The sequence below is a fragment of the Electrophorus electricus genome, chromosome 10, assembly GCF_013358815.1.
Source record: "Electrophorus electricus isolate fEleEle1 chromosome 10, fEleEle1.pri, whole genome shotgun sequence".
Classification (NCBI taxonomy): Eukaryota; Metazoa; Chordata; class Actinopteri; order Gymnotiformes; family Gymnotidae; genus Electrophorus; species Electrophorus electricus.
Window position 1 is genome coordinate 1,423,268 of NC_049544.1, and position 60,948 is coordinate 1,484,215.

The 60,948-nt window shown below is 38.6% G+C and overlaps 4 protein-coding genes across 8 annotated transcripts in view; 3 read left to right on the top strand and 1 right to left on the bottom strand.

The window, feature by feature from the left end:
• The window catches only part of LOC113575668 (sperm acrosome membrane-associated protein 6), an 8,833-nt gene extending 1,625 nt beyond the window's left edge, over nt 1-7,208 (top strand). The window contains exons 3-9 of the mRNA XM_027007278.2: nt 390-461; nt 749-772; nt 1,637-1,714; nt 5,071-5,171; nt 5,388-5,544; nt 5,843-6,026; nt 6,850-7,208. Coding sequence (XP_026863079.2) covers nt 390-461; nt 749-772; nt 1,637-1,714; nt 5,071-5,171; nt 5,388-5,544; nt 5,843-6,026; nt 6,850-6,943 — 710 coding nt within the window. The 3' untranslated portion in view covers nt 6,944-7,208. The remainder of the gene's footprint in view (nt 1-389; nt 462-748; nt 773-1,636; nt 1,715-5,070; nt 5,172-5,387; nt 5,545-5,842; nt 6,027-6,849) is intronic.
• Nucleotides 7,209-14,664: 7,456 nt separating this feature from the next.
• has1 (hyaluronan synthase 1) lies at nt 14,665-17,513 on the bottom strand. Its single transcript, XM_027007282.2, has 4 exons — nt 16,845-17,513; nt 16,506-16,731; nt 16,116-16,248; nt 14,665-15,340 (listed from the first exon to the last, which is right to left on the bottom strand). Exons 1-4 carry the CDS (start codon nt 17,511-17,513, stop codon nt 14,665-14,667), a joined length of 1,704 nt encoding a protein of 567 aa, XP_026863083.2.
• A 19,470-nt stretch (nt 17,514-36,983) lies between these two features.
• fpr1 (formyl peptide receptor 1) lies at nt 36,984-40,963 on the top strand. Its single transcript, XM_027007244.2, has 2 exons — nt 36,984-37,166; nt 38,179-40,963. The coding sequence occupies exon 2, from the start codon at nt 38,191-38,193 to the stop codon at nt 39,340-39,342; it is 1,152 nt and encodes a 383-aa protein (XP_026863045.2). The 5' UTR covers nt 36,984-37,166; nt 38,179-38,190; the 3' UTR covers nt 39,343-40,963.
• Nucleotides 40,964-41,769: 806 nt separating this feature from the next.
• On the top strand, nt 41,770-59,520 carry si:dkeyp-84f3.5 (uncharacterized protein LOC334144 homolog). 5 transcript variants are annotated; one of them, XM_027007240.2, is made up of 4 exons: nt 41,770-41,973; nt 49,037-49,093; nt 49,258-49,360; nt 56,169-59,520. In XM_027007240.2, the coding sequence occupies exon 4, from the start codon at nt 56,616-56,618 to the stop codon at nt 58,458-58,460; it is 1,845 nt and encodes a 614-aa protein (XP_026863041.2). In that variant the 5' UTR covers nt 41,770-41,973; nt 49,037-49,093; nt 49,258-49,360; nt 56,169-56,615; the 3' UTR covers nt 58,461-59,520. The 5 variants fall into 5 exon arrangements, with proteins under 5 accessions (XP_026863041.2, XP_026863040.2, XP_026863042.2 ...); XM_027007239.2 differs by having other exon boundaries at nt 41,770-41,890; XM_027007241.2 differs by lacking the exon at nt 49,258-49,360.
• The last annotated feature ends 1,428 nt before the right edge of the window (nt 59,521-60,948 follow it).

The following is a 60,948-nucleotide window of genomic DNA, read 5'->3' on the forward strand; positions in this document are numbered from 1 at the left end:
CACACACACACACACACACACACACACAGACACACACACAGACACACACAGACACACACACAGACACAGACACACACAGACACAGACACACACACACACACACACACACATACACACAGACACACACACACACGCACAAACACACACATACACACAGACACACACGCACACGCGCACACACACAGACACACACGCGCACACGCGCACACACACACACACACAGACACACATACACACACACACAGACACACATACACACACACACAGACACACGCACACACACACACACACACACACTTTCTCTCTCTCTCTGTGATACTGTGATGAATGTACCCCTGGAGTGTGACTAAGTCGAATGTTTCTGTCCCCCTAACTTTCGCCTCTACCAGACACTTTGTATGAAGCAAGGTTACAAGCAGCAGCCGACACTTTCATCGCAATGGCCTCTGGTCTGCCTAGAGGTGAGAGAAATATTATTTTCACTTTATTTCGATCTGTTTACCATACAATATAGAACTAAAGCCATCATTTGTATCAATACTTCCCTTCTATTCCCGCCGCAGTTTGGTCAGTGTTCCTTTGTTGTCACACATTCAGCACACTCGCCTTGTCTTAAAACTTTGGATTTGTGAAGCCTTGGACACCTCTGTGTCAGCCTTGAGCGCCATTATTTCAGACTTAATGTGGCTGTGTTGCTGTCTTTAATCCTTGCTTGTCTTTAATCTTTTTTCTCGCCTAACTTTTGCAGCATCCGGTTGTTTCCCCCCGTGTGGTAAGTGTTTGGTTCTCTCCACTGTCCTTCTTTTATAACGTAGCATGAACTCTAGTTGGGGCCTCATGCTGACAGCCTGTAAATGCTGGTTTATGTGCAAATGTGTGAACTTTCCACCTCTGTATGTTTATCAGTGCCCCCCACCCCCAGCATGTACAACCTTAAATTGTTATTTGAATTTTAAAATACTGTTCAGAATGCGGTCCTCAAAATGCAGTACAAATACAATACATTTGAAAAAAACCCCACAAAAGTAGCGCGTATGCTGAAGTCTTAGAATTAGCCTTACATACAGCTTTTTCCCTGTGTGGATAATTATTTATAGATGGAGTTGGCCAACCTTACTGGATTATTGTGAGATTTTCATTGAATGGTAGCCTTGAAAAGGCTTTTCAATTAGGCTCACCACAATGTCTATCTCCCTTGTACTTATTATTCGAAGTTCGCTTAATAGACAATGACATTTTACTAATAATTCTTTAGCTCCTTCTTTAGAAACCTGAGAAGGGCCAGGCTGCTATAGGCCAACCCCCTGTAGTGAAAATGATACATTTCATTGGTCAGATTTCCTCTCATTATGCTAATAGGCTTATATTACCAAACCCTTCAAAATAGGGGCACATAGACATGTACAAAGCAGAGCGTTCCTGCAGCCAAACTATTGAGCAGTTTTGATTAGTATCATTCTCAGAAATGCATGGAATAGAAACCTTACATATAGTAGAATAGATGAAAAGTTTTTTGTTTTTTTTTATGTATGAAATTTGTTATTTTTTCTGTCCTTTTTTGCTATCCCTGTTACATCTGAAGGGTTAGAATGGCCATACTACTGACATTTATCTGTTTTTCCTCTATATATGGCAGGTTTTCAGGCTCTGGGTGCTGTCTATAATTGCATGACCTGCCAGTATGACTCCTGTGCACTTCCTCTGGATTGCCCTTGTGAGTTAAATCTCACTTTTATGCCTCGTCATTCTTTTACATATATATACACACACAACAGGTCTATTTCAGCAATAAGGAATGCTAAACACGGTCCTTTTCATAAAGTTCAAGGTCTCACATCCAGCTATGTTACATACCATCATGTGGGTGTGCCAAAAACTTTTATTTTCATGCCGACGCAATTATAAGGACAAAAAGATTGGGTGAAGTGGTAATCTAGTGAGAAGGGTGTATCTGCTAAGAATTAACAAGTATGTAAGTAAGTGAATGTTATTTATAAAGCACATTTAAAAGCTGTTCACCAAAGTGCCGTACAAAGTCAACACTTTAGATGACAAGAAGCAACATATGTTAGAGCTACATATATATCATACCGCACAAAGACCCAAAGAAAACAAACATATTCACCCCATATTTTACATATCTAAAAAATGACAGAAAACGCTAATGTATAAAAGTCTCTAGTAAGTGAAGGAGCACAGCTAATGTTTAGTGATAGTTTCAAAGGCACAATCACCTTCAAGCTTTGGCTGAGACAAGGGAACAGCCAAAAGTAACTGATCCAAAGAGCTCAGGAACCTGGGAGCTGAGGAAAGGCGGATCAAGTCCAAAATAGAGGATGGGCCTTTCCCTTTAAGAGCTTTTGAGCTCTAAAAGCAAATAAAATATCTTTGCAGTGGATCCTGTAATGCACAGAAAGCCAGGAGAACTTACTAACACTTACTAACACTTAAACATAATGAATCATGAGTTGGTGCTAGCTAAGGATACTTTTCTGATCATGCTTGTAAATCTCTCTGAATAAGAGCATCTGCTAAATGTCATACATGTAATTGTAGTAATTTTAACAATATGAAATAAATGCATGAATCATGTTTACAGAGTTTGTAAAGAAAGTAAAAACTTAATTTTATAAATTGTCCTGTTTTACCACTCTTGAAATTTTTTTTAATTTTTAATTTTTTTTGGTCAATTCTGAGGTCAGTATTTAAAATATCAGGTCAATTCTCACAGGTTTCCAACACAAACAAACTGTGGATTTGTGAGTGACAAAAAGAATAGATTTTGATTATTTAATTTTTTTTAAATTCAATTCAAGTAAGTTATTATTCATCCATTTTTAATATCTTCAAGGCCTTCACTTAGATACCTCAGTGAGCATGGCTCATTAGGCCCCAGTGGGAAGTAGATCTGGGTGTCATCCGCATAGTAATGAAAGGAGATACTCTGAATGATATTCCCCTGTGGGAGCGTATGCAGTGAGGAGAGAACGTGGCCTATAATGGATCCTTGTGGAACCCTGCAGCGTTTTGTGACATCAGGTGAAAAAAATTGCCAGTATTAAAAGAAGAAGTCCTGTAAAGGAGATGGGATTTAAATTATTGCGGAACTACCACTTGTAGGCCAGCCATGTGCTCAAAGTGTTCATTATGGATGTTATGATCGGCAGTGTCAAAAGCAGCACTGAGGTCTAAAATTGGTAATTAGTGGGCTTGTTTGAAATAAACACAGGCTGCGCAGAACTGATCAGTGATCACCCGCTTGTGTGGCACAGTGAACTGACAGAAACCATGGTAATCTCCTGGGAGCCAGAGAGGCAGAGCTTGACTGGTTAGGTCCACCTGGCTAAAGGACAAATGCTATAAATCTATTATATTTTCAAATAACACTTTTCTCCATTGACTTTCTTTTAAAACATGTACAAGCTTGGAGTTGTTGTTCGCATCTTCAGATGTGGCTGTCATTACCATTGGTTTGGTGCCAGGAACAATCTGTATTGCTGTCATGTTATTTCTGAATGTTTTTGTGGTCAGTCATATGGCATTTGTAACTCCAAGTCATTCACTCAAATGTGCCATTGAAGCGAAGATTGCACAGTCCAAGATCCATGCTTGTACATGTATATGCACCAGTGAGCTATTGGAACGAATAGGGGACTATTTCTAAAGACTCCCTCCAGATCCTACAGTTACTTGTAGTGGTTACCAGGCAGCTGCAGTTTTGCCTGTTAAATATATAAATACATGAAACTCTAAAAGCCTAAAGTTCATTGTAGACTACGCTGGACCAGATGAAACCATGAACCCTGCACATATAAGTACTGAAATGATCATAATTGATTGTATTTTGTTTATACTTTATTATTAAGCACTTCCATCACCTTTTTAAGGTGCTTGTAAGCACTTTGTCAGCTTCAGGAGGAAACACCACTGGTTGGCGTACAGTGGGTCGAGTTGTTTAAGGAACACAAAGGATTCAGATTAGCAGTGGAAATTGGCCTCCTGATTTGATATAACAGTGACACTTGGTGGCTGATTCTCAGTGTATTTAAATTTTTTAGGTGCTGTGATTCTGTAAGTATTGCAAGTCAATATTGATATACTAGAATATAATATTCATATTGATATACTAATATATAATATTTGAATTATGTGTGTCATGGACTTTATTCAATGGCCACTATAACTGACGAACTATAATTCCACGACCCTTTATAATTTTCAACATGGGTTTTGCCTGCAACTTACGCATTCGACAAATTAGTTGATTGTTCTCACTTGAACTGCAGTGTTGATGCTGTACTGCACAGAGCTCAGACCTGAACCACTCCCCCATCCTAAACCTCCTTCATCTCTCTGATTCATGTTACATCACTGACATGAACCATCTTCACCTTCACCCTGCACAATTCACATCACGCATGGCATGAAATAACCCAAAATACACTTTGAGAGGTAATAAAATATCAGGACACGGTCGTGCCGTGCTTAAGCCATATGGATTCTGCTCCTACGTGAAAATAGGCCCCATTATTTTGCAAGTCATGGTAGAAAACATACTAACTCACTCTGACAGCAGTGGAGTGAGCGTTACATAACTGTACATGGCAAAATCCCCAATATTGAACATACACTTCTACTGTTGAATTAACACCTACAGCATTCAGTTAAGTCCAGCTGGACACAAATGAATGAAACAGTAGAGATTTTGTGTAGGTAGCCAGAACACGAAGCCCTGGCCCCTGTCACATGTTCGCGTATAATATAATTTTGCACAGCCTCCAAGTCTTTGGCGTTCTAATGTAAGGTGACAGGTCACCTCCCACACACTGTGGTATTCATTTCCAGTCGGCACAGCTACAATTACTGTTCAGCGCATCATCCCTTTTACCACTCTCCCCAGAGGCTCTGCTTAAATGTTATAATTACGAACATGTTAGGCAGACAGAGCTGGCCCTATGCTTCCCTCAAGAGAGGCCCTGTTGCAAGGTGAAGAGTTAAGAATCCCCTATGTGTGTGTGTGTGTGTGTGTGTGTGTGTGTGTGTGTGTGTGTGTGTGTGTGTGAAAAACAGTGCAGGAAATCACTGTGGAGGAAAACAACAGGACTCAGATTTGGTGTACAGTGCCATTTCTGTTGCCAAGAGACATACAGATAGTGTGGAGGTATGCAGAGGTGAGTAGGTGGCTGGTGAATATAGAATGCCACAAGGGGGCAAAGGTCAAGTTGTCAGTCCTTATAAGGACATTTCACAATCCCATCATTCCTTAGGTGAATAACTAAGGATATTATTATAGATGTTGTAATTGGTGAGGCGTGTATTTGGTCCAGTGGTTATATTTTAGAATGACCAAAACCAGAAAACAGTCCTCATGTGACCTGTGCTTTCAGACAAAAACAGTGCTGATGGATCGGTTTCAGGAGGTGACAGTCGGTGTGGATCAGCTGTACTCCATTCCGTCTGCCCGTCCAGAACATGCAGGCACTTACCAGTGCGAGATCTTTTCTCATGGACGCTCCCTGGTCCGCATCTACTACCATCTCACAGGTGTCTCTGGCCCATAGCGCCATAGAAAAGTGCCAGTCACTCTCACAGATTGCTCTCTGAATAGTCTTCCCATGAATAAAGAGGATGTTAAAGGTTGTTACATGAAGAGAAAATTAATGTGTTCAGTGCCACTGTAGGTAACTTAATATTTCTGTCTATATTTACCTTATATGCCTTCTTCCACTCTCTCTCACAAACACTGTGTCTCCCTGTCTCTCTCTCTCTGTCCCTCACACACACACTCTGAGTCTTGTTATCTCTTTTTCTCCCTCTCCCTCTTTGTCTTTGTCTCGCTCAGTTGCTCCTTGTGTGGCGGTCGACCACGTGGAGCTGCAGGCCGTGTTTGAACAGGCTCTCCAACCTGCAGGGTGCTTCCCACTGCTGCCGCCTTACCCCCGGCTCACCCTGCTACGGCTGCCCAGCCCAGACCTCCTCACCGTCTGTCTGACCTCCCTTCTCCTCCTGGTGCTTCTCACTCTAGGGTAACGATCCACAGACATTTCTGCTTTTGTCATACGTGCTCCAGGTAGAAGAGCATGAACAGTGGGATTATTTCATTTGCATGTTATTTCATAAAGCATACGAGAGTCTAGTATTCGTAAAGTACTGACTTGCAATTGAAGATCTTTATATCCAGCTGCCTCCAGGAAATCCTATGAAATGTACACTCAACACCCACCTAATTACAAACATTTATTTATAAGAAGCACATTGTAGATGTGCAGATAAAGAACATATCCCATCTGTTGCTACAGAGAATTTGTCCCTGCCATCCTCCTACTCTAATTCAGTGGTCGGTTTCTGAACCCAGAAGCTGCTGTTGGCTGGGTATTGTGGGGTGGCAGACTACTCACAGCCCAGCAGACACTGACGTGTGTAAAATCTCCAGCAAGGCTGCCGTGTCATAACACCCACCACCAGGTCACTAGCATGCCAGTGTCACTGCTGTGTTGTGAGTGGAGTATCACACATATAATTTCCAGTCAGTAGTGGTACTGTGGTTAAAAGCTAAGGTGAATGGAGTAGACGGTGGCTGACTAACTTTGCATGTCAACAGGTGAGCTAATTCTGCAGTTATCATATGACTAGTGACAACATGACCATTCCTGACTGTTCTTCTCTTTATTGCAGTTTCTAACACAAGGTGAAATACTTTAAATCTGCCCTATGAGGTAGGAGGAGGCCACATAGGATTGCGGAATTATCTTAATTTCGTCAGCACATCTTTACCAGTTTAGAACCACTTTGTCACTCTAATGACACTGCTGTTATTTTCAACCTAAGTATGTCTGTCCTTCTTTTAAGGGTGCCCTACTGGTGTTCGTTTCAGAGAAAGGACAGTGATTCAGACCAAGAAGATAAATCACAAAGGAAGAAATATGTATTTCGAGCTGTTTGAGGACTGTTTCAAATAAATTAACATTGGAGTAACTTGGTTATGTTTCACCACTAGACGGCGCCAGAGCCTCTAGCATCATGCCAGAGTGGCTCCTTCTGTACCGGCTTGTAAGACATACTGGTTGAGACCATCTATAAAGAAGTCATAGACGTGTCTGCGTATAGAATGTCTTTACGTTATCTCCGTATAGGGTTGCCATAAAATTGAAAGCCTGTTAAATATGTCAGTTTTAAATGGATTTCTTTATTTCTTTTTCTTTCTCCATTTTATTATTATTGTTTTATTATTATTATCATTATCATTATTATTATTAGTAGTATTGTTGTTGTTGTTGTTCTTTTAAAAATCGATTTAATTATTTAATTATTATTCTGGATCATTGGCATTGAAATAACGAGAGTGTAAAATGTATGTAACGACAAAGAGTGTAAAATGTATGAACCATGCTGGTGAGTTCCGTCGATTTTAAAGCCTCCCCTGTGATACTAAATTTAGCCAGACATGACTCAATGCATAACCCCACCAAGTTTGCCTCGCTACTCCTGGCAACCAAGTGGAAGTGGGTTCCATCTACTGATTTCGCCATTCAGACTTTCCGTTATGTCAACTATGTGATAAATCAGTCAAAACTTCCTGTCTTTTCACATTGTATCATGTCAACCAGTCTTGGAACCTCAGAAGTTTTGTATTTTTCTTTCTTTTGCTGGCTGTTACATAGACTTTCCTTTCAGTGGTCCCTCTAGTGAAAATCTGTTTCCTCTAAACATATTCTGATCTTAGCAAACTGATTTCATTTTCTGTGTGGTGCAACGGAGGTCTACAAGGGAGGTGGCATACAGACTGAACTCTTACAGAAATGAAAAGAGCCAAGGAAAATAATTCATTCTAATTAATTATAATGTTAATGAGAAAATTTACCAAGTAACAATCATGGCAGATGTAAATTCATATGTAGCATTTATGTAGAAAATGTATAGAAATGTAAAAAAAAAAAAAAAATTGTAGGATCAAAGAAGAATACATACTAGGCTATTGTAAGACCACATGCTACCAATAGAAAGGCCTCTCTCATTCACAGACATAATCTTACTACCAGGCATTTGGCTTGATTGATATTGCTGTACAATGTAATGCCATGCTTTCAAATAATATTACCTACTTACAATGTGTGTACAGGGAATGTTAATGCACCTGGACGGCCATCTGGGACCAATTAATTTCCATTGTTAATGGCAACAATATTCAGCATATTCATCTATTACCTTCCCTTCTCAAACAATAATATCACCCAAATAACTAAAACCACATTAACGTCAATCAAACCAAGTCTACTGTAAGAAAGTGAAGTGCTTTTCAAATGTAGCCCAGTGATTTTCCTCTAGACAATAAAGTAACAAAAGGGACTTGACAAATTATAATCTTCACGGACTTCTTCCTGATTGTGTGTAGTCAATCATAATGGACAACTCCCTCTCCTCTGAAATTGTACCGTAGGTGTCATTGGCACCTGGTTGCTGTCATGACTACCATTTTTACTGACACTAAGGAGGGACTCATGGCATCAGTCCACTGCAAATCTGGTTACGAAACCAAGTAGGTCGACATCATTGATTACCATTCACAGCCTGTTCTGCTTTGTCGATACTGATGGGATGATGGCGGCCATTACTATGATGCTGTCTGAGGCAGAGGGAGTATGTGGAGAAATGTGTGGGCAGAATGAGAAAACACATAGCTGGGGATTGACTATGCCTGCTTAGTCACATGGCTCAGCCCGCTGCCCTAATGGGCCACAGATGTGCAGCCTGGTCCCCTTGACGCAGAGGGAGGGAGTTCACGACAGGGCGGGGCGGGTCGGCTGCGGATAATTGCAAACATTCATCAAGCAGTAAGTCTCTGTTTAAGCAAGGAAAGGACTTCAAGAAATAGGCAGAAGTTTAATCTTGCTGTAATGCTGGTATTTCATAACAGCTTTGAGATCAACCTTGGGCTGGGTTGAGGTTGTGAATCAAACCAATAAACTAATATACACAGTGATTAGGTTTTATGAGCTTTCTTAAATTGTACTTTGGACAGATAGAAGATCAAAGGTTTACTGAAAACATTTCCAGGTAATAAAACATTTCCATGTACAGATATGTGAAGGTACAGTCCATCACATGCCTGTGTGTGATGTGAAGGGCATATGCATGACTGGCCGATATATAAGCAAATTGAATAAATAATATGAGTGATTAGTCATCAGTATAATTATTTTGCAGAGGTATTTATTTATTCAATGATAATATATAAATGAACAGCAGTAAATACATAAGATAGCTTTTAACAAAAAATGAAAATGAAAAATTCATATCAAACAATTGTGCGATTTTCCAGGTTACATTTTCCAGGTTACATTTTGTTTTATGCTGCACCATGTTTTGGGAGGACCATTGTTTCATTTTTGCTGTCTACTTGTTTATAGCTGAAATGACAATAAAAGCCTTTTGAACTTTGAACTTGAACTTTGAACTTGAACTGTAACCACTGCGGAGTGTCAGTAACAAAAATAGGCACAATGACCTAGCCTTTGTGTAATATGCAAATCAAAATCTTTTAGGTGGGAGCAAACTGGAGGTGGCGGTAAACTGGGATTACATCATGCGGCGCTTTCTTGGAATAACTTGGATAGAAGCAGAGCTGAGGTCAATTAATAGGATCCTGGCATATGTAATGGTAAAGACCAAATGTTTGTGGATATGGAGAAGGCAAATATTTAGTGGACCCTCCAAATCCAGTAGCAGTCTCTCCTAGCAAATAATGAATAATTGCTTTAGTTGCTTTTTATGATGTAACGTGCAACATCCTATGTCAGGCAGGTACATTTAGAAGTGCTACGCTGAAAATGTTTGGGTGAAGTGGGCTATGATATGTAGGATAGAGCAATCAGTTACCACCTTCTCAACCAGCCATGTTACACATCTGACACATGCCTTTAAAAAACTTGCTTTTATATATTATTTTTACATAATACGCCGAAATGTAATGAAACTTGTAGCAGCCTATAGTCTCTCTCAGCCAACCAATGACAGCAACATGACACAACATGACACCTGGTACACCTGGTACGAAGCTGAGCAGTTATGCCCACCACCTGTTACTCTTTCAAAAGTGATGATTTCAGGTCAAAAACATGTTGAATTTTCATTATTAGTTTTCTCGAGGGTGGCATTTTATGTTTCCAGTAAACAAAGTCAGAAAAGGCAAAAAGGTTAAGTGTACAGGAAGAACACTCTAAAATCAAGATCACACACTAGCGTAGTGTGTCCCTCAGTCAGAACCTTCTTGACCTGCATAAAAATCCAGCAATTAACTTCATCTTAATACTTCTTCAAACTGAATATAATTTTCAGAAATTTTAATGTAGGCCTATACCTTTTGTTAATGGAAGACAACTTCAAACTGAACACGCAGAGTTCATGTCTTATCATGGATAATCCTTTAATTTCATGTTCTGTTGAAAGCCAAACAGGTGAGCATGGCACATACTGAATTAACATCTACAGATCTATTGTGGTGAACTAACTTTCTCTCAAATCCCTTTCCCTGACTGTTTCATCAGTGTTTATAAATATAATGAACACCACACTTATTCATTTGTTTGCTCTGTGCTGAGTCAACATCAGTAATATATAAATGTCCATAAAATTAATCTGATCGGCAAACGATACCTTTAATGGTGTGTGCCAATATTCACAGCAAAATGCCCAACACAATCTATTGGTAAATCCCACATGCTAAGTTAATCGTTTGTGTTCAGTTGGATGTGAACACAGTAGATGTGTTGGAGATTGTGCTGTCAGTATTTGAACACTTCAGTAACCATGCTCGGAACTGCTGAGACAGATGTGTGGTAACAAATTTACTTACAGAAATCACGTTATAAAAATTACAATATGCACACGCATCATATTCATTGATATTAACTAAACACAAATTAAATTAATTCATGAGTTTGAGTGCTTATTTCATATTTGCACACTGGTAAAAAGGTAAGTTAGGGGAAAGTGGTTGCTCAGTGGTTAAGGTACTGGACTAGTAATCAGAAGTCCTGCCACTGTTGGGCCCCTGAGCAAGGCCCTTAACTCTCAGTTGCTCAACTTGTGTTCACTCAGAATTGTAAGTTACCTTGGAAAAAAGTGTCTGCTAAATGTCATGAATGCAAATGTAGCATTTGTATGATTAAGAACATCATATATTACTCACTGTACTTGAAGCTATACTATGCATTAGAATACTAGGGCTGTAGTTCATCTCCCCTGTAGCCTGAACACTGATATACACTATAGTTGTCTCTTGTTGATGTTTAGCAAAGCTCAGCCACATTCGTCTGTTTTTGTGTTGCCAAGCCGCTGCTCAGCAGGGTATTCTTGCGCCTTCTCTTCAGCTCCATCTATAGCCATATCAGAGGACACTGACTGCACCCAAATGTACCCTCCCCTCACCTGATCATGCAGCAAGCTTCCTGGTATGGCAACCGGTATATGTCCTTCCTTGAGGCACACAATGCACCCTGTTATCCAGAGTCAATCACATTCCCCTCACCTGGGGGCTCAATCTGGTCTTCACAACATCCCCTCACAGCAGGGGAGGTTCCATGGGTATGCACATGATGGACTCACTGCGTTGTACCATTTTTGACACCATTTTAGGGGAAGGTAGTAACCACACCCCACCCTGCGCTCTGGTTGCCATGCAAGCGACCTGCTCATTGGTTTGGTGGTCAGTGAACTCAGTTGTCTCTAGGAACACTTGGTTCTGAAGCCATGCATGGCCACTGTCCTATTCCTTTATTACAACACACTTCAGAAGTGTTCAGTGTTTTGCCTCATGGGGAAAGTACAAGCCGGAGCGTCCACGCTACTCAAGTAGGTGAGCAGTGATGCTAAACTGTGGATCATTTCTCTGGCACGTCTGCATTTCTGCAAGTTTGGCCAGGCAGATGGAGGGAATGTCACCAAATTACATTCTGGAGGGAAGAGGTTCCAGTCCAGTCCCAATGCCCATGGCACAGCTGCTAATCTAGAAAGGCTACCATGGCAGTCTGGAGCCTTTTTGGCCATGGCCTCTGCATTTTCTGCCTTGGCAGCACCTGCATCTGTTGCACCCTCTGCCTGCTTGGCTTCCCAGTCAATGGTGTCTATGATGTGTCCAGCTTCTCTGCAGCTTTCTCCAGCTTTAGCGCACACTGGGTCCACTAGTCTGTTAACCATGTATCCCTGACCCTTCACTAGCCCTGTCTGAGCACTCTTTCTGTTCTCTCTTATTTTTTTGGAAAAGACTATGTATTCTCTCTCTATATATATATATTCTCTCTCTCTCTCTCTCTCTCTCTCTCTCTATTCTCTCTCTCTCTTCCTCTCTCTCTCTCTCTCTCTCTCTATTCTCTCTCTCTCTTTCTCTCTCTATTCTCTCTCTCTGTTCTCTCTCTCTCTATTCTCTCTCTCTCTCTCTCTCTCTATTCTCTCTCTCTCTTCCTCTCTCTGTCTCTCTCTCTCTCTGTCTCTCTCTCTCTCTCTCTCTTTTGGACACACACACACACACACACACACACACACACACACACAAAATATTGTTAATAATAAATTCTCTACTCCACCCAGAAATTCCCAGCAACTGTGTGCCTTCCTGATTTATTTATGCCTACCCTCTGACCAAACATTCTGTGTCAGCATTCCCATGTGATTGATATGATAGTAAAGGAGCGATAACAGACAATTAAATCTCCACCCAGTGGCCTGTAGTAGTCTTTTCATATTCTTTGACAGTGAAATTCAATTGTCCATTAAATAACCCATTGTCTTTTTCATATCATGAGTTCAACAGTTCATATTTATTCAACCAGTTTTAGCTCACCAAATTTTATGTATGTAGTGGACACCTGCCATGGTTCCTCCCTCTACTGTTATGATCCCCATGGCAACGCCTCAGCAAAACACTCAGAACAATATAATAGTTTTGGCAATATTTATACCATGCCAGTTGCCTAGAAAATATGGTGTGGATGAACAAAATAATGTGGAATTTGATATTTAAGGGAAAAAAGAGAAAAAGAAAAAAAAACCGGCTTGAACTGTTACAACTGAAATGTAGCCACAAAAGTGCCTAGACTAATAGTTTCAGTGGCTGAATACAGTGACTTATTATTGACTACCATACAAATTGTGTATATGTCAGGTTGGAATACTGAAATTAGATTGTGCAGCCTTCATTTACATCATAGTTATATCGTGAGTTGAGGGTTAAGCATATGTGGAGAAATATCATGTGTCAGAGATAGCAGAGCCAACTGTATTGTAATTAATTTATTATTATTATTATTATTATTATTATTATTATTATTATTATTTACGATTATACAAACATATCCTAGATTAGATAGAACCTATATTAGATATAGTTATAAGAAACTACTTTTGCACTTGATAACACTGAACAAAATTGGCGTTCATGGGATGTTTACCATGGAGGAAAAGGAAACGCCACTCTTCAAGAATAACATTCCATCTCCAGATTGCAAAAGACCAGCTGGATGGTCCACAGAACTGCCAGAAGTCCTGGAGTTCTATGAACAGGTGACACCAAAGTTGAAGTCTTTTGTAAAAGTACATAATGAAAACTACAAAATTACTAAATATAAGGTTTACTGAAATATTTCCATCAACAGACTTGATCGTTTAAACTTTTCATTTTTGCTTTGATTGTTTAGTAAGACATGGCTTGAAGATCAGATTACATGTTATGTCTTTCATGAAAATATTCGCAAAATGTTCCTACAGAAAAACTGAGATGACCGTCATCGTGGTTTATTCAAAGAGATATCAAATAAGCATCATTGTCATGTTGCCTTATCTACTACAAATGTGACCTGAATGATGACAGAACATTTCAAAAGTGTCTCAATTGTAAACATGCCTGCAGAATGTTGTTTTTTATGTATTGTTTTGGATATATTTTATGTTAAGTAGTAAATGCAAGGCAGCTTGACCTCTAAGAATAAATCAAAGTTTTACTTATAAGAAAGATTTTTTTTTTTTTAATGGAGACAAAATTAAGTATTGCTTTTTCATGAATCATCACTGTGACCTCCTAAAATGAAAAGACTGGATTAATTCTGAATAATAATTTATTCCTTTTTTTTAAAAGAGGCATTACATTTTTAAATAGAACTACTAGATGTTCACTGGTAATATTACAGTACATAACAATACATACATTAAGCATTACAGTGCAGAAACCTCAACAGTACTCTGTTATATGATCAAAACGTGCAACAGTCAAAGACTATTCAGTTTGTCACTCACACTTTATGGCGTTTTACTTCCAAAGAAAATGCCAATAACCTCAATGCAACAGTATAAGGTCACCTGATGAATTATCAGTAGTAGATCTCACTATGCCACTGATATGATTGTAAGATTGTGCTACAGTGAGGTACAGTCCACAGCGTAGAAGTGCATGAAAACTGTAACATTCCATTTCACACAGGAACTATTTAAAGCAAATTCTGAGCAATTTTCAGAAAACAAAGATTCTGAATTGATATCGATCCTCATGTTTTATATTATAATCTGTTTTTGGACAAATTCAAAAGTCAATTCAAAATATAAAAAACATTAAAAATATATCTTAGGTACATACATTAATAAATAAAAAAAATTCTTCATGAAAAAAAAAAGAAGTTATACACTCACTTCATAACTCTGCGAACGTTTTCGGCACAGTGTACGAAACCATACCCAGTAGAGGAAGAACATTACAAGCCAGTAGCTGACATACACTATAGCGCCATAGACCAAAAACTTGATCTCCTCCCTTTTTGCATCTGTGGTCCAGTCCAGCTGGCTTTCCCTGAAGATTGTATAGGCCAAGCCTCCCAACAAGATGGCTGCCCATATCGACAGGGGCAGCAAGGGGATATAATTGCCAACCATCTGCCGGCGCCCTGAAGTGCCCCAGCTGCTTTTGTTCATGGTGAGAATGGCAAAATATTTGGCTGGCAGAAGACTTGTCATGTAAAGTACAGAGTAGACGGACATGAAAACCATCGCTAGGCTTTGTCTCAGGCCACAAGCATAGGCTGCCTTGATCAGCCCAATCAGCTGAATACAGCAAAGGACCCAGAGGATGTCCCACAGCGTGCCTACCCAAAATACTCGGATGATGGTGGCTGTGACAAAGAAGGGAAAAATTCCAGACACAATGGATTCATATGTCATCCAGAGGTGATGCTTGTGCCACCACATAGTATTAAACAGCCACTCGCGAAAATATGACTTGGTCCAGCGTGTCTGTTGGTTTAGCCACCTCAGAAACTGGGCTGGTGTCTCTGAATAGCACTTAGAGCGAGCTGTGTACCTGATGAGAGGTGGACAAATCATCATCATCATCATCATCATCACCATCACTTTTTTTTTATCTAACTCATTTCCCAAGCTCATGCTTTTGTTCCAGTCTTACAACAAGCGCACTAAAAACAATTAATAAAAAAAGACAGAACTAAAAGACATATGGCACATTCAAATACTGGAGAAGTGATTGCCTAGTGAAAACAGAGCAAACTCCTGCCTTGCAGCTGTGCTCACTGGTGACTTTGTCAGGTACGTGTGTTTCATACGTATGTAGGCATATAGTTACAGGCTTCTGCCCCCTTGTTGTTATGATAACTTGTCAGCCCACTTTTATCCCAACGTTTGTCCCATTCATCCTTGGTCCTCTGCTGACCAGCTATATATTGTGCTAAATCCTTAACACAGAATTGACAATGACATGCTGGGGGGGGGGGGGGGGGGGGGTTGCTGGTAAAAGTTAATATTCATTCAGACACAGCAGTATTGCTGCCACCCAAAATGTCCAGTCAGCAGGGGTCTGGTGGTCAGAAAGTGACCACTGAAGAGCTCTAGGCTGACTAACACAAACTGTACATGGTAATAGGTGAGACTGCACACCTACAAGGTGTTTCTAATAAAGTTTCTAATAAACAGAGTGGTAAATGTTTATTTTTTCCGAAAATCTAATGCTGAACATATTGGTTTGAATTTCTGTGTGTATGGCAGAGGCTATTGGGTCAGATTCAGTGAAGGACAGTTCAATCAACTGTAACTTTTTCTGGCAAGAGGCAAGGGTTACTCACTTGGTAGAATAACCCATGCTCAGCATGCGATTAGTGAGATGTCGATCATCCCCGAAGGTACAGTGTGTGCCAAGAAATGTCTGGTTGTACCAAGATTCCAGAAACTGCTGCAAGAGATCATTCCTGTACAGACCTACAGCAGAGCAAGTACCAAAGTGTATTAGTTATTATGATATTTTCCACCAATAAAAGTGGAATGTACAAGTAGAAAAAATGGTATAAAAAGACAAAGGTCCTCTGCAGTAAAGATATAACATTTATAAAATTGTTTCCAGAGAACCTCTGGGCTGATTTTTTACAGTTCAATTATAACTACATTTATGTCTATACTACAGTACGCTGCAGTTACCTCCCGTGTCTCTGTGAGTGTGAGTGTCCTTATAAATTTACCTAAGGGGCCGCTGATACAAGAAACACAGTCAAAAAAGGACTGGCAGGACCGCTCGATGTTGAAGGCCATCCAGTACCGCAAGCTGCTCAAGAAGCTGATGTAGGAGTCATTCAGGTTGAGGATCATCACATCTCCACCCACGGCACCATATTTGGGGTTACTCTCAAGGACCTTACACAGCTCCACCGTTGCTAAGGGGTCCAATTTAGTGTCCGAGTCACACACCTGTGGAAAGGAAGCTGTCGTGTCAGGAGCAAAAGTATGTAAAGAGAAGACAGCATTCTTATTCTTTTATTGTGCTGTCAACTCTGACAGGGTCTCCCCTGGACACCAGTTACCTGTATATAGTCCACTGAGGAGCCCAGTGCTTTGAAGGCAGTGTACATCACTTCTCTCTTTCCTCCCCACTTTTGCATTATACAAACACACCTCTTTGTTCGGATTAGCTCCTCCACATCAAGGCGCTGGGGGTCTACCTCAAGTCTCAATCCAGCATCTCCAGCTGCATTGTGCTGCACGTTTGGATCCCATGTGTGGTAATTGTTTTGCCACACATAGCAGCCAGGATCCTGGTCTGCAAAAATCTCCTTGAACATTTCCATCATGTATTGGTCATCTTCTGAGTTCCCATCCACCACCATGACAATACGAAGCAGGTTGGATGGATATTTGAGCATGTTCACTGACTGCAAGCACTCCCGCAGATAAACAGGGTGTTCCTGGTAGGCAGAAATAGTGAAGCCAATGGTCTTGGTATAGGAGCAAGTTTTGCGTTGAGCACGCATCCGACGGTGCTCGATGAAGGCAAAAAGACTCTGGCACAGCACATGGAGACTAAGCAGAACACCATAAAAGCCAAAGGAGACGATGCTATACTGGGATGAGACAATCTGGAATCCATCAATGTAAGCCCACATTACCACTCCAAGTACCAGCAGGGCAAAGAGGAAAGTAAAGACAATGCGCACCACAGAGCCAAGCCTCTTTAACAGTGGTTTAATTTCCATTTTACTGTCCACTCACTGTAAATAAATCAAAGAATGTCATGTAGAAAAGATAGTTAAGATAGAACAAACTTTGGCAACAAACACTTTTTCAAGCGTGAAAACAATTTGTTAAAAATTGCAGAATTTTACAACCTAATCATTTTGCACTGCTAATCCTACAACGTTAATCACTGATTTGAAAAGCGGCATTAAATAACCAGTTCTTTCTTTCAGTTTCTGCTCAGCTACTTAGAGAACTACAAGTTCATAAATAACCAAGCCTTAAAAAAATTATGTTTTTACCTTCTCTCACTGAACAAGCATCCCAGGCTAATTTAACTACGCTGTGTAACGTTTTCATTCAATCAATTCAAAAGAAAATTAAGCAAATCGTATTCTTTATGACGTAAATCATTTTACACCCCATAGGACATACATTAAATTATCATAAACTATTAACCAATCAATACGGCCTTATGAGACTATATATATATATATCTACTGTTTTAAATGTCACCTGATTAAAATCTTCAGGAGTCTTACGTTCCTCGCTTCGCTCTCAATGTAAATCTGTACGCTGGCGCAAAGCGTATTTGAGATTTGTATCCGCCTCCATCACGCGCCAAATCCATGAGAAACTTAACTTCGATTCATCTTGAGTAATATCAGTGAAACCTCCGGTCATAACTTCTTACTTATACAATTTGCATATCTAAAGCTAAGAATAACATTAATATTATGTTTTAGACTGGAGAAACTGGACGTGAAAAGTAGTCGTACTTGTTTTATAGCATATAAACCGGCATCATATTTTAGCTTATAGCGATATTTTGGAATCGATTTTGACTTATTCTTTTATCATTGTAGAGCATCTTGATATCTGAATATGTGTATTATTATTATTGTTGTTGTTGTTGTTGTTGCTGCTGCTGCTTATTTGTTGTTGTGTTTGTTTTGTTTTGCTGATTAATATGCATAAAATTTAGAATAATTATTGCATAATATCCAGAATAATACCTGAACAGGCAGAGACTTTATAGTAGAGTAGTCTTTTGAGGTTGTCCTCTTTTACATGTTGTGGATAACAAACCAATTAATACAACATTGAAGGATTTTGCTGTGTACCTTACACAGTCTATGAAATTCAGAAACCTGCCCATCTCTGACCTTTACACTTTATGAGAGCACCTTTCTAGAGGAATTTCCTTACTATGTCTGCTTTAATTTTTATGTTAATCCTCAGAGCGTCAATAACAAACCCTACATTTTACAGGACACTACACTGTAGTGTAGTATTATCCCTTTGTAATTAAAAAATGGTTGTATATTATACTAACAACTTTTTCCATTATTTGCATTTTAGTGGGCAAGAGGGGTTGTCTTATTTTTCACACTGGATAGGTACTGCAGGTTAATGTGATGTCATCAGATGTCATTGGAAATGCAACGTGAGTGGGAATTTGCATTTCACAGATAGCCCGTGTCTTTCTGAGGCAATTGTACTCTGTGTTCAATTTACCTTCACAGAAATATCCCCAGTGGTGAGATATCGATTCTCTACTTATCAACTCAGATATATTAAAATAGTTGTTTCACACAACCTCACTGATGGCTTTAGTACTGAGGGTCTCACTCCTCTGCAGTTTCTCATTAGTCAATAGGGAAGTCATTTAAGCCTTCAAAAATCCAAACAAATCTTTTTGCATCTTTGTGCATTTTATGTCTACATAAAATGTCTGCTGTGCTTGTGGCACAGACATTTTTAAAAGAAATTCCCAGCAGAAAACATGGTTTATGTATGTATTTTGTGTTTTATATATATATATATATATATATATATATATATATATATATATATATATATATATATATATATATATATATATATATATATATATATATGTTTGCTTTAGAACATTTAAATGCTCATGTGACAGTGGTGTTTCTCCGTTACGAAAATGGAAATGTACCAGGGTTTTTGAAGGCTTCAAGCCTATTTCCTCACATCAAGATTCAGGGGAACAGAACCTTTCTCCATACTAAAGTTACTGGCAAGGATGTGCTATGATTATTAATTGTAGAACCGCATGAGTAGGCCCTGGAAGGAACCTATCGCACACATATGACGCTCATATGTCAAATCAAATCAAATCAAATTTATTTATATGGCGTTTTTTACAACAGATGTTGTCACAAAGCAACTTTACAAATGTCAAAGTCCAAGCGCCCAGTGTGCAAGAGGAGGTGGCGAGGAAAAACTGCCTAGAGCATGAGGAAGAAATCTCAAAACTCAAGGGGGCAGGAGGCATCCCTAGCCATGTCTATCTGGACCAATATAGACACTTTTAAGATAGTTCGACACTAGGGATTGTACTACATTACTTATGTGGCGTAAGTATAGGATAGAAAACTGCTATCTCTGACTTTCTGACTTTAACCGAAGGTGTATTTGTGTGAGACTTTTATTATTGGAAAGGTATTATTATTATAGGGAAAGTCTTCAGACCTGGATGAAGGCATCTTCATAGTAAACACACACTATTGAGGTATTCATATAGTCCAAGTTCCTGCAAATTAATTTGATTTCGAATATAATTTTACAAACAATTGTCCAGCGCTTGACCTACTTGCACTATGCCTTAAAATCTGGTCCCTTATTAAATTAAATTATATTAAATTAAAAATTATTAAATGCGACTACTAAACTGCAGTTAGGTTCTATTATTGGTACTCTTTGTGAGCTGGGGTCTTAAACAAATAAGTAATTTAAACTTGTCCTCTCTATCCTTAAGACGAAATGTCGCTGAATGTAGGGAAAAATAGGAACGGTAGTAAAAATATAGAAGTTAACAAGAGGTCAGTATTGGACACGTATATCATTTTGCATTTTACTCCTAAGCCTATGCCGACAAATAATATCAGATGGCATGAGAGTTCATGTTTTAACACTGAAAATGGAATTAACTAATGAAATCGGGTGAGCATCTTTGCCAGATGCTCAGAGCTCACCAGACTGTTCATATTTATTGCTTAGTCCCACATGCCAAGCTATTAAGAAAAGTGAATACTCTGCAATTTCTCAGCCTAGCTCTTGCGAACCACCAGATCACATTTTCACATTTTCTCTATAACCTACCTTCCAGTACACCTGTAGCAGGTATTTGATATTTTGATTCAGGTGTATTGGGAGGTGGGATAAATAAAAAATGTGGTCCATTTTGTGGATCACAAGGATTATGTGAGAAACATTAAACTATGATACAAGTATGATGTAAGGTAGATTAGAGAAAAAACACAGTCAGTTTGAAGAGCCCTGAGTATCGGGTTTAGAAGCACTGATGGATGCTACTGACAGTTATCATTTGCATGCATACAGCACCTCCTTCTGGATAGGCTAAGACACTGTCACACAATACAAAGTGAAACCCTTCCCACTAACCACAGACGTCATGGGTACACATCTCATATTTAAATAAGCATTTTTCACTACACTGACAACTAAATGATATTGTTGGTCTTGCAGTGTATATACACAATATAGACAGTCCAGTCCTTGGGGATAGCATGAACAAGGTAATCATAAGATGCAGAGATCTTTGTTTACCTGACTGAGGTGGTAATGGCTCAAACAGTAAAACCTGGTCAGGACTGACTGAGGACACCAGCATTAAGAACCTCTGGTCTAAGGACTGCCTAGGTGACTGTCACCACTGTTATTGGCCTATGAGAGGAGCCCTTAAGTCATTACTTGTAGTAGCTTTCCAGAGGGAATGAGACTGCGTTTACTGTAAGATAGCAGGACATTATCCACACGTGAATCATCAGCTGATGAATGGGTCAGGATTTAGAGAACAAAAAACATGCAAATGTTGCCAGCACTGGGAAACAGCAGTTTACTGTAAAAATGCACTGTTAACATTCATTTAACATTCAGATATAGTCAGATGTGATGAACATGAACACGTTACCATGCCCATAGACAGCTATAAAAGAATGTTAAATTATTTTATTTTTATAGCTAGCTAAAGTTACAAATACCTTAGTTATCATGCTACATACCGTAGTTGTATTTTGTTCTTGCAATTTATTATTGATTCAGAAATACATGCTAATGTGAACGCTTCACCACTACCTTACACATTAACAATGTGTGCTTTGAGTGTGAAAAACTTGAATTCTTCTTGTGGAAGTATCCTTACTGAAGACTGAACAGAGTTTATTAGCTCTCACATAGCTGGCATGTTTCCAGACCATGTTTTCGATAATTGTAGGTTTTTATTTAGCAATATATCACAACAATCAACATGAAATTTAAATTTATGAATGGCAATCTTAAATTGTCAGTAAAGTCACTTTTAACAGTTAATAAATCCACTTTAAACAGCTGATAAATCTCACTTCAAACAGTGAATATTTTTGGATACCCTGCTTTTGCCAGTTTTTTACAATATAAGGCAAAACAAGTAAAGTTTACTTGTATAGTGCATTTTACACAAAAAGGCATTTTATAATGCTTAATGTAAACATGTACAAAAACACTGAGGATATAAAATTTGAGGAACTAAAAAAGGAGTAAGAACTGAGCATTAGGGGCCCCGAATGTCAGGGGCCAGAGTGGCGTGTTTTGATTTATAACTGCTAATAGAGACAAAATAACTTGTGCCTACACAGAACTTGAATCAACAGAGGGCAATTTAGTGTCCTACCCAATCAACAGAGGGCAATTATTATCCTACCCAAGTTTCCAGCCTAAAAGTATTTAATGGCTAGCAGTAGCACAAAGATCAAGTAGTATGTGTGGGGACAGTTTACTGGAACCAGGCCAATTTTATTTAGCGAATTTACGAGAACAGCCTTGGTGCTGTGATATGACTGGATATATGATAAGACAACAACTTTAGAAATTGTTAAATTGGTTGAAAGTTGGTGCAAGTAATCTTTCATAACATTTTAGTATGGAGGCATTCAAATTGGTCGTTTGTAGGATGGGCTATATTGAAACTTAAAGAAGATTCCTGAGAGAATAGAGCCACTTACTCTCTGTATTAAATATATGGTTGTGCATAGTTGAAAACATATTTTTAAAAGCTAGTGGACTGAGAGATGAGACACCAGGTGGATGGTTTTTGATTTCACGTTTTTAAATCAGTGACATTAAACTGAGACATTATACTGTTGTCTGTGTGTGTTTATCAGGTGCCCTTGTTTCCTTCCAGTGTAATGTATGCCTGAATTTGCCACTGAAAAAGGATGCAAATTCATTATGTTTGTTGAGGGACTTCCCAGGCTGAAGGCTTTCATATCAACGGTGATAAATGTATTATTGAGGTAAATATATTATTCAGATTTTTGTTAAGGATGACAGAGAAAAATGGCTGTCTGGCCTTTTTTTTATTTATGGATTGCAAGGTTGAAGACTGTTTCAAGATGTCAAAGTGAGTCTGAGTCTTAATGTTTCTGCATTTCTTAGTGTTTCTGCAGTCATGGAGACAGTGTGTCCATGACTGTGTTCAAGTCTAATTTCAAACAAGATCTTTTTCATTATTGTCTTTTAGATTATCTCTATGGATATTAAAATCACCAGTTACAGCAAAACAGTCAAATTCAGTGAAGATGGCTGATATTTTAAAATCATTAATAATGTATTAATAATGTATTTCAGACATCCATGTAATAAATTAAAGTGTGATGTATCATTCAGTGCAGTATAGAGATTTTAATAGTTGTGATTTGGAAAAGAGTAAGGAAATACTATCAATATGTCCTATGGTCCACCAGGTTTAATAAGCTGCTAGATAAATGTTATGGATCTGTCCCAGATGTTTTAGGTGAAACCCATGTTTTCATCTGACCACAATCAGATTTTGCTTGTGCCCAGTCCTCAGGGGATTTGACAAGACAGTCAAATTATTAAAAACGGATCTGATAACCACTGAATGGAGTCCATAATAGAATACATTGGTTCAACTGAGTGGGATGTGATACTTGACCCAAGTGTGTGTTTGGGCCAGCAATGTGATAGCATCTCTTCACATATTATATTTGGTGTTAATATCATATCTGACTAAAAAATCACCATTCATCCCAATATCAAGCCATGGGTGGCACTAGAATCAAAAGCCATCTTAAATATGAAAAAAAGAGGATGTTCTACACAGGCTCTGAAATAGAAAAGAAGCAGATTCAAAGAGAGATTATACAGGCTGTGAACAAGGTCAAATTAATATATAAAATTAAGGTAGAGCAGAGATTCCAACAGTACAAGCTCTGTTCATCTTGGCAAGGCATTACAAGTATGACTGTGATTAACATATACCTAAGTAATCAATAAAAGGTGTGAATAACCAGTCACTACCAGATGAACTTAATCATTACTGTGCAAGGGGTGAGGAACAAATAAATAACATATTTGAAACATTGCTACCTGAAAGCTATCTTGATATTGATCCTGAATGGGTTACAGAAGGTCTTAAGGGCAGAAAGTCAACAAAGTCCCCAGGCCTATAAGGTGAATGTGGTCATACGTTAAATCACTTTGCCCATGAGATAATTTTTGGAAATTGTTTTTGTCTTCTCTAACTTTGGGGAAAGTTCCTTTAGTATCAAACATTCCTGCTATAATTGCAGTCCCCAAGATAAAGAGCAGTGACTTTTTTAATAATCTAAGACTAATTGTCTTGACTTCCTTGGTCATAAAAATCCTTGAAAGGTTTGTGAAAACTTACCTCTATAATCTGTGGTAAATTAGACCCTTTAGAGTTTTCTTACCAGCCAGGTAGAAGTGTGGATGATACCAAATTATTTTTACCTAAGCACCTGTCAGACTGCTGTTTGCTGTTTTTTATCAGCATTCAATAATCCCTCAGGTCTTGGTTCATTAATTTATGGATGTTTTTATCCTCAATTACTGATTGGTTTTATGTTTTGTTTTTTTTTTACCTTTAGACTGTGGAAAGAAAAGGTTAATGGGAGATAAACATTCCTAAAACAGTGAAAATCATTGTGACTTTCTCTCATTTTCAGGCTATGAGGACGCTTATTATATTTGTTGTTTTAATTGTGTATTAACTGTATTAATTGTGTTAACTAATTAAGCCTGTATTCATGTGGCATTGCTGTAGTAGTGTGTCAGTACAGGTATCTGGGCATTATTTTCAGTTTGAAGTTTGAAAGAAAAATTCCATTAAAGTCAGTTGTATTTAAGGAGGTTGAACTGCTTTGTTGTAAAGCAAATCCTTCTCAGCACTTTTTATTATGCTTTTATTCAGAGTGTTCTTTCATTTTCCTCCATACACAATGTTTGTTCTGCGAAAGAATTTGCTGCAGTTTATGAATTCCTACTCAAAAATTGTTGGGGTAAAGTATATCGATATACTGTGATCAACAGACGCTAAGGAAAGATAAGGACATTCTGTGTGATTCCATACACATTTGCAATAAAATACAATAAGCTGCTATTTTAGAAGGTACCCTGAAGATATCAGTAAATATCAGCCAAGCTACGCATTGCATGAGCAGAGGACATAATGGACCAGTTTATGTTGCTGGGGCTGAGGAACTGGTCTACACACATTACAGTTATTAAAAAATACCTGTCAGTCATGTTCAGTACATTTTCCTATCTGGTATAAGTTATTATTATTCAGTTTGTTCCTGCACATGTCATCATTATTATGTCTAATATGTTGTATACCCAGTTCTGCCAAGTCATCTTGTACACATACTGAATTCTAGCTGCTTGTGGTCTGGAAGGTGCTTATGCCCAGGGTTTGGCTAATTGTATATTTCTGCTTCTTTCTCACATCTATTTTCTTGACTGAATGATGGTGTTTTGCATAGTCAGTCTTCTTGGCTCATACCACCAGGCAATTTGCATGTTTGAGTTTATTCTAAATCTGGGTCTCTGATACAGTCAGTGCACATCATTCATTAATGCATTTCAGTAATTGTTGTTGATTTACTAAGAAGATGCATTTTTAAGAGGTTTACTGGGCAACATGCTAGCATTGTAAGGTGTTTATCAGACCCAGACAGAAAAACAGTCAAATGTAAGGGTACATTTAGTACACCCTATGATTATGTGTGCTTAAGGGTTATATATAACACAATTCCACTGCACATAAGCACTCTTCTCTTCACTCTCTGTTACAGCTGGATTGCTTTTATTTGTTGAACTTTAAAGTCAATGAGAAAAGCCTCTTAGTTTTGGCATAATTCCAAAAATTAAAATAATGCATGAAATAATTTCCTGAACTGTCTATTCTAGTACACACTGTATTAACTGAAATAGCTGCATGTAAGGCAGAACCACTCTGAAATAGGTTTGCCAAACAGTAGTCTACTTAAGTCTTAGCACATGAATACTAAATTCATGGTCGTTACAGTGATCTGTTATATGACCTATCTGAGTCAGAAAGACACGCCCAAAATAATAGGGTCGTCCAAATGCATTTGGCAAAATCCATCCTCGGTGTTGCTCCATGTTGATCTCATGACAAATGAAAACACAGCTCATGCATGATCACATGCTGAAATTTTGAAAATGATAATAAAAATGGGAAATGGAAAGACCAATCATGAAGTTGAACCACAAATGCAAATGCATAACATGCCTCAGGGTGAGAACACTCTAACTAAATTTTACATACAGTGCATACCTCCTCTGCCCTGCTACAGGCTGCTCACACATTAGAGCAAGTGCAATTTACAAACTGTGGCATCAGATTACAGGCTCAGAGTTTCACTGCAATTAGAAGTCTACAGCACATTACCAAGCTTCAGTAGACTTTCTATTTCAGCTAATTCAAATGAAATAGCATAGCATTTAACACATCCAGCCTTTTAAGGAAGTTCTTTTTTTGCTTTGATTATTTTGGTAATGTGCTGCTAATGTCTTTAACCATTTTGTTTCTCTGAAGAAATGTTCGGAAATGGTTGCCTCTAAGTAGTTAAGAGGGATCGAGTGATATCAAGTGAATGAGTCACCTTTGTTTGATGCAACTATGAATCTATGCCTTTTATCAAAATAAATTCCATTATGGAAATATTGTTTTTCTGTTTAAACGCATGCTGTTTGCTGCAGCCCAGTTTTATACTTGCAGACTTCCCTCTTTAAAAGTCTAATTTAAACATGTGAGATGAAGCTCAATGGCGCTCAACTGCACAAACAGCACCATGTGCCTAGCAGATGCCTGCTCCCTCAAAAGTGATGAAGCAGTGCTTGGTAAACTTAGCCATGCAACAAAAGACAGAAAAAAGGGGTGGAGTTTCAGACTTCTCTTCAGGGTACCATGATGCCTATTGACCTTGCCTGCATGCCAGCTTTCACACCCCAGACATACATTCCCCAGACCCAAAAGTGCACACTTATTTCCTTTGTAGGTTCATCGTCAGCAAAAACAACTGTTTATGTTCCTCCCTCTGCTAAGAAGAGCCCAGTCTAATACCCATATCTCATTTACATTTACATTTACATTTATGGCATTTAGCTGATGCTTAGCTCCTGATCCACTGCTGCAGTAGGCAGGGTTCCTCCTTGCTGTCCTCTGATCAAAGCTCAATGCTGCCTGTTTCCCACCATCCGCATGTCTCAAGTCTGCCCAGGAATGGGGCGGGGCACCGCGGCTGGGGATAAGTGAGAGGAAGCGGCTCAGGCCTGGCTGGCAGGCTCTCAGCTTTCTGTTGTAACTGTGGTGAGCTTACAGAGAATGGCAGCGGGGAGAAAATGTTTTTCAACTCAGTCACAAAATTCCTGGCCTGTCCACAATGGTGCAACTCAGCCTATGCTTGCCCGCAATCTGATCCACAAACCCTCCAGGGCAAATGTGGATGGGAGGTTTCCACTGTTCCAGTCAGTTCTGCCACATCAGCCTTTACAGTGGTTATGGGGCAAGAGACCTCCTTTTATACGTGCACAGAGCACCTGACTCATGTTCAGCCATTCGTAGTAATAATACGATAATAGAAAACATCATGACTCAAAAGCTTTCATTCTGTGAATTAGAGAAGTAAACAAGAGAACCTGTTTTAGGAAAAGCCCTGTTATGCAAAGTCCGTGTGATATTTAAATAAAGCGGGTGCTGCATTGTCCTCACCAGCAACGAAAGCAGCAGGTGGGTTTCTGGTCCAGGGGCAGGCTCACAGCTGCCCTGCTTCATCCTTTTTTTTTACCCACCACCACCACATCCTTTTTGCATCTGCACCAAGGAATCTGTCCCAAACTGAGGGCCTGTCCCTGACACAAACCTGTTCTTTAATGCCACAGTGCCACTAGTTGGTTTACACACCCAAATTGGTATTTACATTGGCCTGAGAAATTGCAAGTTGGCCTGGCAAATCAAGAAATGTGGTTAAACATGGTCTGTTGAAACTGCTTTCAAACCATGACCATGAGGTATCTATTAATATTCTCCCTAGACACCATCATTTTGAATGACTCACAACAGCTTGAGGACAACTGAAGGAGAAAAAAAAAACAAAAAAAAAAAACTGATGTTAACAAGAAGCTTTAATACACTGCACAATTATATTACAGTTGTCATTGCCTCGACTACTATTTTGAATAGAATTCCAAAAAAGCATAACTATGTATAAAGACATAACAATGGGTAAGTGAATTGTACGCCTGCTTATTCACTTACAGTATCCACTCAAGCAGTATAGGAAATAACATGAGATACTGTGTTCATCTTTCATCTTTCATCTTTGCCTGGGGAAGCTGAAATTTCAGCATCAAATATCTGCACCCTTCCCCCTAATGCAGATTTTAAGTATTTCATAACAATGAAAAGCACGGAGCGGGGGATGTAAATTCGCCCACATGTGTGCTCGTACGGTGCTACTTAAGCAACGGTTACACTCAGTCACTCTGGATTCTGCTCTCTCTTACTTTACACCCCCGTCCTGTCTCTCTTTACACCCCACCTCTCTCTCTCCACTGGCTCTGGAGATTTGTTTCCTCCACACATAAGCTCTCTTTGCATGCAGTGTACTAAGACTTGCAGATAACAACTGCTGTGTGGGAACTATGTATTTTCTGTGTGCACATCCAAGTGCAGGATTATATACAGTTCTCATTATACCACTACAGTGTCAGTTTGCATTTAAAAGAGAACTGGTGTCTTACAAACAAAGATGGGTGCCAGAGGAACACTCCAACCAGCTGTGATGCATCTTTGTTTGATTCTCTCTCCAAAGTTGCCAGAGTTGTGTTTCATTCTCACAGCCCTGGACTGGAAACTTTGAACAACTTGTGGCTGAGAGGAAGGTCCCTAAAACTTAAGCCAATTTTCACAACTTCCTCTCGCAGAAATTTGTGCAGCTCTGCTTTGTGGGTGTATAATAAATGAAACTATGGGGATAGGGGGATGCGTAGGAGGAGATAGGGAGCACTGGGGCCCCTCCCGGTCCACACTGGTCTGCTATCACTTTGGGAACAATATCTGTTCAGCTGTTTCCAGGTTCAGGCAAAGGAGAGCTCTAAGCAGATCAGAAATCTCCAAAGTGCTCTACCACCTACACAACACACTTGCACAGCTGGGATTGATTACAGCTCTCCCAAATCATCCTTGCCTCCATAGCCTTGGATTTGGGGTTTTTGTGAATGCATGTGGCCACATAGACATAGTAGGTCTGAAGCCAAGCCTCTATACACTCCCTCATCACTTGCATACACTATTATCTACGCAATTGAATAGAAGTTTCGACAATGTTTCAGTAATCAAAAGTTATTTGTTGTATCTTTATTGAAATATTTTTTGAATGTTTTGCTATCTCCCTGTCATATTGTTAAATCATGTGCTCCAGTCCACTGCTGTTGTATGTTGAATTCTTCCATTGTTATAATAATAATAATAATAATAATAATAATACATTTTATTTATAGACGCCTTTCAAGATACTCAAGGGCACCTTACAAACACACAATAAAAAAGCAACAAAACAGCAATATATCAAAACATCCATAAACGAACCATAGCAGCAGTATACAATAATATCTACTAATTACATTTTACATTAGAAGCAGTAACTACTATTCGTTTCTACAGTGCTAGAGAGGGTAACAAGCTATAAAAATTTTGATGTAGCAACAATAATGTAACTAGAAAATAGCCATGGGCTTCGTATATATCATAACTCTGGAAGTTCTTTCAGTTCACATCCTACCCCAGGAAGGTACTTCAAAGTGAATTCCTTCAAAATTCATACTTCAAAATGAATTCCTCTTTGTGGATTCTTTTGCGAATAGCATACATAAATATTTCTTCCTTGTTAGATGACACATGAGTTGAGGGCTTATATAATGGGTGTTCTTAAGTGTTCTTGCTTTGAAATGTTATGCAGGGTTTCACGAAGAGAAATGCATGCAGAAGAAAACCTTGTTCTAACCATTCACTTATTCTTTGTCTGTTTTTATATCTTTCTTGTTGCTAGAGCTTTGATACACTATATGGCCAAAAGTATTTGGGCACCTTGGACATCTTATTCCTGATCTATTTGCATTAATTGCCTCCTCTTGCCCCCCTGCTGGGAATATTTCGTCAACATCTGCTCGTTTTGGGTCATGGTATCTGCAACTAGTCTCACACATCCTCCTGCATCATCATGCCTCGTCACAGAGAAAATGTAGTATTGTGTTGTGTGTTTGTTACAAAGCTGTCTTGGTTCCACTCAAGGTTTCTTCCTCATGCACTTAGGGAATATTTCCTTGCCACTGTTGACTTTGGTTGTTTACTTTGTGCTTTCACAAATCTGCTTTGTAAAAGAGGCTTTTGTAAAAATGTTTTAAATAAATTTTACTTTGACTTTGCTTGATACACAGTGGCCCAAAAAAACACAGCAATTTAAGAACAACAAAAACGGAGTGGTTGGGTATTCTGAAACCAGCAACAGGTCAAGTGACTTGCTCTCGCTGGCTGTGGTTACAACATGTAGCAATCACCAATGGCTGTCTTGGGAAAAGGTACACACTGACAGTTTATACAGTTTAAATATTTTAAAATATAAACAATTCTTTAATTTAGCTAATGAAAAGCTTAAGATGTGTAAATGAAGTGCTTTGAAACCATATCTGTGTGAACTCAAACTGCTTTGGGGACCTAACCAATGTATTCTTTGCACAGATTCCAAACAAAGCAGAGAACAAAAATGTCTCTGTCTGGTCGTGTCAGTGTTGAACTTGGCTGAGATTTTACAATGGACTATTTTTCTGTGAAAATTCGAGCATCATCAAGAAGCTTTTGTGCAGACAACCTCTGCAAATAGGAAATGCTGGAAAACCAACTGCCAAACCTTTGATTAACAATGTCAGGCTCTAGTGGGAGCTGTATTGTACGCAGACCCTGAAAGGATGTCCAGCTGACACTCACAAGATGTTGTCGAGTATACTAGGTTGAGAACATTAAACATATTTGTACATTTGTGCATGTTTTAGATATTGAGCCAAGCAGTCAGTGAGGGCTAGGGTTGGGCCAATAAACATATTTTGATGTTGCTGAGCAAGCAAATACAGTGGGTGAAATAAGTATTGAACACATCACCAATTTTCTAAGTAAATATATTTCTAAAGGTGCTATTGACATGAAAGTCTCACCAGATGTCGGTAACAACCCATCCAATCCATACATGCAAAGAAATCAAACCATAGATGTCCATAAATTAAGTTATGTGTAATACTGAGAAATGACACAGGCAAAAAGTATTGAACACATGAAGAAAGAGAAGTGCAAAAAGCCATGGAAAGTAATGACTCCAGCTGAAATCTATCAGTAATTAGAAAGCAATCCTGCCACAGTGCAAATTGAATTTCATGTCAATAGCACCTTTAGAAATATATTTACTTGGTGATGTGTTCAATACTTATTTCACCTGCTGTATAAGCACCAAATTGCATCGCTATCTGAGGCAAGACACAAGAGCAAAAGTGAGCAGGGTTTATTGAGAATCATTCCATTCTCATAGTTGTGGGAACAGTCCTGGATCGAAAAGCAACTAGACACAGATACAAAACCAGAAAAACATGGAGCAAAGGCTTGGAGCTACACAACAGGGGAAGAACAATCAAGCAAAGTTAAACAATGTCCAACCAACTAAGACAGGAAGACATGAGGTATTAATACAGAAGTAAATAAAGGTGAAAACAAGGAGTGATTCTAGGATCAGAGCCTTATGGGTGCTGAGTGCCCAATGAGAGGAGCACCCCCTCACCACACCACAGACAGTCAAAATGTAACTGCTATTAGTGTGTGTGTGCTCAGCACAGCTACTGCATGACTTTCAGAGGAGAGTGGGGCAGGAGAAGAGTAGGATAGAGAAAGTGGATCATATCATCACAAACACTCACACTCGAAGATGATTTGCAGTTTAGTTATTGAAAAAACAAAACAAAACTGAGCTTAAGAAGAAGGTAAAGCAGGAAAAAAACAAGACTGCGCTTAATAAGAAGGAGAATCAAAACAGTGAAAACACACTAAAATAACACTTTACCTAAACACATGAAGAAAAAAACACATGAAAAACAGGTTGCTTCACTTCATAAAAAACAAAACAATAATAATACCACAAGTTTAGTGTATTATAATTGTCATGGTCCCTGCCTGTGACTACATTCCCCATCAGCCAACTTCCAGCAGTCCGTCTGTCACTCCATCCACTGCAAGCTAGCTCCTACGACCCGTCTCCCCGTTCCTGAATGTTTCCACTTTTTGTGTTTATTTATCCTGTCTGTTTTCACCTATCCACTGTGAAGTATTGCTATGTATTATCCATGCATCCTGAGTGTTTCCTGTGTTTGTCTCACTAGTTACCAACCTGTTTTGACTTCTGGTAATCACTTCTGCCTGATCCCTTTCTGATTTCGTATATTTTGGACTGCTCTCTGGTTTAATATATTTTGGACTGATCTCTTGTTTATGCTTGTTTATCCAGTTTGTATTGTTTTGGCATTCTCTGGATTCTGACCTGCACATGTTTATTGGCTCTGGATTATCCTTCTCTGAATAAATCTGTCTGCAAGCATCTGTTTTCAGTCTGTTGTCTTACAATAATAATGTTCTCAGGATATACAAGTGGTAGAGTAAATAGTGCTAGAATAGATTTTCCCTGATTTCTTGGAAACAAATTTGTAACTCTATCAAGGAACAGGCCATGCCTGTCTGAGGGATAATGGAGAACTAAAGAATTGTCATATTCGTATGATTATGGTTATCAGTATGTGGTTATAAAAGGAAGGCTGTACCATGAGAGCAGTGAAGCACTGCTTCTTCCACAGCTTTGCTCCATACCTGGATTGTTGAACAAAGTGACCTTTGCTCACTCAAGTGTGGTATATGTCCTGCCTAAATTGAAAACGTGTGGATGATTTCTCCAACACGTAGAACCAACCAGTAGTCATTAAAGCAGTGTCTTTATAGAGCATCCTATAGATACTGGGTGATCCTATGGATGCCTATAGAGCTGGGTGCTAAACTCTAACACACTCTAACACTGGGTGTTAGAGCTGGGTGCTAGACTGAGCTGGGTGTTAGAGCTGGGTGCTAAACTGAACTGGGTGTTAGAGCTGGGTGCTAGACTGAACTGGGTGTTAGAGCTGGGTGCTAAACTGAACTGGGTGTTAGAGCTGGGTGCTAGACTGAGCTGGGTGTTAGAGCTGGGTACTAGACTGAGCTGGGTGTTAGAGCTGGGTGCTAGACTGAGCTGGGTGTTAGAGCTGGGTGCTAGACTAGGACTGGGAGCTACAATTAGAACTAGAAAGTGGACAAGTGAAAAAGTGGACCACCTGGATTACAGTCAAGTCCTGTCCTTCTAAGATAGATTTTTCAAGAGGTCTGCTCTTGACATTTCTGAGCTTTTTTGGTGTTTAATTACACAAAATCACTGCCATTTCTTATCCAGGCTACGGGGAATCCATAAGGAAACTGTCTTGCTAGATGATATCATCTAATATCAAGGTGTGCCAAGCTTCATTTAACTAAGTAGGAGTAATTTAGCCTGTTTTAAACAGAGCAATTTGTAATTACAAATAAATGTTCCAGAATAGATATGTACCATTTAGTTGATACTTTTCAAAAAGAGCTGTTACCATTCAGGGTAGTACATTCATTTTTGATAATGCAACTTACTCCAGCACAGAAAAAAATAAGAAAAAACATCGTTCTTGATTGGTTTTACAATCCATGAGAGTTTAAAAGCTTGTGTTATGTGTGGCGTGATAAATATGCTAAGATTTAAAAAACAAACCAAAAAAAAAAAAACTTTTTGTAGACAAATGGATAGTTGGCAGGCAAATGCCCTGACCCAGTGCCTTTTTCTGTTCTGTTTTTTAAGTATCTAATTCAGTATTGCCATCATTAAAATACAAGTGTTTAGCAGTGTTTTCATTTGGTTTTTCTCTTTAGAAAACTTTTATTCAACCAAAATAAAGGAAAAATGACAAATGCACATTGCAACTTTTAAGAGCTCCACAAATGGCATTGGTGTAATAACTATTACAGTGAAGAAATTGGCTGACGGGAGAGTCTTTTAAAATGCTGCTTTCCAAAGAACTAGAGAAATACATTTGTGCAGTAATATACACCTCTGTAGCATCTAATGAGTTCAAGTGATTTTCAGATTATTTTTCAGATGTAATTGATCATACTCTGCAACTATAAATGGTATGAGTAATACTTATAAGTAAAGGAAGTAGAAGGCAAAAATGTTCAGTAACACTCAAAGTTTCAAAGAATTCAGTAGTAGTATTCAGTTCTTCATTCCAGTGAAGAACAAAAATCCAGTGCCTTTTACTATGATATTTGTCAAATTGAAATTTTGTCTTTGAGATTTTGTTCTCCAGAGAAATTCTGAGAATTGAGTCCTGAGAATTTACTAAACTGTCTGAAATGAAAACAATTGCTGAGATACACTTGTCAGGATTGTTGATGGACTGCAGCACTTAGCTAGCATGTAAAGAAATGTTATGATGTCTAGACTCAGCTAATTCATGAGATATATCATGAATAATTCTTATAGCGTCCACCTGGGGCTTGATCTATAATGAAAGCCAGAGGTGAAAGATACACCTTTGTCCTCTGCCTACCTCCAGGAATATGTAGGCAGAGCATGTGCCATTAATGAGGATTGCCACCCTCATGCAGTTATCATGCAGTACATAAACACGATAAGTAAAAGTCTTACCTAAGCCAGATACATCAGGAAAAGACATTACAAAATTCCAGTGAACAAAATCTCCCATTAATGGAAAACAACCATGCCATCCCCAAATCCCTAAGAATTTTTAATTAGCAGTTATGAGATGATATTACTTTATTTTCATTTTTTTCTTTCACTGACATACAGTTACTGTAAATCTTTTTTTTATTTTGTTAATGTTACTATGTATTTTTGAATACTCAAAATATTTTACTAACTATGTACCCTTATTGCTAGCAATATTAGATTCAAATCTGCCCCTGGCTGGTTTATTTTGTATTTCCACCAGCCATTAGATTGCTGTATCTAAAGTAACTTCAGCTAATGGTTTCCAAATTACCAAATTACTACAGATGGTCATGCATAAGCCTTACAAATGTTCAAGAATGTTGAAGAAGAAAGGTTTGGTGTAACTGGAAAAAAACCCATGTAGCTCTTGAAATAATTAGTATAGTGTGGATCTATATTGTGGATCAAATCATCTCTACAGTGATGTTCTTCATAACCACTGGGGCACTGGCAGATAATATAACATTTCCTATATACAATTCCATTTAAATACTATATAATAATTTTTGTGAATATTTTTGTAATATCCTTGTGAGTAGTTTATGTTATTATTATTATTACTATTATTGCTTCTTGATTCTGAATTGTTTCTTTATAAAAAACAATAATAGTGTCTATTGGATTTGTGAATATAATGAATATAGCCTACTGAGTATACACTACCTGACCAAAAAAAAGGTCACACACTCTAATATTTCATTGGACCACCTTTAGCTTTGATTACGGCACACATTTGCTGTGGCATCGTTTCTGCAAGCTTCTGCAATGTCATAACATTTATTTCTGTCCAGAATTGCATTTATTTTCCCCACAGGACCTTGTATTAATGATGGGAGATTTGGACCACTGTGATAAGTCTTCTCCAGCACATCTCTAAGATTTTCAGTGCGGTTCAGATCTGGACTTTGTGGTGGCCAATCCATGGGTGATAATGATGTCTCATGCTCCCTAAACCACTCTTTTACAATTTGAGCCCGATGAATCCTGGCATTGTCATCTTGGAATATGCCAGTGCCATCAGGGAAGAAAAAATCTATTGATGGAATAACCTGGTCATTCAGTATATTCAGGTAATCAGCCGACCTCATTCTTTGGCCACATAATGTTGCTGAACCTAGACCTGACCAACAGCAGCAACCCCAGATCATAGCACTGCCCCCACAGGCTTGTACGGTAGGCACTAGGCATGATGGGTGCATCACTTCAGCCGCCTCTCTTCTTACCCTGTTGCGTCCATCACTCTGAACAGGGTAAATCTGGACTCAGACCACATGGCCTTCTTCCATTCCATTTATGCTCCCTAGAAAATTGAAGCCATTTTTGCTGGTTAGCCTCACTGACAAGTGGTTTTCTTAAGGCTACACAGCTGTTAAGTCCCAATCCCTTGAGTTCCCTTTGCACTGTGCATGTGGAAATGCTCTTACTTTCACTATTCAATATATCCCTGATGCATGCCAATAATCTGACCCTTCTGAAACAGATTAACATGTTTTCCATGACCACAGGATGTGTTTTTCAACATGGTTGTTTAACAAATGAGAAGCTACTCACTGCATCAGTTAGGGTTAAATAACTTGTTGCCAGCTGAAACATAATCACCTATGCAATAATTATCCAATGGGGGGCTCTTGCCTATTTGCTTAGTTAAATCCAGGTGGAGACCTTTTTTTTTTTTGGCCAGGCAGTGTATATTCTACATTATACCATCAAATAAACACAAATTTGATTTGAAAGAAATCCTTGTAGCTCAGATACAGGTGAACTTGCCGAATAAAATAAATCCAATTCCGGTTCCAGTTCCATTATAAAACAATACCATTCGATCTTATTTTAGCCGTAAAAAGATAATCTGCCATAAAGAAAAAAAGTGAAAGCTTTGACGCTTCGATCTAAAAATTGCCAGTCACATAATACATAGTCGACATTTAACAAATAAAATAATTTGATACATGTCAATAGAAATGCCCCTAATTTGTTAAGTGACCAAGAGGGCTTTTTTAATGACGAGGCAGTTGTAGAGAAAATAACTGAGGTGTTTCATCAAACGTCTTAACGGATCTATATATAACAAATTGAATGTGCTACACATTTTAAAGAGGTTATTCGGTATTAGTCTAACGGTAAAACTGGCAAATACTGATGTTTTCGTGTTTGACATGACTGGTGACGGCGAGACGCGACGGGTAATGTGACGTCACGGTCAGATGGACTTATTGAAGTTCAGCGAAAGAGACTGCCAGACGTTACAGAAGAGAGCAGATGTAGTTTCACGCACCCACAAGTTTAAACAACGGTCGTCTTTAAAGTTTCAGTTCTAATTTGAAATAAATTGTGCTGAATGTGCTGAACTCGAGCTCGACGTATTGGCAGAAGTCGCAAAAAGGATTTATCCTGGACTGGTGAACTGCTGAACTCGGGGTAAGCTTCATGCTGTACTCATGTTCTCTGACTGCACAGAGCATGCGATTACATTGCTTTTTTCACTTCAGTTTTACTCGACTGCTCCAACGTTGCCTGTTGCCCGTTTAAACACACTGAGCATGTCGCTATTTCTAATTCGCAGCAGAAATATCAATTAAACTGACATCCATACACGAGTAGTTGTTTTATGTGTATAATAAGTTAATATGTAGCTAAGACAAGAGTGCCGAATATTTTTTGAAAATGATCATCTACAAAAAATATAGTCTAGTAGGTTATAAATCAGATGGTTTTTTTTTTAACTAAACCTGATTGTTTTAAAAGACTGTGATATCTTAAAATACAAGTGTTTAGCAGTGTTTTTATTTGGTTTTGCTCCTTAGAAAACTTTTATTCAACCAAAATAAAGGAAAAATGACAAATGCACATTGTAACTTTTAAGAGCTCCACAAATGGCATTGGTGTAATAACTATTACAGTGAAGAAATTGGCTGACGGGAGAGTCTTTTAAAATGCTGCTTTCCAAAGAACTAGAGAAATACATTTGTGCAGTAATATACACCTCTGTAGCATCTAATGAGTTCAAGTGATTTTCAGATTATTTTTCAGATGTAATTGATCATACTCTGCAACTACTTATGAGTAATACTTATAAGTAAAGGAAGTAGAAGGCAAAAATGTTCAGTAACACTCAAAGTTTCAAAGAATTCAGTAGTATGGAGGTTGAGGGTGAAGAACAAAAATTCATATTAGGCTATTGCTCAACCTTAGACTGTTAAGTCAAGGTGCCACTCTTGTGACCTCTAGTGGACAAAAGTACAATAACATATCAACACTTTCATTAAGGCTAATAACCAGAATCAGAATCTGCATGCGCCACGTACCAGATGTATAAGTAAAAACTTGTATTGAAATACAATTGTAAAGTTTTGCCTTGGCCAAACTTCAGAACACTTGACATGATTTTCTAAATTCTAAATGTCAGATATCTGTTTCTCTGATAAAACAGGTTTAACCTGCAATGACCTCTGGGATGTATTTGGATAACAGGACAGAGATGTATGCCTATAACTCATCCATGGCAAACTCATCAGGGGAAGAATATGAATACGAATACTATGACGATGATGAACATACAGAACTCAGGCAGTCACTCAATATCATGTCACTCATGGTCTACTGTCTGGCCTTTTTACTCGGAGTTGTTGGGAACGGCATTGTGATCTGGGTGTCTGGATTCAAGATGAAGAAGACAGTGAATACAGTCTGGTTTCTCAACCTGGCGATAGCAGACTTCCTTTTCACTGCTTTTCTGCCCCTCAGTGTGGCTTACACGGCTATGGGCTTCCACTGGCCGTTTGGTCGTTTTATGTGCAAATTTAACAGCACCCTCAGTTTCCTCAACATGTTTGCCAGTGTGTACATCCTGGTGGTGATCAGCGTGGACCGCTGCGTGTCTGTGGTGCGTCCCATATGGGCACAGAACCACCGGAGTGTGGGCCGAGCGTCTGCGCTAAGCGCTGCGGTCTGGGCCTTCGCCTTGCTCTTGAGCTCGCCGTACTTTGTCTTCAGGGACATTGCGCCAGCCTACAACAACGAAAACATAATCAACTGCTTCAACAACTTTGGATTTTTCGACGACGACAAAACAACGAAGGGGATGGAGCTGGGACTCCGACGACTCCGGGCCATGACCGTTACACGCGTTGTACTGGGCTTTGTGGTGCCTTTTTCTGTCATTGTCTTCTGTTATGCTGTCATAATCCATCGCCTCAAAAGAAATCGATCGATGTCTGGTCGCACTGGGCGCCCTTTTAAGATCATTGCTGCTGTGATCGCTACCTTCTTCCTGTGCTGGGCTCCATACCACATCCTAGTGCTGATTGAAATGGCCAACCACATGGCAACTGAGACTAACCCCACCTTAGAGCATATCATAGTCATTGGCATTCCTATTGCCACCAGTTTGGCTTTCCTTAATAGTTGTCTGAATCCATTGTTGTATGTGTTCATTGGTCAAGATTTTAAGGACAAGATGAGGAAGTCTATTCTGAAGGTGCTAGAGACAGCATTCACAGAAGAGGTATCTCGCACCAACACCTATACAAACTCCATGGTCACCAGTCGTGGCAAAGAACATGGAAGTAAGTCTTTTTCTGATGCAGAGGTGTAATGGACAAATGCAAATGCTCTTTATTTATGAGAGGGCGTACTCTGTGGTGATTTTAGCACTTATATAGACCTGTGTAGCAGCTCAAGCCTTTAGTTGAAAATCAAAGGAAGTATCTGGATAGACCAAAAATAATTTTCTTTTAGGAGCATATTAGAAATACAGAAATAAAATGCGCTACACTAAGTTGCAAATATTTTTGTCCATGACTATACTCTGTGGAGCAATAGCTGATGTAGTGAAAACATTAATATAAAAAAGTGCAGATAATGAGATATGAGTGTCTGTTAAGACTGAATGATCCTTTTGGACATTCATACCAGTGCTTAGGAACGTCAACATATCACTGTCTGAAACAAGCTCAGAAATTAATGAAGTGTAAAGGACGTGGTATCAGGGACTTCGTTGGACTGTGAAGTTAGCATTGCTGGTTTTTAAAATAGCAAACATCAAAAGTATAGTTTGTCTTTTCTGGCAGATGACAGCTGACAGCTGACAGTCCATGACTTAAATTCTGCAATAGAGAGCAATGCATTGTACCACTGCTATCAAAAAGCATATATTAATATCTTACATATTGCACAGTCTAAGCATGATTTTCCTCTGGTCTTTTGTTTTTTTAAGACTCAGCAGTCTTCCCTGTTATATCAGATTATTAGAAACACATGTTAGACAGTTTTTCTGTTAGTTTTGTTTTACATTGGTATAAATTTAGATGATTGGAAGACTTGCTCCACTAGCTATCATCACAGTACAGCTATTAGACTATACATTTCTCAACTATCAACACTGATTTGCAACAATGGACTAATTCTCTCAACAATGAATTAGTTCTCGCAAGGAATAACCTCAGTTACTATGGCTACTATGGCTTAAGAGGAATTTAAGCATAAAACATTAGATAAAATTTAAGACTGTTCCAAAGATGGAAGTAGATTTAGGGAGAATTAGAAACAAGCAAGTAACACTAGGACTATATTTTTCTTCTGGTGTGTAATGAATTTATTATTACAGGTCTATTGTGTCATCCTAAGTGCTCTGTGTATGATTTAGCACAGTGAAGACCTTAATAGACATTTAGCACTTTTTATGCACTTCTTGAAATGTATGTATACAGTGTATCTTACTAAGTATTTCATTTATGTCTTGCCACCCAATTGGTTTATCTAGTATATTTATTTAGACATTCTTCTTTACATACTCTTTCTAAATTGATTGTGTTCCTTTCTTTTATCACCCCTTAAATGTATTTTGTAGATGTAAACCACTAACAACAATAAATGCTTTTAAATACTTAAATAAATTAATGTACATATGGTCAGAGTCATCATAAACCACAGTTTCTCTCTGAAGTCATTCTGGATTAAATATCTATGTCCTGAAACTCTACCTCTGTAGCCAGGAGCAACTGATTAACATATAACAAAGTAATATCAGAGGCACTGTTGGTGCTGGATGCAAAGAAGAAGGTATCACTGAAATATCAAACATTGACTATCAGGCATTTTGGAACTGGAAGGTTAGGATACAGCATAATGGCAAGCTTGGGAATGCACCAGGAACGGAGGTCAGTTTCCTCCTTGAATAGTTATTCTGCAGAGAGGCTTGGGAAACAGGAATAAAAGAATACCACCCACCCTCTCAAACTGACTTCATAACACAGAAAGCAAAACTTCAAAAGCTGTGTGCAAGACAGAAACCCAGAAATATAGTACTGTTTAGAATGATCATCCATATGTTTTTACCTGGACATCTAACAGCAAAAGTATATGTATATATCTGACAATAAAAAAAGTATATGCAAGCTTTTCAATTTTTATTTTCATTTAATGTCTGTGAAAAAGAAATTTCAGGCTTCAACATGGCATCAGTTGAGACAACAAATTTGCTTTAAGAATTTTTTATCTATCACTAAGGCAGCACAGCAATATTCTTCTAAATTAGTGCTATTTGTATACCCTACGGTAAGAACCAAAATGCATGCGATCCACTGATCTATGTAAACTTGATCAGTGATTGGACTGTTTTAATGCTCCGCCTTTGTTTGAATGCTGAGCCTAGTCAGTGAATGGATTCTCTCGTCATAGAAGCATAAGTACGTTGAAAAACACTGATTATAAAATGCCTCTAATAATATGAAGATATACGTTTTATAAATTCTATTTATTTTTTAATGCGCTGAAATATCATTTTAAATATTATGAAATACGATTATGAAATACTCGATTAGAAGTGAATTATTTGCGCAAATGTGTTTATTATTTAAAAGCGTATATTTTGCACACACACACACACACACACACACACAAAGCCCTTATCCTTTATCCATTGCTTGAGCACAGTCTGTTAGGCAGCACATGGCACACACATGTCGGTGTTCTTATGCGCATGCTCGTTAACTATAAAGCTTTCAGAAGGGGGCGCGCGCGAGCTTGCACAATGCCTGGCAATGTAAGGATTTACGACACTGCTCGGTATTGTTTATTAAACTACTGCTGACGGCTTACTCTTAATACCTCCGTGGTGAAATGAACCGGGACTATACGACAAGGTGAATCAACTCTACACAGAAGAAGAATACACCATAAATCTTAATGTTAAACCGTGTATAAATACCCCCAGAGCCATCGTTGGGTGAGCTTGCATGTTGTTTAGCCTAGCCTAGCTAGCTAGCGAGTAATGTGGTTACCAAAATGGCTGTTTACAAATTAACTATTCGTTTATTTCTTTTGTCGTACCAGCTTACACATGATTTCTGTTAAAGCTTTTTGTATTTGTATTTTGTATGTTTCGTGACCTAGCTAGCTGACTAGTCCGAAATGTTAATTTCTAGCTTGCATATTGCAGCGAAGGTGTACCTAGCTAACGTTAATTAGAAAGCTAGCTAAGTAGTAGGGTTCGTCGCTAACTAAACATAATGGGTTTATAATGCTCATAAACTTGAAATGTCAATTATCGAATGACATTTTGTCTCTAATTATCGCAACATGGTTAGCGGTTATTTAGTGAATGCAATATATGAATGGTGTTGCCTGCTGCCTAATGTAATTACACTTTAATTTGCTGTCGCTAGTTCTAGCATTCTTGTGCTTTTGACATAACACGGCTACAGGGACCAGTATGGTCAGACTGGACCCAGGGGCGTTATTCATATGAGAGCGTTCCTATTTACAGAAATGGCCCCTCGTTCTCATTGCTTAGAGCAGTGCTTCAGTTTGATCCGTCGAAAGATGCCGTTTTGTTTTGTACAGATAACAATAAAATATAAAATATTTAACCTTTTTCATGAGTAAAGGTAGTGACAGTATTCGATAACTTCTCTGAAAACCTTATCTACCTCACTGCAGTGTTTTTTATATATATATATATATATATATATATATATATATATATAGTGTATGTATGTTTTATTTTGTCCCCCAAGTTAAATTCAGTTTAAGAATTAGAAACTGCACTAACACTTGTAAAAAAAATGCTATCATTAAGTTGTAGAGAATGTGTTCAGCAGAACATGGAATTTGACCATCATAAAACCTATTTTAAATTTAACATGTTATTTTTAATGGGTGGTGAGAAATCTTCAAAGAACCCACAAAGAAAGATTCTCATATAAAGAGAAATAATGTTAAGTCGTCATCATCTGTCATGGGCACCAACTGCAATGGATTTCTTTCATATCAGGCACTTGGTGGGCTGCATCAGAACTGCACAGTCAATCCCTATGACTGGAGTGAAGGTTATATGTTCTCAATCAGTGGCTGAAAAACAAACAAGAAAGGACATATGCATGTCTTGCATAAGTTCAGATATGAACTCAAATGATGCCCTGATTTCATCCAAGTGAAATGTCTGAAATGTATCGGACAGTGTGTCGTTCAGAGCTATACCTTCAAGGCTGCACCATCCAGCAAGCTCACAATACAAGGTTATAGCACTAACTTGCTGTGATCCTGCAACCAATCCATCATTTTAGAAGACTACTTGAACATAACACAAACATAGCATTTGTTTATTGTTCAACTACAGTGGGTGTAAAAACTACCAACATAAGCAGATAAACATGTACCATGAAATTCACAGGAAAGGAAATAAAACATGACTCTAGGTACACATGCTAACATCATCATGTACCATGATGGCAGGTGATGAAGCTATTTTACCCGTGGTGTACATCTTCAGGCTGCAGAGGTATTTGGATACAAAATGGACCATCATTTAGCAATAGCTGTTCTTAAAAAGACACACTTTACTGTATTAAGCAGTGTGCTCAAAGAGCCCTACCACTCTGCAGTATAACGATTGTTGTAAGAACTCTGGAAATAGCTATTAAAAGGCTTCAGAAGCATCTGAATGTTACAGCAAAGCATGCTTGCTAGTTGTCACTAAACTAGAACAGTGCACTGCTTACCTTTTCAGTGAAAATCTTTACACCACTATGTCCCGATTGACAGAATATAAGACTGAAAAACTCATTTTGGTGTGCTGTTAGTTACTCATGTTTATCAGGTGTGTCTGATGCCCTGCAGAGTTAATTCAACCCCCAATCTATGATTACTTATTCAATCTTACAAAGCCTTCAATAGCATCTGACCCATATCACTAGGGAGAAACTCTCCCAAACTAATGATGAATTTTGTGTCTGCAGCACACATGTCAAAAAGACCTAATGCTACAATGATTACTGCAAATTTAGCAGAGTGCCATAACTGACACTTCTGGTCCAGTAGAGGTTAATATGTTTCTGACAAAATATATTCTGGGGGAAAAAAATCCAAGTTAATTTTTGTTGTAGAACTACTAAGTTACAAAAACAACACAATACACACATAACATGAACTATACAACTGCACAACATAATTTGATATACATGTAAAAAATTAAACTCACTGACATTTTTTCTCCATGTTAAATCCTCCCCAAAGTTTATACCGCAAAGCTCTCGTGTTGGGGTTGTTGCTGTACAAACCAGGAGTGCCCCTGGCTTCAAACCTTCTCACAGGCATGACTGGAAGAAAAAATGTGAGGTTCAGTGCATGCGTAAAGCTATCTTTTTGCATCCTACAAACAGTCTGTGATTCTACTATTTAAAAAAAAAACACGATATTGGCATACTTTCTGCATTTTTGGGGTTTGGTTGGGCTGCTGCTGCTTTTGTGAAAAAACAATTAGCTGTTTTGATGTATTGATTTCTTATTGATATTCAATAAGATAATGTATTGATATTAAGCTTTCATTTTGAGTGAGCATAATCTACTTAATGTTTGCCTTTTATGAGTTTGCTAGTGCTACACCTGCAAGAATATGTTTAAATAGGACATGAAACATCTTAACTTGGGCAAGTGTTATGTTTATAAACTTGTAATATATTCAAATATTATAATAGATTTTTAAACATATATTTTGGGGGGGGGGTTGCATTTATAGTTCCATGTATTTGGTTACTGTAGGCTTTATACAAGTATTTTGTAGCCTGCTTCTAGGCTTTCCCGCTTGCACCCATATACAGAAAATGCAAGTTCTGCTTATAAACAGCAGGTTCTGTAACCTTACCCATTGATGGCCATTTATACAGAAGCCATAGCCATCTTGTGCAAAAGCGAATAGAGAGCAAAGATGCAAAAGTTCAATTTGATTCACTACTTCAGGAATTCTTGTAATGATGTGAATAGTTGATGTTAGAAGTTGATCATTTAATTTTTATTAATAAAAAGAATGTACAGAAGCATGATATTCAACTCCACTAACTTATCATGGTATTAGACCCAAAGAACTTGCCTTAAATTAAAAGGATTATAAAAGTAAATACATAAAGGAAAACACTAAGAGAATAAATAAAAACAAACAAAAAAGATGTGCATGAACGTTAGTAAATAATAAATAAATATAAAGTAAGACATGCAAAATGTTTAGGATGAAAGTAATAAATGGGTAGCAAGTAAATGTAAAATACAGTCGTAATGAGCCTTGAACATTGGAGATGGTGGTCCTATTGCGAGAGTAAACAGAAGAGGGCTTAATTGGCAGCCCTGTCTTTGTAAGGTAAAACCTTCTGATCGTATCATATTTAAGAGGCTTTAAGGGAAAAGTACAGGAGCAGACGCAGGCAACAAAATTCACACATTTAGTCACCACCAAGAAAAAGATCACTCATAATGGTCAGACACCTGCTCTGCAACCAATGTAACCTTCACCGTGGGGTATTTGCATAGGGAAGGGGAAGGATATTGAGAATAATGCAAATATTTGTAAATGTCTCCAACCTTTACTGAAGCCTTTTTTGGTCTGATGTATTGATGCTAGTGATTGAAGGTAACTAGTTGCATAGCCATTGTCTTAAGCAATATTTTAACATCAGTGTTTAACAGGGAAATGGGTCAATATGAGATACAGTTAGGTCCACCAGTAAGATTGTAACTGAATCCTCTTTAAAGGGATTGGGGTAACTTGTGCTCCTCCAAAGTGTTCAATAGAGGGGCAAATTTGGTTGAGAACCTTTCATAGAATTCAAATGGAAACCTGCCAGGACCTGGGGTGTTTATCATTCTGAATCCTAGAAATTGCATATATATTTTAACTAACCCGGAGAGGGTCTTTCATTTGTTATTTTTGTTCAAGGCAGAGTACAGGAACCTCAGTTTTATTAAAAGTTTCAATGCTTGAGCTCCACGAAGCTCAGCTTTGTGCTGGTTAGAATAAAACTTTTTTACATTTTTTAAGTGTAACGGAGTTAATAATCAGGTCCATCTTTTAAGTTGATCTGTGAATTGAGATGCTGCCTTATATTTCAGTTGATTGGGGCAGGGCTGCTAACAGCTCATATCACCATGCACAGAAGGAAAAAACCTGGAACAAAGAACAAGTTGTTCAGCCTGACACACAGCTTAGTTTTTTTCTTGATAAAGGTCAGGTGTGGAAGATGATGAATATTTTAGGTATGTTTCTAATGTGGATTGCTTACGCTTTAGTCTTTTTTTTCCTTAATTTTGATGGTTAGAATACAATATAATTTCATTTCACTGTCGAATTACTCTTGCCTACTGCTTGCCACACCTTCTTAATGAAGTAGTAGTTTAGCTTGATAGGGCTCTGTTGTGCGGTAATTAGCTATATGGTGGTGCGGTTTTGGTATAGCTAATCTTTATGTTGATGCTTTGCTGCATGCTGTTGAATTAACCTCTATGTGCAACTTACATTTTATAACAATTTTTAAAACATTTGTACTTCTACACTTTAACATTAGTTATCTAAAATTGCAACTATAGCACAACGATCACTGAGGATTCAAATTGAATTGGACACTTGGGCCAAGATATTAATTCACATCCAGGCTTGTTTCCCCCAATCATTTAGGTTTCATTTGAGCTCATCTCAAATACATAAGAAAATATAAAAAAAGAAAAAGCACCCAAACAACTCCCCATAATTCAGCTAATGTATTGATCAAATTATCCACAAAAAAAATATCCATAACTGCATCAGTTTCGTCAAACAGTATCACACGCATACGTCACAGCTTATCTGGCTAGAGTGCACGAGAGGTCTGTTGTTTTGCGCATTGTCCCCTTCACTCAGTGGGTAACCATACAAGGCAAGTGAGTAAAAGCTGGTTAAAGGGACAGGCGTGATTTACGTATAAACAACACTGCATTTATTGTGGGATTTCTGGCTAACGGTTGAATATAGGTGGCTGAAACCTGGCATGCATGTAGTTATACTAGTTCTAAGAAATTTTATTTGGATGGATGGACTGTATTTTAAGAATATTCAGTGCTATTTAGTGATTCATTTTTGTATGCCAGAATGGGCCTACTAGGGGGTGCAGGAGTAGGATCAAGTTGAATAACTCATGAATGACCATGTGGGAATGTAGGAATCCAATTCCATGTAGGAATTGGATTCAGCAGCTTGGTCAGAATGTTTGTGCTAGTGATGCTCACTAGCTTCACCTTGGATATGGTGTTGAGGTATTTTGCATCACAGCTTCGTGGTCTTAATTCCAGGCCTTCCAAGCCATGGCTATTTGGAATTGTTCAAGATGTGAGCAAAGACATGAGAAAGCACGATAAAAAAATACGGTGTATTCACTGTGGGATTTCTAGCGAATGGTTCAGCCGTAATCGGCTGAAAATCTGTAAGAACGTACTTGTATTAGTCCTAATAAATTTCATGTTGATAGATTTACTGTATTTTAAGAATATTCAATGCCATCAAGTGACTTATTTGCCAGATTGGGCCCGCTAGCTGGTGCAGTTGCAGTAACCGTTAAACCCCCTGTATGTACTGTTTGTGGCTCTGCTGAGCTACGTGAGAAATTTCTTTGTAACCTTTTCAAACGGATCACAATTTTGCATGACCCTTTCCTCGGGATTTCTTTCTGGAAACTCCTTTTACTGATTTCACTCTGACCACTCCATCAGGCATTGCTGAATCTCCAAAAACAATTAAGAAATGTAATTCTGCAACATGCTAGCTGGACCTGGCTCCCACTCCCCTTCTCAAAAATGAATGATTCCCTCTTTTTCATTTGAATATCAGCTCACTTATTAATATTTCCAGACTGCGCCCCATGCTCAGTAGCAATGATGCATAGTGACACAGGGATACCACACCTGATACCATGATTTTCATTTTTTTGAAGACATTTTTTTCTTCTAAAAGTGGATATCAGCAAGAAGCAAGCAATACAAGCTGTGGGGATTTCCCCCCTAAAGTAACATATCTATATACATACATACACAAAAACAAAAATTAATGTTAGGGGGTATGATTTGCTGATAATATCCTCACTAGCCAAATTGTTTGTGTGCTGATTTGTGGTGAAAAACGAAGGAAAAAATGTCTTGTAGCCTTGCTTGGTAATGTTCTACAACTCCTGCCCCAGATTTCCCCAACTATATATCATGTGCTCTCATTGGCTGTAGCTCAATGCTGCAGTCACTACCAGTCATAACAGTTTTCACACTACAGCGATCAAAAGCCAATTTTTGAGCCCTAAGTGAACGCTGATTTGCGTCTGCTCTGGGGATTTCCTGGCAACCTTTAAAAATAGGCACACAGCACTCGTATACATTTACCTGACGCTTTTATGCAAAGCGACTTAAAATTCTGACTGAACACAACTTGAGGGTTAAGGGTTTTGCTTAGAGGCCCAGCAACAGCAACCTGGCAGTGGTGGGGCTTAAACTGGCAACCTTCTGATTAATAGTCAAGTACCTTAACCACTGAGCAACCAATGCCATTTTTGATTAGTTATCAGTACATTCTTAGAGCAATGTAAATGAGTTTGGTAGAATGATGAAACATGTTTAATGATGGAACATCTTTAATGTTGGTATAGAACATCTTTAATGGCAAATATGTAATCTATTTTAAATATTATAAAATGTAATTTCTGCATCTGAGTTTCATACATACATTGAAATTATCCAGTGTATTTTCCATTGAAAATGCGCTGCATCTGTTTTTGCTGCACAGTGCTACAGAGCCAACTGCAGCATATCAGTGGGTTTAATGAAAGGGCAAACAGTACACTTGCATGCAGTAAATTCAGTATCTAGGTTGCAGAGCAGAGGATGTTGTAGATGTCAATGTCCTGCAAAACCAAGCAGAAATACATTAAACAGTAATCGTTAAACCACCATTCTGATTTTTTTTTTTAACCATAATAAGTATTTGGGGTTTTTTTTGTTTGTTATAGAACTCTTCACCAGAATCCATTTTGGGTATCACCAGCTGAGGGGATTACAAGGAAATTGTAAGTAACAAATCAATTTGAACAGCTGTGTTATTGGTAGTAGGTCATTGCTCAGTCCTTAATCATTTATAATCACAATGAATTACCCTTGGTCAAATTCTACAGGTTTGAATACAAAATTAACCACTGTGAATTGTTCTTATCCATTACATTTACTTATGTAGATCACTTAGTGACTGCACCGAATAAGGCATCTGACAACGGGACGGACTTTGTGGCAGCTTGGATAGACAGCTGACAAAGGGGAATAGACTGTAGTAGCAATTGGTAAGAAGCTCATGGCTTGTTCAACCATGCGCATACAACCTATCAGGGATGCATCAAAGCAGATAAATGTGATATCCCATGAGTCTGTGAGAGCAGTGGTGGAAGATGACTCACAGGAGGATTACATTGCTACTGATTTTGGAATGGTTTTTACTATGAGAAAGGAGATAAACAGAGGCGACTCTGGTGGCAGAAGAAGGAAAGAGGTTGCAGGTGCGCATGTGCTGTTGTAAAACGTAACGTCAATGAGAGGATTTGAGGATTCATCAAGGAAAGGATTAGTACTTAGATGAGGGAGTACAGGGGCCCACACTAAACACTGCTTGCTACGGAGTTGTTCAAATCAGTTTCCTTAAGTCCATCGGTAGGTTACACACCACAGTTCACAGGACATAAATACCTCTGCTGCTACTACTGAGGAGAACTTCGGCAAAGGCGTACAGGAAGGCGAAGCGGATGTTAGCCAGAGGAATGGTGGGGAGAAGGAGAGGGTGAAACAATTAGTGAAAGAAAAAGGAACTGGGCAGAGAGTAAAGACAAGGTGGCCAGGTGAAGCAGATAAGGGTAGGCTGGAGGAGTGTTGATTATCTGAAAGGTACATTGGTCAGTTTGAAGAGATCAGCAGAGAATAAACGAAGAAGCATAGGTAAAGCTATTTATGAATGTGGGAAGGCAAGGTTTGGTAGTTTGCAGAAAAAGGTAAGGGATGAAGCATAATGAAGTTAAGATGGCAAGTATAAATAGATAGACTCATTCAGGACTTAGGGTCACTTAGAAAGCAGTGGAGGTGAGTAGAGGAGGAGGAAAGAGCATATTAATACACTGCAGAAAATGGTGAAGGGTAGGCTGGGGGCACTGTGGAGAGCAGAGGTCTTGAGGAAAGGGAGGAAAAAAGCAGCCTTCTTGAGGAATCCTTTGTGAAGACCATATTTAGTAAGGAGAAATCTGGGAGATTAAAAGTTTGCAAGAAGGAATTAGAGGAGCATTTTGATGGTGTGTTCTGATGATGAGGTAAAATAAGGCTGGAGTTGCCACCAGATATTCCTCCAGTGGATGATGTAGAGTGGCAAATGGATGTCAGCCACCAAAGTGGAGTGAGGTTCAAGACTTGGTGCATTGTGCAAAGGCAGGTTCCATACAAGGTGTACAGGTGTATCAGGTGTACAAAAGTGCACCTGAGGTCTTGAGGTTTTTATGGAAGATGATGATCATCATCTGGAAGAAAGGCATCATCCCAAATGTGTGGAAGGGGTATCCTTGTCTGCCACATTCCAAAAGAGAAGGATTCTGTGGTTCTAGAACAGTTTCCTCTTAATGTGTTGGGTATGATTTTTTTTCTTTAGTGTGATCACCCAGACTGCCTGCATATTTGAAAGTGAATAACTTAATTGATACCCGGGTACAAAAGGCAAGAATTTCTGGCTTTGCAGGTGGTTTAGATTATATCGGTGTGAACTGGCATCATATTCAGACAGCAAAGAAAACAGGTATGGACCTACATGTGGTTTTCCTAGATTTCACTTATGCATTTGGTTTGGAGCCGTATAACTTGTGGAAAGCATTTGGTTTCTTACAGGTACCAGATAAGGTTACAAGGCTGGCTAAGGCTTATGTTGAAGATATTCAGTTTTATTTTAATACAGGGGAGTATATTGTGTACTGGCAGTGATTGAAAATGGGTATAATGGCTGGTTGTACTGTTTCAACATTAGTGTTTACGTTGGTGATGGAGGATAAGATTAGGGCTTCTAAGTGGGTTGTATGTAGGGAGAGGCTGCAGGACGGTTCTTTCCAATTAGGGCAAACATGGATGACTTGACCATGCTGACAACTACTGTGCCATGTACCTGGCAATTGCTAGAGACAATAAATGATATTCTTAGGTATGCAAGGATGAAGTGTAAACCTAGAGAGTCTAGAATCAATTGTGAAAGGAAAACTTGTGCGGAACGTTTTTTGATGGAAAGAGAAATTATACCTTCTAGGCTAGAGAAGTCTTAAATTGTAGATGGTATAGTGCAGCATTAAATGATGAAGAGCAAGTTGTTGGGCTAAAGATGGAATTGAAGTATATTAATAGCATTGAGAAATCATGTTCACCAGGTAAATTGGAAGTGTGGTGTCTCCTGTTTGTCTTGCTGCCCTGTATTAGATGGCCACTGATGGTTTATGATGTTGCAATCACATAAGTTGAGAGGCTGCAGACAGTCATGGACAAGGCTATAAGGAATTGTCTAGGGGTGTTGTTAAGTTGTGTGGCATGGTATAGGAGAGGGGTACTGGAGCTACCGCTGACTATCTTGGCTGAGGAATTTAAATGTGCTGACTTCTGGGATGATTTGTTAGGGTCTAAGGATGTGCTGATAAAGGTGGCAGCACCTGTCACAAAAGCAGGGAGAAAGTGAAATCTGTAAGTGTTGGTGCAGTTAGCCAAGAGCTCATTAGAATGTATGGACATGATTGGCAGAGTGCAATGTGGAATAGCAGGCCTTGGGTCAGGTGATCAGCTTTCAGTAAGGCCACACTGCCCCAGAGAAGGTGAGTGATTACAAGTTTTAATTGCAAACAGGAAGTGCGGCATGTAACAGCAGCTTCACAAGGAAAACAAGGATATTGGCTTTGTTGGGAAAATCCAGAGAAGCAGAAAATCACTTGGCAAGAGCTGTGGCAATGGATGTGGGTTTGGAGCAACTTATGACGTCTTTCCAGTTTGGTTTGATTGGGTGTGTTGTCATTGTGTAATGTGGTAGATCCAGATGGATCCAACTGGTGGTGCTGAGCATGCATTAACCATACCAGTGTGGTTGGTTATGGCCTTAGCCACCAGGGAGGCCAGTTTGGGTTTACATTTTAAATGCCGTTTGGTTTAAAAGTGAACTTGGAGGGGAGAGGGACTAGGACACCAGGCCTTACTGTTGAACCTTCTGGAAGTGTCCTGGGCTTAATACGAAAGGAGACAATGTCATATAGCTTTGAATGTCTCATGATAGTTTACTGTAATGTATATAACCATATACTGACATTTATATTTAAAGCATTGGCAGATGATCTTATTGGTTTGCATATAAATCACCTATATGCTTTTTCTAGTGAGCTTTGGGATCTTAAGGCTGGGAAGGGAAGTCAAGATCTTGGCACTCACACCCAGGTGACACGTCAGATACTTGCTAAAAACTTTCCTTAATTTTTTGAGAGGCAGATCATTATAATAACCACAGAATTGAACCACTATGGATAAAGGAATTGGTTGTCGACAATAGGTGCAGCATTTTTTTTATTTATTTATTTTTTATTTATTGATTTGTTGTAAAGACATCAGATGTGATTTTATTGCCAAAAGATGTGCCCAAATTGTGTTTATTGCCCAAAGGGTAAAAGATTTGCCCAAGTAATTTCTCACATTAAAACAGTTAGAGTAAGATGTCTTTTCTTAATGACCACTTAACTTCCATGGCTTTTTGAGGATTGCACGATGGTATCACTTTAAAAATTTGAAAGAAAAAAAAAAAACCAAAGGAGCAAAAATAGTTTGAAGACTGCAGATTAGTTTTTACCAGTGTTTCAGAAAAGCAAGAGAAAAGAGGCCAGATGCTTTTCTGATCTTTTCTTTCCTGAAAAGGCTTTTAAGCCTTTCCACACTGAAGATGGGTCATTGGATGAGAACGGTTTTCTCCTTGTTTTTCTCCTTTTTTCCTTTCTGCAGTGTGTACTCGGCCTTTTTTTGAAAGGGTAAATTTAATTGCCTACTCAGATTGCTTGCCAGCCAGTCCTTGCTATATCTGACCTAATGTTGGTGGAAATATACTTCATGGAAAGCAATGTATGAGATCACATTGTTTGCGCATTCATTAAAGTCAGAAGTTATTACTGTAGGGTGTGTTAAGATTTGAGAATTTTGGTTCGATTAAAAAAAAAAAAAACAACCCTGTTTGATTGCTTTGCTAGTGCAGTTCATTATAGCAAGTTAGAACACTGCCTTTTGAAACCTGGAGTGCACCAAATAAGTGGACTGAGACCCCCTGAACAGGTCATTCTCTGTCCGCTTCCACATGAGCTCAGGTTTGATTCAGCTGGAGTATGAACGTGGTATGGACAAAAAGTACCAAAGGGACCAAACACAGGTTGCAATGTTAGAAGATGCAGAAGAATTCCTGGTGCTGTTTTGTTTTTTGGTTTTTTTGGTTTTTTTTAACCATCCCTCCATATTTTACCATCCCCTCATGACTTTTCATCTGGTAAAAATACCACACAAACATAAACCCCACAACACATTTAGCCCAGCGTAGAGTTGTGAACGTTCATTTGGCATTATCATAGTTATTGTCAATATACATCATAAAAGCTGTGCAGTCAACTTTTGGTTCTATGATAAATATTTCAGTGTGAACAATAAATGAACCAGGAATAAAATGCATTAAGAGATCATTTTCTGCCTTGATCCAGACCAAAGGAACCAAACTACAAATATAAACACACCCTTAACTACAATCCATTCTGTGGTCATAGACATCTTAAGACTGTTACTTGCAGATTGTGTCAGCAAAGAACAAGAAAGCACATCTCTTGGGTACAGGAACTAAACCAGAACCGGACGTTTTTAGCACATCTCCAGTGGAAACAGGAGCTAGACCAAAACTGGTCCTTTATAGCACATCTCCAGTGGGAACAGGAGTTAAAGCAGAACCGGACCTGTTAAAGTTTGGGAAAAGATACATCACTGGATGAATACATTTTGCGTAATGCTAATGGAAAGATATTATTATTTTTATTAGAATAAGCACTTTTAGAAAAAGCAGGATCGGTCCAAAAACATATATGTAGGACCCATCCCATTGAGACTTGGTTAATCTTGAAAGAAAGGATTTCATAAAACTTATATTCAACAACCTTGTATTCGTGACATATATCCACTTTAGAGAGATCACACCATGGGACATTTCATGTTTTGCATCTGTGAGACTAGCAAGAGTCAATTTTAGTTCAATTTTAGATCTGTTAAGAATGCCTTTTAATTCTTAATACCATTAAAATCACCTTGACTCAAGAAGAGAGTTGGCATATTGGAGGGCTCTTTCCTTTGCTATACTCTAATGCCTCTTTAGCCAGTATTAGTCATTGATATAGGCCTTTCCTATATTAATTTCTAATACTAGCTAAAGAGGCATTAGATTTCTTGTTTAATGTTACTGATAGACTCATGAACCCTGACATTGCTAACTGCAAGAGAGGCCTGTACCCTGGAGTTCTTTGTGGCTTCACATATTTGCCGTACCCTTGGAGTATTATTTTTTTGTTGGATGACCACTCCTTGTGATCGCTCCTTGGTTTATATATCATCTGTCTCCCATGGATATCAAACTCCTTAGAAATGTTTTTGTAACCTTTTCTTATTGCATGGACTCTACTAGCTAGGCCAGCTCATCATCGTGACACTGGGACACTGAGAAATTTCGGACATTTTGTACAAGTGGGCAGGAATGCAGTGTAACCAGTTGGATTAATAATGGAATCTGCCCGGGGAAGGAAACTATTAAAATAGTTTGCTGTTCTTGTAGTAAATGACCAGAAACACCTTCCCCATGGCAGCTTTTAGAACCAACTGTTTGCAGAGTGGGAGGTTTCCATGATTTTTGCCTGCATGTCTCCTTATTCTAGAGACATAAAGGTATAGTGAAGTCAAACTGCAGTCAGTGATTTTCTCTGTCATGATGGCATGCTGTAGTTTCCTCCTTTCAAGGGAGGAAGCCAACCAAACCAGATGGTCATGGGTGGTGAGCATTTTTTCTGTAGTGGCAGGATAAAATTCAATGAGTATAAATAGAGTAGATTAGAACTTTGTCAACTGCTGTAAGAAGCACATCCTTTGTATTCCTTGTGGCATGCTAGAGAGGGAGCCTCTATTTTTCCATAGCCAGGTAGTTTTTAAATGGAAGTAATTCAGCACCATAGGTACTATGTGCACTACAAAAGGTCTTGCAAAGGCATCCCTATAGAGCCTCGAACAATCAAACCTAGGTTAACATCCACAGGCATATCTTTCACATACCTTCTCTGTTATGAGTTCACCATAAGAAAATTCTATGAGTGATGCTCATGGGAGGTTAACATGGACAAAGTTACTCTCTTCTAGAGTAACACACATGGGGGGGAAATGTTGATCTAAAGACTTGGAGAAGTTCAACTATTTGGTAAATATATGTTCTGGAGGGGAAAAAATGCTACCTTCCCAATCCAAAACCTCTTGTAATCTGTGAAGCGCAGTGTCTTGGAGTCAGTTACACTTATTGAGAAACCAGTGAATTCTATAATAGAATGTCTGGGAATCTTTGCACACAATTTAACAGTGATCCAAAACACAGGAGTACATCAGTCACAGAACAGGTTTAACAGATGGTCAGTATTTTAAAATGGCCAAATCAGTGTGGTAACCTTCTATTAACATGCTGTGGTATGATGTTAAGTAACAAACACTTCCCAAAAATACATTAACTGAAATAATTGTAAATATAGGAATGGGCCAAACATCATCTAACCACTGCAAAAAAATGACCAGTGGCTACAGAAAGATGTTTTTGTTGATGTTGATAGGGGTGTGTGGGTGGGGTTGGTTTTTTAATTTTTTTGTTTGTTTGGTTTTTTTTGCATGCTGTGAACTGTTTGTTGGTATGCTTGTTGAGTCACAGACCATTTGTCCACAGTTTATTGCAAGTGTCTTTGTTGCCTAGCTGCATACGTTTTTAAAAAACTTGTCAAGATGGCACACAAAGTTTTTGTATACACATCATATCTTCTCCTTTTCTATTTTTAGATGCTGATATCCTAACTGAAGATCACAAGCTGGAGAAGGGCAGCCCTCCCTTATGTGGTTGGGGTCTGTTATTTCATGTACAGATTCATTACATCTGCACTTGGGGGACCAAACAGCCAAGGGACTGATCATTGTTCAAAATGCATTCTTTCTTTTATTTAACTGGATTAAGTTGATGTGGTGAAATCCAGACATTTTATAAGATGAGCAGAGATTTATTTTTATGTGTGAAAAGGAAAGGTTAGATGTTTAAAGGCTTTGCATTTTATAATGTAGAGTTTTCTGGATTCACCTTACAAGAGCAATTAATTGCTGTTATTTACCATTCCACATATGATCATTCATTTCTTGCATTGTTTTATGTAAAAATTCCCAAGCGTAATACAGCCCCTTTTCACCTCCATAAATATCAATATTTGCTTTTCAACCCAAGCAACACTTGATTTAATGGACATGGCAAACCCTTTGTTGGATTTTTCATACCCCCAGGCATCAACTGGAGATGATTTTATTTGCGCAGAGTGTGGTGAAGGATTTGGTCAGTACCCAAAACTGATTAATCATATGGCTAGTCATGGACCCATTGATCCTATTTCTTCAAATAATGAAAGCACCAAAAATGGTTATGATACACCCATTGAATTTGCGCTCCATGAAAATGGAACACTCACAGTAGTTGATAGATCTGCATTATCCAACTTCTCATTCTTATTTGGTAAATCTACATCAAAGCCAGTCTGGAGTCAGACATCTAATCAGGATTCCTTGCCTCTAAGCAAAATATCAGAAAGAGAGCATACTCAGTGTAGATGTGAAAGATGTGGTCAAGTGTTCAGGACACAGAGAAGTTTACAGCAGCATCAACGCTACCGTCCCCTTGAGCAAGGGTTCAAGTGTACCCTATGTTGCAAGATATTTTATGATCGAGAGAGTCTTCGGGGCCACCTTCAGAACCATGCCCATGAACGTTTTTACAGCTGTGGGCATTGTGGGAAACGGTTCTTGAAACAAGAAACTATGCTTTTGCACCAAAAAGAATGGCATGGGTCTTATGGATCAAAGAGTTCAAATAAATTGGAAGAGGATCGTGAAAATGGTATGGATAGGTCTTATCCTTGCAAGATTTGTGGCTTACGTTTTTTTTGGCTGTCTGACTTGCAGAGCCATCTGATTAATCATTCTAATGTTGTCAAACCAAATGAAGATAATGGGCAGAAAGAAAACATGAGGGAACAGGATGAAAGTAGCCATAAGAAAAATGTCTCTTACCCGGCGGCGACTGTTGATCGATCCTATCGCTGTGGTTTGTGTGGGGGATGTTTTGATTGCTTGTCAGATTTGAAAAAGCATCATCTCTCCGAGCATCCAGATGATGAGTGTGATGAAGGTTCATCCAAATTAACACGTCATCTTAAGTGGCAGCCTGTTAACTATTATGGTATAATGCGTCAGATGGTTTCAAAACACCAAATGCAACGATTGGATACATTGAGGCCACGAATGAGAGGTAGACCTAGAGGAGGTGCTAACAGAAGTAATCACAATTCTAAGGTATTCCCTTGCAAACAATGCCATCGTGTATTTGTACACTCTAGTAGCCTATCTCGTCATATGCGTTACCACAAGGGCACCCTTCATACATGTCTTTATTGTGGTAAACACTTTCCGCAAAGATGTGATGTCACCAGGCATGTCGCCATGTATCATATCTCAGACATAAAGATCAAGAATGAATGTGAGCTATTACAGCGTGAAGATGAAAATGGTGGTGACGAGTCATCAAAAAGGCAGGAAAGCAATGATATGGATGATCATGGCAGTCAGGAAAATGATCAACAGCCACCAAAACCACAAGATGATCAGATACTAGATACTCAAGAGATATCTTTTCTCAAGCCACGGATCACTTACAAATGCAAAGAATGTGGAAGAGTCTTTGGACTGCTTAGTGTATATCAGCGACATGTGCGTTACCACAGGAGAGACCCTTCCCGAGTATTGCTAAGCTGTCCTCGTTGTCCATGTCGCTTCACTTTTCGATCTGCTCTAGATCGCCATTTAGAGAATCATGATAAAGAAGGGTCGGAGAGGAATGGGAGGAACATATCTCCAGAGGCAGATGACGATAAGGAGTATTTAGAAAATGAAGATCAAGATTTAGGTGTTGAAAGTGCATCAGAAGCTGATTCAAAGGAGGGTACATCAGCAGAGGTATTGTACGAATGCACTGAATGTACCCAAACTTTCTCTGACCTGCAAATATTCCTCCAGCATCAAAGTGCTCATGGGTGAAAATTTTAGGATGATGTTTGGATGTTACCAAAGGTCTGACTTTCAGGTAGTGATGCAGTGTTACTATTGATGCATACATGTTGCTGTAATTGTAAGAACAAACACTACCATTTTCTATACATCTGAATGAATATTCCATCTTTTAATTATTTTTTGATTTGAGATACCACAAGGTTTAGACCCCCTCCTTTAAACTTTAAAAGTCCTTATAGTGAGAGATTAATTTTTATCAATAGTGAACTGCTGATGTTGCATTGTCTTTTGGATTTTAAGAGAATGCTCGAAAAGGTACTTCAAGGTGCCAAGACATTTTATTTACCAGGGATGTCAAAGTCTGGTCTTGGAGGACTGGAGCCCAGCAAAGTTTAGTGATTGCTCTGCTCAGACACACCTACTCAACATGACGATTGATGTGTTGAATCAGGCGTTTAATATTAGTTAATGTAGCACTGTGGTGTCAAATACTGGTCGGAGAGGGCCAGAGACCAGTGTGGATTTTGTGATTGACCTGCTTAAATGCACCTGACTCAAATCCTCAATCAGTTGCTAGGTTTAGTAGGTGTGTCTGAGCAGAGGGAGCACTAAACTTTGCTGGACTCCTGTCCTCCAGGACTGGACTTTGCCACCCCTGATCTACATAATCTATAACAAGCTAAAAGAAATCATTGACTCTTAACTTCAGCTTTTTAAGTTATATTGCTTAGAATCTCAGAACATTTGTTGTATTATGTGTCCAGTTCATGCATCAGATTACAGATAGCAGTTGAGACGATATGTATGCATAAGGAACATATTGCTTGATTTGATTTACATCCCTGGCAATACTAAACTGAACAAAAAAAAAAAAAAAAGGTTATTTGAAGGTGTTCATATTTGATGATCTTCCTTAATTTAGAAAGTCATTCACTGTTGTGATTTTAATGATTGGATGGTACAAGGATCACACAAATAAGTGTTGCAATGGAAACTGGTGCTCAGCTTCATCATTTTTGATGTGTAAATTGTTTATACAGATTGTAAGTTCTCAGTCTAGTCCATTAAACATTAATAAGCCTATTAATCAGTTGTCTCCAACCTTTGTTTACCAAGCCTCTTTCATCATGCTTTCTCCTTTATTTTATTAAAAAATCTGGGAGAGTGGTATCTGGACTATGAAACAATTTGGTGCCAGTATCCTTTTCCAAAACATCCCTGATGGCATCAAATTGGAATGAAATAACATGTCCCTGTTTCTCTATAAACTGCCTCCATTATTAAGGGCACAAGTGTACTTTCAGTCCAACACTTGCCTATAAGTAACTTACCTTTTTTCTTACTGCATTTGTAATTGTACAGCAAATAAACTACACTCTTGTGCAGTTGTGATCTAAGCACACACTAGGTGACTTTTCCACTGTAGCAACTTGTATTCCATGTTAACTAACAAAGTTATGGAAAAATTCACATTACACTGTTTATACATCAGAAACAATCAGATCACTTATTTGTCACTATCTAGCTGATCCATAAAAGAAATTCAAGATTAGTTGCAGTTCAAGGCAGCCTAAGTGTAGCAGTGGAAAATTACTGTCTACTCTCCCTTCCTTTCTTCAGATAGCTACAAAAAGCTCTAGACTCTTTCCACTCTGATTTCATAAAGAAACAACACAAAACAGCATTTATTGAAGTCAACAGTGACCACCTAATCCTTCTGTTTTTGTTGCACTGTATATGGTTCATCAACCAATTTTGATGGAACGATTGCCCCTGGCCTTGGCCTGACCTGGTTACAGTCTCATTAGAAACACCTACCTTGTAGGTAGGTACACATAGGTGTGAAGCTAAAGAGTATCGCTCATTGTTGAGTCTTCTAGCCCTTTATCGACAGAGTTTCTGAGCACAGGATTGCTATTGGCTGGATATTTTTGGTTATAAAATAGACCTCTAAACTCAGCAATGGTATGTCACCATTGTGTTTGTAGATTTGTAACAGCATAGTACCCACTACTGTGCCACTATGATGTCTGTGTCAAAACTATATTGAAAATGTTCTACTAGCCAAATAATATTGCGTGAACAGTGTTAGGTCAGAAACTGTCAGTTGATAAATGGGGGTAGAGAGCAGACAAATTCTTTGCATCATTAAATGGGTTACAGTCTGTAACTGGACACCTATAAAGGGTACCGATAAAGATAATTTATAATGTGGTCAGTAAACATGGTTGCAAGGCAGGTGTTTCTAATGAACTGGTGAATGCATAGCCTAAGACCCAGGATCTGCCACCAAAGTTTAATAGAACAACTGCAAGCAAACAGTTCTCAAATATACATTTGCATCAAACCCACCACAGTCTTCTTTCAGAGCATCAGATCATGGATCATGGCATAGAAGTTCCTAAAACTCAACCATCATAAAAGCTAAATAATACCCAAGTTTGTCTCTGATAAAATCCACAACTTGCCTATCCATCAACAGTTTATCAGTTGTACCATCACTGCAAACAGAAAA

Coding starts and splice junctions, on each gene's coding strand:
- has1 (XM_027007282.2), bottom strand. CDS start 17,513: ATGGAAATTAAACCACTGTTAAAGAGGCTTGGCTCTGTGGTGCGCATT. Junction 16,732..16,844: donor CCTCAGTGGACTATATACAG/GTAACTGGTGTC, acceptor TCCTTTCCACAG/GTGTGTGACTCGGACACTAA. Junction 16,249..16,505: donor TTGTATCAGCGGCCCCTTAG/GTAAATTTATAA, acceptor GCTCTGCTGTAG/GTCTGTACAGGAATGATCTC.
- fpr1 (XM_027007244.2), top strand. CDS start 38,191: ATGACCTCTGGGATGTATTTGGATAACAGGACAGAGATGTATGCCTAT.
- si:dkeyp-84f3.5 (XM_027007240.2), top strand. CDS start 56,616: ATGGACATGGCAAACCCTTTGTTGGATTTTTCATACCCCCAGGCATCA.